Here is a 58,961-nt window from a genome sequence, read left to right as displayed (position 1 = left end):
GTCACCAAACAAAGACGGGAAGTCGATTAGACTCATATCCTATGCCTGTTGACGAGAAGTAGCCGTTGTTCTTAAAAATGTTGAGTAGCTCGTCACAATAATAAAAGATTGAGAATCCACTTAAACATTTGCTTTTACCTGAATAAAGCTAATATAAACTACGTTTAAATGCTGTATGCATTTTAGGAAAAATCCCATTAATACTACTTCTGCTATAAAAAAAGAAAATAATTTCCTGTGCATTTTAACTATTTTTTATTTTATTTTAGTAGATGTGTCATATGTTTACACTTGAGTTCATACCCAATGCGAAACAGAGTTGATTGGCATTCCGCATAAATAACAGATTCATCATGTATGACTTGTGTTGATCAAGTAGGCTTTTTGTAAACAGAATTATTCACAATTTCATTAATTTGTTTTTTTTTCTGTTTAACGCATCGTATCCCCTCTTTTCCTTTGGTTTTTCTTTCTGAAATGCGCTATGTTGCCACATGAGGTCGCCAAAGCTCTACGACTGAGTTGAGTAAGCATGCTTTGTACTGTAACATACGTGAGCACAAAGAAGAAGAAGAAGAAAAAAAACAAGTAGGAGCGAGTCCCAGCAAGCCTTTGCAAAGTGAATTTTACAGCCGCGCATACTACCTGGTGTGAAGAAAGCAAATAAGTGTCATATGCACTTCGTCATCCCAGCTCGATGGAGACCACCTCATCGTAGGATTGAAGGCGTACGTGGGGTCAGCCAGAGTGCGGCACACCTGTAAAAGTGACAGCCGACACCTGCCTGCCGGGTGCAGGCCCCATTTTGACCATCGATCTTCTTGTCAAAGTTCTCACACGCGCAGCTGGAAATCCAACTGGCAACCCTTTATTGAAAGACACGTTCAACTTTCACCTCACTTCATGGGGTATGCACTGTGACATGTACAAGAGCTCCTAAACTTAACATTTAATTGGGATATGATGTGTTTAAGACGTTACAAAAGTCTACACCCCCCTGTTCAAATGGTTAATTCATTAAAAAATATATATATATATATATAGCTACTCATGGCTGTGTTCAGAATTACGTTCAAAAACGTATGTGGGAATCAGCAAACACCTGCCGCCATTTTGTTTTTCTTGCTTTTACAGTAGACGCCTGAAAATCCTCTGAAGACCATTCCACAAAAAAATTATTTAAATTCCCAAAACATTATGTAATCTACCCTAAAATATAAATAAAAATGTATTCGATCATTATTACTGAAACCCTTAAGTGGGAAAAATTTAATTTTTTTTTTCAACAGTATTTAACATTGACATTAAATCTAAATATGAGGAAATGAATCAGTGCATACATTCGAATGTTTTTTTTTTTTAACTGTCTTTTATTCAAAAATCTCAGTATTTGATATGTAATACAGGTTATCTTGTCATACAATTTGGAACATTTACAGCAACTAAAAAAATCTTAATTTTTCTTGATTTATTTTTTTGATTGCTTCATGAATCAAAATAGCTTATGAACTGTACAATCAAATCTCCAAGCGGGTGGAAGGGAAGTGAAGTCATCTCTGAGTGTCCTGGTGCAAGATCGTTAGAAAAAAAAAAACAGTGATCAGGGAGTCGTGGTGGCACTTTTGTCCTTAATGATAATGAATCTGAATGTGTCTATTAGTTAAGGCTAATCTGTGAATCCAAGAATTTTTTTTGGCATCGACAGTTAGCACCTCTGTGTCAGCCGACCATTACTTGAAAATGGCAGATTCTGTGCCCGGCCTCGCTGACAGATCATGGGCGAAGAAACCCGACCTGGGGGCGGGATTATGTAAATTAGCCCTGTTTTTACGTCACAATCCGGCAACGTTCAGAACAGCTCAAAATAAATTCACTTTGTTGTGTAATTTTTTTTTTTTTGTATACAAGCAATTAAAATTTCCATTTGGCTCTGAATGATAAAAAGCCAAATTGAAGCGATTGGACCGTAACAACATATATGGGCAGGCGGGGGAAAAAAAAAAATCACGATACGACCTCTAGCTACAAATAAATACCACAAATAAAACACAATATCTTAAAGTTGGATGTAATTACAAAAAAACAACATAAATACTTGATTCTTATTTGTTGTTGTTGTTCTAGTGATTATAAAGGCAGTACGGTGAGTAAGAAAGATGCTAAGGCGATATAAGTTGGAAAACAAACACATACACACATACTGTATATACACACACAAACTCATGTTGCTTCTTTTAGGGCATCTCTCTTCACTTTCCATTCGCTCGCATATTCACAAATAATATACAAAGTAGACGAGGGTATGGCTTCACTCCGGTATTTCTGTGGAGGGCAAAAAAAAACGGGACAGTGAGTGGGGGGGGGGAGCTAAATTTCGTTTTAGGAAATAAACGGCAAGCCTTCATGCGTACCATCGTTCGGGACTGGTCTTTGTGTCCGCCGTGGGGATTTGGGTGTCGGCGGGCAGGGGAACTTTCGGCGCCGTGTCCGGGTGGGCTCGGGGGACGTGGAACGTGGGGTCCCGCGCCTCGGCATCGGCCAGGAAAGGCTCAGAGTCGGCGTCGTAATCGTAAGAGTAGTAGGACACGTCGGCCATGGAACCCGGCTCCTCCTCACCTGGACGCATCACACAAAAATAAGTCAAATATCAGATATGAATGTTGGGAATGTTTTAAAGGTTGCAGGTTCAATTTCTGCAATTAACTCATTCACTGCCATTGACGGCTATAGACGTCGAAAATTCATTTGAACTATTTCAATTAGTTTACATTTTTTTCCACTTTTGTTAACAAGAGTATGAAAACCTATTTAAAAAAAAAAATTGCACATTTACAACAGATTTGTGATTAATCGTTAATTACTATGGAAGTCATGCTATTAATTACAAATTTAAAAATAGCGCCTGACGCCTCTAATTGTTAATAATCTTAATAAAAAAAAAGATTATTAAAAAAAATGTCTAGGTTTTCATACTCTTGTTAACAAAAGTGTGTGTGTGTGTGTGGGGGGGGGGGGTAAAACTAATAGAAATAGTTAAAATTTATTTTTGACGTTTATAGGCGTCAATGGCAGTGAATGAGTTAAAAACAAATTGTTGTGACAGAATTTATTTTGGGACCCCAAAGTGACATTTCAGGGGTGTGGACTCCAATTGGAGGATTTTATTGTGATTTTTATGGGAGAGTGCGAAAACATTCCTGTGCAGCTTTTGTGCTATGAAGACGTTAGACTTGGGAGCCAACAAGTCGCCGCACGTTACACACGCAAATATTCACCTTATCATCCGCACACGTATCTGCAGTGTGTCACATCCAGTAAAAGGTGTTTTTTTTTTTTTTTTTTTTTGTTGCCTTGCGTGCCAAAATTAACACAACAGCCCGCCAGGAATGCGCTGGAAACTACAGCAGATGCAAACGTAATAATCGAGTTTGTCCATCATCAGATTGTGGACATGACGCGACGAATGTATAACATGCGCGCATACGCAACCTGCATAAACGAAGTCAATTGCCTTCAATTCATTTTTTTTCTCCTCCTCCAAAAAGAGGAAAAAATGCCTTTTGCTCTGTTCTTAACTCATTCACTGCCATTGACGTCAAAAATTCATTTGAACTTTTTCTATTGGTTTAACATTTTTTCCCACTTTTGTTAACAAGAGTATGAAAACCTAAAAAAAAAATTGTACATTTGGAACAGATATAAAATTTGTGATTAATCAAGAGTTAACTAGTGAAGTCATGCGATTAATTATGAGTAAAAAACTGAATAATCACCTGACGCCCCTAATTTTTAACAATCTTTTCATTTTTTCAAAAAAAGAAAAGATTATTAAAAAAAATAGGGGCATCATTTTTTCGTAATTAATCGCATCACAATTGATCACAAATTTTATATATCTATTCTAAATGTACAATATTTTTTTCCTAGGTTTTCATACTCTTAACAAAAGTGGGGACAAATGCTAAACTAATAGAAATAGTTCAAATGAATTTTTGACATCTATAGCCGTCAATGGCAGTGAATGAGTTAAAACTACTAAACTTCTAAAAATAGCTCACCAGTGATCAGACACTAACTTACTAAGAATTAAAACACAAAAAGATTAACATGTATTTATTTAAACTTAACTTGCAAGTTTATTGTGTACCAAATTCTATATTTTGTTTAAAAAGTGGATCGGAAAATGAGTGAATGAAATGAATGATTGTTTTTAAAAAAAATTTTTAAAGTGATTTTACAGCTGTAATATATTCTTCTTAAGTATTTTATTCATGATATTTAAAGGCGAAGTCAACCCCCCAAAATTTGTTGACAATATTCTGGTTAATATTGCGTTAGTGGAATACGAGTTCAGCAGTAAAATCCAGCAGTTTTTGTCAATATCAGAAGACGGCCATTTTGCCACTTGCTGTTGAGTGAAAATGACATCATAGTTGCTCAGTCTCTGGTAACAACCAATCACAGCTCATCTTCAGAAAACAACTGAGCTGTGATTGGTCGTTGCCTGAGCCCTTGAGCAACATTGATATCGTCTGAAGTGGCAAAATGGCCGAAGCCTGAGATGGATAAAAAAATCGGCTGGATTTTGCTTCATAACTCATATTCCACAAATGTAATCAGAATGTCATGTTTAGACTAGTGAGATCACATGATCATATTATGTGACACTAGTTCGCTTACCAATTCTTGTCAAAAACAAACAAACACTTTCCATCACTTTATGGAACAAAATAAACACATAAGGACACTCGTACATGAATTTCTAGGGCCCACAACTGATGCTTAGTCACTTAGCATGCAGGCTAACGTTAGCTTGTTAACAGCTAGCTGTTTATCTAAGCTAATACCACCCAGCAGGCCAGGCTCCACCTTTTAAAGACACACTTAGTATTGTTGTATTATATTGTAAAATAATTTTTTTTAAATCAAATTATTCATGCTAATCAGTAAGAATACTTGGTTTTGATGTTGGTCACCTCCAACCACGTGTTTCTATTATTACTTGTCAGGATAACCACTTTCCTTTTGCCACATAAACAAAACTATATTCAGATATAATTGTCAAGAAATGTTTAAGATTGACTTCTTTAAAGTTGAAATACCTAAGGTTTATTCTTGGCGAAGTTACCTGTGTGTATCGGCACTGACGGTTGCTCAGTCTCCTGGCTCGCTATTGGCTGCTTGTCCTCTGCCTTGGTCTCCACTTGAAAGACAAAAAACAGGACGTCACACACATTTGGTCGAAAGCCTCGATTTCCTTGTCGGCCGTCACCACAAAAGTCTCATTGTTGCGTCATGTGCGGTAAATGCTAACCAGAAGCTTGTTGTGCGCCCCGCCGAGCAACACGTTTTGGCAAAACAATGAGGGCCACTGATGGAGGCCTGCGTTCAGATTGTTCCAAAAATAGCCCGGCTGAGAGGTGGGCGGCATGATCATAAGTGGATCCTCTCCTCAAAACGGGCTAATGACCTTTAACGCGCATGAGTGTACACAAACAAACACCCAAACAAAAAGAGCAAAATATTGTTTATCAATGTTTGTGGCAGCTGAAATTGTTTCTTCCCTCTTCAAAGTCTCGTTTGCCGCGCTGGTGAAGGCTCCTTTTGTTGTTGGGCTGCGCGTCGGAAAAGGAATGTGGCGAGGATTTCAAAGGCTCGGACAAAAGCAGTCTGTCATTTTGCGCGGGGTCAGAAAAGGAGGAGGGGGGTTAAGCGTGTGCGAGCATGAGTCGAGTTGTGATCTGAGAAAGACTGCACTAAAAAAAAAAAAATGAAAATCAAAAAATCAGCTCAACATCTGAACAGCTGTTTCCACAACCGAGATCAGTGCGCACACACCAATAAGAATTGACACACTTGAACACGCGCGCACAACAAACGGGCCATGAGCTAGCGCACGCTTGACAAATAGTACACTTACTACATAAAAACCGTAGCTAGCTTCGCTAGCTTAGCCTAAATCAGTCGTTAAATACTTTACAACCACAGAACGAAGTTGTTTTTAATCAACGTGTAGTTAGTTAAAATATAATAACTGAAAACACAACAAAGCAAAATGCTAGCAAAACACGAGCAGCGTCTTAGCCTTTACGAAATGAAGAGGCTACATAACTAGCATTCACCTAACGCTAATGCTAACCAACCTACACTAACAACAATGTTTCTGCTTGTCATTGCTTTAGTCACATTAGCTGCCTTTATTGGGTTTGTTCTCAACAATAATACCACCAGACTTTCTAATGACAATATTGCTAGCATGACAAAAACGGACCCTTACAAATTAAAGTTTAATTTGTGGACTTTTTTTTGAAAATTTTGTCCATAAACCAATTTGTTTGTGAGCTGGTTGCTAGAGCAGTCAGAAAATTTAAAATAAAATATTGCTAGCAGTTTTAAAAAGGGCAAACTCTCCCTTTAATTGTGAATAAACCGTCTGTAACATGTATCTAGGGATGTTTAATAGCATAGTATGAGTACTCTTGGTTAGTCACCGATACCAAGTACCGATACCGCTAGTATTTTTGATACATGATATAGATTTTCTTTTGGGAAAGAAAGACCTATACATCACAATATAGCATAACATTTGTTGTTGCATTTTCTGTTCTTCTCATTTCTAGTCCCTGATCATAAAAACACCCAAAAGAAAGCGACCAATGCCTTAAAATATCGGTAAGGTATCATACCTGGTATCAGTACTCGCCCATCCCTGATTCCCTCCCTTTTGCTTAAAAAAACGGACACGACGACATTCTTACTGTGAGGACACTGTGACGCAGGGACCTGCTTGATGCGGGTTCCATTGCGGCAGGCATACGCCTCCATCTGACACTGGTTCTGGTAGATCTGTCCGTCGGACCCGCAGACGGGATCCCCGTCATAGCCGCAGTCCCGGTAGCACGTGCAGCGTTCAAACGGCTCCTCCTCCAGGCAGCCGAACACGCTGTTGCACTGGTTTGCCTGCACAAAACCTGCAGAAATCTTATTATAAAAGACGGACGGGCAAGGTGGCGGCTACCGTCTCACCTGTCCAGTGATTGGACGAACTCTCCACCTCGTTGCAAGTGGGGCCGTCGCACAGCTCCCGGGCCAGCGGGCTGCTCTCGCTGACGTTGTAGAAGCGGGTGGCCTCGAAGGCTGTAAATCAACCATGCTTTTTTTAAAAAAAAATTTTTTATCATTTGAGTTATGGTCGCCCTCAGGCAATAAATCTTAGCCAGGGGTCAAAGGTCATCACCTCCCAATTGCATTTCATTCAGTACAGTTTGCCTTTTGAGTACATTTCATTTAACATAACAATATACAGTACGTATAGCAACAGTAGACTCACTTTGAAGAAAAAAAAACAACAACTCATAAATCAGGGTGACTCGGGATATGCATGGGAGGCGCACCTGGTTCGTAGTAGTCGTAGATCTTGACCGGAACAGGCGCCGTCTTGCCCACAATATATTCCCTGACAGCCTGGAAGGCCACACACGTCATGCACTGGCTGGGGATCTGACATGAAAAGCGGGTGACAAACACACAGGATTGACATTATATCACATTTATTTCTGTTTTAATTCAGTACATATTTGAAATTATAGTGTGAATTTTGTACAGTTGGCAACTTGCCACACTGCTGCTCTTATTGATATCAATACTGTAGTTTAAAAACACCCCCCCCCCCCAAAAAATATTGAAAATAATATAAATAATGTTCTATGCAGCCCCACTAGTCTAAATACGGTATTGGTTAATATTGCGTTAGTGGAATATGAGTTAAGCAGTAAAATCCGGCAGATTTGATCAATATCAGAAGGCGGCCATTTTGCCACATGCTGCTGAGTGAAAATGACATCACAGATTCAGAAAACATTTGCGCTGTGACAGGTCGTAAAATTTGTGATTAATTGTAGTGAAGTCATGCGATTAATTATGATTAAAAAATTTTATCCCCTAACTTTGAATAATATTTTTTTTCTTAAAGAAAAGATCATTCAAAATTGAAAAAATAATAATTAAAATTACTTTTTTTTTTTAAAGAACAAAAGATTATTAAAAATTAGGGGCGTCAGGCGATTACATTTTTTCGTAATTAATCGCATGACGTCACTAGTCAACTCATGATTAATCACAAATTTTATATCTGTTCTAAATGTACTTTTTTTTTTTTTTTAGGTTTTCATACTCTTGTTAACAAAAGTGGAAAAAACTAATAGAAATAGTTCAAATGAATTTTTGACGTCTATAGCCGTCAATGGCAGCGAATGAGTTAAAAACATCTTAATCTCGAGTGTCTTTTCTTATGGACCGACGACACCCACCTCATCGAAGTAGAACAACACTTTCCTGCCGTTGAGCTCGTACCTCTTCAAACCCACACGCTTGTCCATCAGCAACTGTTGAGGGCGACACAAAGAAGCAGACCTCAATAACTGTACTCAAGGGAATAATATTGAGGATTCATTGGCATAGTTTCCTGCGGGAGACATTTAAAAATATTAACATTTAGCATCCCGGCTGCTTCCACGGCACTAACGAGAGTAGTCAGCACCACAGTGGCCTGGACAGCTCCAGCTCAGCCCTAATTAACACTGGATTAAAATGATCTACCCGTATGTAACATGCAAGGAAAATGATGTTTACATAAATTCTCCACAAGTCGAAACGTGCCGAACCCTCGTTGTGCAGCGTACGCAATAATCAAAGTCCATATGGCCCTCGTTTTAAATCTGCTCGGCATATGAACCATATGCACTCACGACAAAATGGAGAATACGTCAACACACACCATTGGATTTGACCCTTTTTACAATTTTGAAATTTAGTTCTCAAACATTTTTACCTGGTTAAATAAAGGTAAAAAAAAAAAAAAAAGATTTTCAAGTGATGGGTTTTTATGGTATTCACACAAGGCCAAATTTAGAGTTGAGGACTTTAAGTGTAGTACCTCGTTGTGCCACAACAAGCAGGGCAGCACTGAGGCCTACTAGGAGACATGAAGCATAAGAAGAGGCAGAAAAGGTCCCAAACTAAACATGCGCCTGGGAGCATTTTTGTATGCTCTGTTTGTGTTGCTGCTTAGCGTGTGTTTCAGTAGCAGTTGTACTGTATGAACGTTTAGCACTATAATTTCCCTTTAGCCCGTTATGGCATTTCACATTATTATGTTAGCATTAAGATAGCAGACTTTAGTGCTGGTTGAATATTTTGATGTGTTTGAAAATGTGTTTGGTTATGGAGGAGTGAAACTATTATTATTATTATTTTTAATCCGGTCTGTCTATAACAGTGGTTCCCAACCCCATTCATCATTGTTTGATTTATTCAACTTTGGAACTTCATTTCATTAATCTCTTGAACTTTTTGGAAATAAAAGGATATTACTTAAAAAAATAAAATAAAAAAAATTATTAAAATATAGATTTGTGCACACAAACATGATCACCATTCATTGTTTTCCTTTGGGGTCATGGTAAAGATCTGTTCTCAAAAATAAACAACTCTCTTAATTTTAAATAAAGTTTTGAAATGATTGACAGCTGATGCTAGCTGGCGTATGACAAGTAATCGTCGAATCATTCTGCTCTGGGGAAACTCGGGTTTTTTAGGACAATGAAGTTGAATAACATTTATTTTATGAACTTTTACAGAAGTATATGCATAATTTAGTAATTATTTTTAAAGCATTTTTGCACGGATGCTGTGTTTTAAGTATTATTTTTAAAATCCCACGTACCCCTATTTGAGAAACACTTATCTGTGAAAGCAAAATTATTTGCAATAAATTATAATGCAAACCTACATATAGAGGCCGTACATAAATGGAATAAACAGTCTAAAAGCAAATACATTCTAAGTTGAATTGGAGTTAAGATTATGCCAGGGTACTTTCAACCTAAAAAGTTTGAGACCCTTTGATGTATGTATGTGTAATTTTCCCCACCCTCTCAAGACTTTCGACATCAGCTCGGAAACCGGAGATCATGGGGACCTCGATGACGGCCATGTTAGAGGAGCCGGAATGAAGCCACCTGGAGACACAAATGAGGTCAGCTGATGGATCGGGAAAAAAATGGGCATGTGTATGAGATCCGCGGCGACGGCGGTGGTGGACTTCCCACCTGGCGCAGACTTCCAAAGAGATGTGAAGGTCCATTTTGTCCTGGTGGGCCGACGGATCGTCGTCGTCGATCGGTGCCCGACGCTTGCGGTTGAGCTCCGAGCGGTTGTCGGCGCGGCTGCGGGGGCGCGAGGCGGCGTGGCGGGAGGATGAGGAGGAGGAGGAGGAGGAAGACGGGAGAGGTGGCTGCGGGTGGCGGCCCGGGAAAGCCTCTTTGAGGTCCACCTTGAGCTGGAATGCCGGCTTGGATATGGGGTCGGGGACGTTGTACGAAACGTCAATCTGGGAAGTGCATGGATACGATCAGGATGCGTGGTTAGCTTTGCTTTTAATGTTTTCCCCCCAATATTTTGTTTGCTTACTCAACCCCCGTTTTTTTTGTGGAAAACTTTACATTTATCAGCTTTTTTGAAGAATTATTATTATTGATCTCTATTGCATTTAACCCTGGAGAACCCACGGGGTCAAATTTGGCCCCTATAAATTCTGCTCTTCAAATAACAAAGACCTTTTTTTTTTTTTTTTATAAATTTAACTTCAAAAGTCCAGAGTGCCACTTCTGACCCCTGCGTGGGGCCATCTAGTGGATGAATATTGCACTTACATGAGCCAGAGTGGTGGTGATAAGATGGCTAAAATGCAACAAATAAAAATAAAAATATATTGTTCAATGTAGCTGTGTATTTGATTGATTATTTTCTTAAATTCTAAATAGTTTACTGACAGTTTTTGTTATTCAGATTTTTCGAAATGATACCCCTCTAAATCCCAAAGGGGCAAATTTCGCCCTAATCCTAAATTAGGGAATAAAGGGTTAAAATTGAAAAAACATATATTTTGGTGTTCAGTGAACTTGTAGCAGTCATTTAATGTATAATTCATAATTTTCCAAAGAAGAAAAGGGTTCTTGGGTTCTCCAGGGTTAAATGGGCATCAATTATGTACGCGGATTTTCGCTATTCACGGACGGGATTGATACACACAGAAATGCGCATGCATGCATTGCATACACACACACACACACACACACACACACACACACACACACACACACATGTACACAGGCACGCTTACGCAAACGCACACACAGCCATTGATTTGCTTTCCCTGCTGTTGTACGCATGTCATTAGAAGCCAGGTGCTGCTGCCCGGAGCTGTTCTTGAGTTGTTTACAGCAATGAAAAACAGAAACTAGAGACGGCCTGAGGAATGAATGTTTGGTAGGCAATACTTGCACAACACCCCCGGAACGAACATGTTTGACATACTTTTAAGAGACAAAACAACTACTTAAATTCGAGTGATCGGAGGACAAAAAAAAAAAAAAAAAAGGACGATTAAATCGCTTAAAAGAGCTTTTTGTTTGTCCTGTGTCAAGGCAGGAAGTAATCAGCATCCTGTCCTGGGGAGCGCAGGACATAAAACCAGCAATTCCCTAAACTCTACCAGATTACTCCAATTGCCGGTGGTTCGTTTGTACGCGAAAAGGAGCAACGAAAAGCTGTGGGCCGCCAGCTAAATCTGAGCCGATGAGGTAATAAGCACGTGCGGTAAGTGAAAAAAGTGTGTTTGTTTGTGCGAGTTACCTGCATGAGGCAGCAGCCTTCCCCTTTGGCGCTCACAAAAAGGCCTGTAGGAATGCTGGGAATCTGAGCCCCAAAAAAAGTCAACAAGGGAGATGTGAGTCATCATTTAACAAGCTTTTAAGCATTTATTGATTAATGTAGTCTTGTTGATTTCTATTGCAAGGCGGCAGTTGGAAATTAATAATGCAGCTTCACATGGCATGTGTGGATTTCTTTAAATTGATGGATTATTTTTTATTGGGGTTTATTTATTGTCACGTCATGAATAATAGGTGAGAGGCGAGATCACACTAAATTGTCATTCTCGGGTGAAAATCACGACTTTTTTGGATATATATATATAATATTAATTACACTCCACAATTACAACATCAGCATAATCATAAACAAAAATAAAAGATTAATAATACTAATTTGGAGTTGTGTAAATGTATATAATATAATATAATATAATATCTAATATATATAATGTATATTGCTCCTTTTTTAAAATTTTAAAATTACTAATTCAATAAGTCTGGTTTGGTCCAAAAGGAACTTGCATAATTACAGCGTTTCAAAGAAATCTATTTGTCTTAATATTTTTTACGTTTAAGCATTTTCTTGTTTTGTACCAAAAAACAAATGATTGACCTAGTTGTGATTTCAATTATTACCAAATTAATCGTGATTAATATTTTCTTCATAATCAAGCAGCCCTAATCTATATGTTGTTGTTTTTGAAGTTGCCTAACTCTTATTCAAAGATCTTGGAGCCATGAGTAATGCAATAAAACACTGAACTGACTAAATCCATAAAAGCATTACAGTGGTCCGTTTCTTACAAAACAAGCTTATTCAAATAGATCAAATCTATTCTCACTTGTTATTGCCCAAAAAAATAAAAAAATAAATCCAGACTTCAATCTTGAGGCAACATAATGCCACACAGTCTCTGTAGAATGAACGAAGAGGTGGAGTTTTACAACACTTCTCGAACTGTTAAGCATTTAAGATATTTAATTGCTTTATTCCCAATTTGTTTTTAACACTTTAAATTGGTTCATAAAGCTTAAAAGTAGCAGATATGGGGGATCGATTTCTGTAAAAAAAAAAAAAAAAGAAAAGAAAAGGAAATTGACCATATTTGGACATATGAGGTATCTGCCCGACTGTGTGCGACTGAGCAAGACTTTTTTCCTATAGATTATTTCTAGTGGTACTGTTTATTTGTATTTGTATTGATGTGGTTACCTTGGCGCTCTGAAGGAGTTTCTTGTTGTCCTTGTTGAGTTCAAAGGTCTCCTGGAAGTCCAGGTTGGTGGAGGCCAACGAGATGGTGAGGTTGACCCCCGCAACGTAGGACAAGATGGCGTACTCGGACAACGCTTGCAGTGCGACACACGTGTCCTGGCGCACGGGGGGGGGGGGAGGAAAAAGTGAGTCGACGATCACGCTGGCGGAGAGACATGTCATCAGCTCAAATTTAAACTATGCGTGGGTGTCTTGAGATGAAAGTTGAATTCCTTGGTGAGTGCAACCTGGCCACCAGGTGGCAGTATAACACAGACATATATACATTACATTAGCAATGACTAAACACATGCTATTTTTTAGCCTGTCAATTGTGTTTCCCCATTATGTGTTAGCATTAAGCTAACAAAAAGAAATTCAAACTCAAGTCCACCTGTGTAGAAGAGAAGCCGCCAAGGGCGTTGCGCTGCTGCGAGAGCCATTTGACCACGGGCAGGGCTGATGCCACGTCCCCGAGGAGGGTGTAGGTGAGAAGCCCGTATGCCGTCATCTCCACCTCTGCCGACACCACTGGGAACAGACGCTCGGCACTTAGAAAGGCCTGTGTGTGCGTAGTGGATATGAAGCGGACCGGTTGGTCTACCAGATTGGGAAAGGCCGTCGCTGAAGCCCATGAAAGTGTCTTTGTCCGTCATTGTGCTTCCAATCAGGCTCCAGTGTGTGAGTCCATCTGCCATGACAAATATTCAAATTTTATATATTTTTTAAATTTTTTTATGGTGGAGAACACATTAAATCGGATATTATTTCTCATTGCGACGACGGTGACGGCACCTTGCATGATGGCCATGTGGTTGAGGCGGCGCAGGGCGAGGGGTGCAAAGGGGCTGCGGAGCAGAGTCAAGGCGTAAGCGCACAGGGCGGTGGTGTAAGGGTCGTCAGCCGAGTAGGTGTTGGTCTCAAGGAAGTCCTTGGCTTTGGTTACTGCCACTTTCTCTTCCTGGAACGCAAAACACATGAGACAAGCATAACATGTTTAATTATATGGAAAGGTAGTCGTTTGTCTGCATCGACATTGAATTTAAGAATGTGGTTCTGATAAAACTGCTCTTTGCTAATCCACATAGGAACATTATTCATATTCACCAGTTTATAGTTTCTTTTTCAGTGATTCAAGTGTATCTTGGAAAATTATCCAATTCCGCCTAATTGATCACAACTGCCCAAAATGACCGCCTTACTATATTGGGTTTTGAGGTAATAGTTTTTATTGAACCATAAAAACATGGTGCGATTGTCAAGGAAGTATGGAAAGAGAGGAAACGGACGATATCAAAATATCTATCTATCGATCCATTTTAATTTACACCTAGGTGTCTGCCAGCTGAACATTGTGTAAACATGATTCCGCTCCACATCATCATCCATCAAGTGAACATAAATGTCCCACGTGGACACTCAAATCTTCACTTTGGGCGCGGCTATCGAATGAACTTTCCCCCCCCCCCTCAGGCAACAAGTTGAACGTCGGCTTTCATCTTTGGCAGATGTGATCTTCCCTCTAATCTAAGAGATGACAAGCCCCCACAACTCGTCTTTTCATAAAGTCAAATTGGAAGGCGATGGATGTTTTGCTTTGATGTGAAGGATTTTTCTATTGAAATTTCTGGCATTTTTTTATCGGTTGTAAAAAAATCAAGGGAGAGGTCAGGATGGTTGAATCCAAAGGAAGGCCAATGCGTTCAACAATGTGCAATTGGAGAGAAAAGGTTGATGGTGGAACACATCCCATTTCGCTGCGATTTTGTTATTACATTGCAAAGCTCCACTTTAACTCATTCAACTGCCATTGACGCCTGCATACGTCAAAAGTTCAGTGGAACTATTTTTTATTAGTTTAACATTTTTATCCACTTTTGTTAACAAGAGTATGAAAACCTCGAATTTTTTAATTGTATTTTTAGAACAGATATAAAATGTGAGTTAACTAGTGAAGTCATGCGATTAATTACGATGACAAATTTTAATCGCTTGACGGCCCTAATTTTTAATTATCTTTTTTTTTTTTTTTTATCTTTTTATTTAAGGAAAAGATTATCTTAAAATATATATATTTTTGTTTTTAAAGAAAAGATTATTAAAAATTAGGTGTGTCAGGTGATAAAAACTTTAATTGTAATTAATCGCATGACTTCATTAGTTAACTCACAATTAATCACACATTTTATATCTATTCTAAATATGCAATAAAAAAAATTCTAGGTTTTCATACTCTTGTTAACAAAAGTGGGAAAAAAATGTTAAACTAATAGAAATAGTTCAAATTAATTTTTGACATATATAGGCGTCAATGGCAGTGAATGAGTTAACATTCTTCGGGGCATTTATCTTCCTCATAAAAACATACAAATATTTTTTGTAACCACAGCACTTGATTGCTGTTTTAATAATACTAATAATTCATATTTGTGGGAAAACATGTCAAAACCTGGCATTTGAACAGGGGTGTGTAGACTTATGCTATCAACTGTAGGTTGCTTGTGATGCCAATGTGGTGCAGAGGACCACTGAAGTGTAAAAGCCAAATCAAGGCAAGTAGCGAAGAGCGCAGGCAAAAAGCAGAATTGATTCGCGAGGAATGTAAATTGTCCTTCGCGAGACCTAAACGTCTCCACGCGTTATTCGTCGATGTTTTGACGCGGTGAAAAAACGTTATCAGATTTGCAGCGCTGACTTGAGGCATAACAAATGCGAGTGGGCTGCCTGCCAGCACATCCTTCCTTCCAGCTATCAGCCATTCCGCAGTGTGCTCCCACAGCTGGTGGGACGACACCTCTTGTTGCCCTTGAAATGAAATGAAATCCGTAAAATCAGCACTACTTCCGATGGCGCAAACAGGAAAAGTGTTTTTGTTTTTACAAGGCTTGTAAAAGACATTAAACTGGGTTTCGACCTCCAAATTAATGGAAAGAAGGTGATTGTGGCAATACTTTAGTGGAAGTGCAATAAAAGGACTAACAATTGATTAATTGATTGTTGTGAATTCTTTGAATTGTGTGAACGTGCATTACTTAGCTGCTACCACTAGAGGCGCTGTTGATACACTTTCATAAGACAGCGTATTAGGGCCATGTTTACCGGTAAGTTTTTTTTCCCCCAGAGAGAGGGGGGGGGGGAGGTAATATTCAGAGAAAAAACTTGCAAATTTGCCACTAAAAAACTCGCAAATTTGCGAGTTTATAAAGTGGCAAATTTGCGACTTTTCTAAAGCGGCAAATTTGCGAGAAAAAAACTCAGAAACTTATAAGAAATACACGTAGTGTACTACTCAGATGTTTGTGCAAATACTTTTCAGTCAGTTTTAGACAGAAGATTAGACAGAAAAGCGCTATATAAATCCGATGCATTATTATTATTATTATGCTTGAAGCATTTAGTACGGCCAGCAGCAAAGACGCCTCGCTTTGCGAAAGTCCACACCCTGAGGGTCAAACATTTAAGTTAATTTGTTAAAATGTATATATACTTGTACGTTTATATTTCCTGAATTATTATTTACACATTCATACTTTTTTTTTTTTGTACAAGTAGTTCAGTTGATGTGTCGAATCTGCTGCTCTCCGTCATTCACTTGCATTTACCTGAAGTATGCTAGCTTCTGATTGGTTAGTGTCAGTCAGCTGATCAGGAAGTGTTGTTGCTCTAGCTGCGGTGAATGACGAGTAAAGTTGAAATTAAGAATGAATCCGTCTCCATCCTGCCTTTTCATTTTATAAACAGTGTCCCATTAACCACCAACAAATCATCACATGATTAGACTATAGCTACGCGTATTCGTTGTCAGTTTCTGGGTTTTTTTTCTCGCAAATTTGCCACTTTATAAAGCTGCAAATTTGCGAGTTTTTTCTCTGAATATGACCCCCACTCTGGAAAAAAACCAAAACATAAATACGTACGTGGCCCTAATACGCCGTCATACTTTCAACTAGTTTGCGACACTGGAAAAAAATACGGTAAAGAAAAAAATCCTAATATGGGTGTGTTTTGGGAACATGGAAGGAAGCACATGAAGTTCAGAAAATTCAATATATCAAAAAAACATTATAATTGATGGGTAATTTTCCAGTCAACGTGCTTACGTCAGTTGATATCCCCGTCTCCAAAAGTGCTGCCACCACATAGGCCGTCAGAGAGATCTTCCCGTGGATTCCACCCTGTAGATGGAAGACAAAAACATTATTTATTTTATTTTGCAGCACAGCTAGACCCTGCAAAAAGATGGGGTTTACTATAACTGAGGCTTCATAGAAGATGATTGTTTACTTCCTGGATTGACAACGTAATCAGACGTGAAAAATCTGTGCATCGGGATTCATTTGCTCCCAAAAATGTATAAATACGTTCTATTTTAAATGTTTTAAGTGTCCCAAAGACATATTTATACGTTTTTATGTTGTTGTTTTTTTTTTGTGCTAGAGCATACAGAAGGCTTTGATGCAGCCGCTCAACTGCAGAGCACGGTTGAGGAAATGGTACTTATTCCAAAACCGGCCAGCGGGTGGCAGCAGAGTATAAGAGATCAACCAAGGCCATGTTGAAAAAAGCTAATTTACCCACAGTTCTATACAGATTTGTGACTAATGATGAAACTTAACTATATTCTAATGCTAATTGCTGCAAAAAGGAAACAGATAGAAATGTACTTTTTTTTTCCTGATGAAAGAAGAGACTCTAATCTTTCTTTTGGTAGGTCCAATCTTTTTATAGCAACAGAACACAATATTCTGTGGGCCTTGCAAAATCAGTTAAAATCCAGTAAAACAGCCGGGAGTGAAGGGGCTTGCTTCAGTGAAAATGGCTGGGAGTGAATGAGTAAAAAAAAAGAAGGAAAAAAAAGCGCCTTTCCTGTTTCTTCCCGCTACGTAATTGCAATGACTCTCTGAACCCGGTGAACCTTCAACGGACCCATCCATCTACCTGCAAGTCTTTATTGAGAATCCGCCCCATGGCCGGGAAGGAGCCGTCGTCTCGCTGGTGCCTGATGAGCCACGACTTGGCCGCTCGCAGCTCCTCGGGGTCAATGAAGATGAAACCCCGCGATTGGGCGAACGACTTCAGCACGAACGCTGTCAACCTGGAGGAAGCGCAGACGGGGCGGGGGAGGTAAACGGGGGTCGGGAAGGCAGGAGAGGTATCAAAGATCTTTGAAAAAATGGTGCTGGCAAATCCCACAAAAATGTTCAGCTGTCAAACTACAAGAGCTTGAAGGCAAACACTTTGGCGGCCAAGTGTGAAGTTTATCCAAGTCATCACATTCTTTCAATCTGTCAGCGGAAGGAGGTATGCAAAAATGGATGTTATGAAAACAAAAAACAAAAACAAAAATGAAATGTTGCTATTAGCCTAAACAGAATCAAGTAGTAGTCTTCCTTATACGAGGATAAGCTCTCCCCACGTCCACATGATAACATTCCCCACTCGGCTTTTATCTTTGACAACACCCATGCATGGTCTTCAAAAAGCCATCATATTCACGCTTTGAAGTGTGCAATTGGCTATGAGAGTGGATTTGGATGTGGAGAGCGAGAAAACAGGGGAACTATGAGAGCTACTGCATAGCCAAAACACAAGAACGCGATGCTTCCTATCTTCCCAAACAAAGTCGTGTATTTACACTTTTCCAAAACGTACCTCAGGGCAAAAACAAGTCGGAAACCTGGGATGCATTTTTGTTGTTTATGTCCCCATCTCTATCTATGTGTCTTGTTATGGCCAGCTGTGAGTCTCATCCAACTAGTTACATGTGGGCACCATCTCTGTCAACAAATATTCCGTCCAGTCGTGCAATCATCATCATGGATCATTGTGCTTTTTTATTAGCTTTTTATGCCATTTTAGGACAAATAAATACCAAAATTCTGTCTGGAGCATTGTGATGAAGGAAACAGTGTGATAGTAATAGTAGCCTAATGTTCTGAGGGCCCAAGAGCTAGTTAGAGCTGCACCATAACAGACAAATATGCAACATTCAATACTTTGAGATTGATTTTCTTCTTTGTTTCGTATTCAGTTATAATAATGATTTTTATTTTCCATGCTTCGTTTTCTGAAACATTTTTAGATTTTCTGTCAATTTTATGGACATGTTAGGGAGGGTCATTTTCTGCCCCGCTTCTTTCTTTTTGGGACAGCTCATGGCTACTTTTTGACATTTTTTCCTGTTTTTTTTGCTATCGATTCGTGACATTTTGGCAATTTTGTGGACATTTTAAGGATTTCTTCTTTTTATAATTTAATTTTTGGGGACATTTTATGGTTAATTTTTGAACATTTTCTGTCCTGCCTTTTCCTAAATCAATTTTCTGACTTTATTTAGGGCAATTTTGTGGACATTTTAAGGTAATTTTAAGGATATCTTCTTATTATCCATTTTATAATAATTAAAAATAAAAAAAAATCAATTTTGATATTTGGGCAATTTCACGTAAATTTTAGGGTAATTTGCTGCTTTTCTTGCTTTTGAAAATTCTCTGTTCACTTTTTGGAGGTTTTTAGGTCATTCTTAAAACTTTCTTGCACTTTTCGTCTCTTTGTCTGACAATTTTTTTGAATATTTAATCTTTTTTTTTTTAATTTATCAATTCATATTTTATGTAAAAATACAAATGTAAATATATATATATATATATATATATATATATATATTAATTTCTACAACTTTTTTTTAGAGATTCACACGGAGCCACATGAGAGGGACTAAAGAGCCACATGTGGCTCCAGAGCCGCAGGTTGCAGACCCCTTGCAATGTCATGTGACATTTGCCCACAACTATTCCACAGTAGGCTGGGCCGTCAAAGTCACCTGGAAAATGTTAGCACTAGTAAAATGAACATCTGCTGCTGGATAACAACAAGACTTCTCACGTTGATGGATTCATAAGGCACAGTGAAGGTTATCTTGAAGTGCACCATCTGTGTTGTGCCCAAAACCCACACTGGAGTTGTGGGAGCACTTGTTACATCCTCACATCCCGTCAGTGACGAGGAGAAGAGGTCAAGCTTTTTCCTAGTGGTGAAGCGACTATCCTGGTGGTGAGTCATTCATCCGTGCTCTCAGCCAGGAAAATGGCATTTGGCGAAGTGACTCTGGACAACGTATAATTGTATCTTCAATAGGAGGTCAGAACATGGAATAAATCTTGACACTTTTGCCTACTTACAGGAACCAATTAGGCAGTTTGTTTACGATTTTTGTTGGCTCGATTATATATATCACAATACCCACCTCGGCCCGTAAATGAACCAGAGATATGCCCTGCGCAAGAGGGCCCCAAACAGTCAGCAACGTAGACCCCCACGAAGAACAGTGATGTCATTCTTACAAATATTATGAGATGATTCTGTCTTCCTGACACCAAATAAGTCTAAACACGACAATGGGGGGGGAAACAGATCTACTGTGTTGTATGTGTGCTAAGATGCTGCTGAAACCTTGAGTGCTTGGGCCGGTGGCACGTGTGTCCCAGTTCAAGTTGAAGAATACAGTCTCTCGAAAACACAGATTGAAGGCTAAAAGTTGTGTAAAGACTTACCACATACTTCCCGATGAATCCCGCTCTCCAAAAGCACTGTAGGAGCCGTCCTGACGTTTGTAGGTCAGTTGTCTCTGATAGCCTGGGTGAGAATGAAAACAAGCCATTGTGTCGTTCACTTCATATCAAATTTCGACTTCTTCATCACACTTTTTCTAAAAGAAGGGGTCAGACTAAAACATCAATTGGCATGGCTGCTTTAGAGCACCTCATTGTCTGCCCCGAGTGTGAGCATCCGGTGGAAGAGCCAAGAGGGGAAACAGGAATGAGGGTAATCCGACTTGATAACGAGCATGCGGACGGGAACTTCGCACTGGTGTGGCCACTTTAGAGCGCCTCATTGTCTGCTGTGAGTGTGAGCGCATTCCACAGTGAGAAAGGTGGAAGGGCCAAGAGGGTAAAGAAGCGAGGGAGTAATCCGACTTGATGACGAGCATGTGGACGGGATCTGGTGTGGCCGCTTTAGAGTGCCTCGTTGTCTGCCATCAGTGCGCACACGTCATGGTGAGAAAGATGGTTGTAAGAAGTCTAACGCGACAGCCAATATGCGGATTGTGGTTGGTCCACTGTACTCGACTTCATAAAGCATGTTGGTTTCTTGGAAATTGTGTGGTTAAGGCAACTCTCCCTTAACAAATCCTCTCCAAACTAATCTGGCACAATCCAATCAATGCATGTAACGAGGCTTCTGAGAGGTCAAAGTGAGCAGTAGGGCTTCCACAACAGGAGTTGGAAAAAAGAGCGGTCGGGGGTGCTTCAGTTCCAGTCCATAAACCAGAGTACTCATTGCCAACCGGGTCAAAGTTCTCCTTAGTTCCAAAGACAAAATCCATTATCCAAAGTAAACGTCATTCCCAGAGTTTTCACAAAACCCGACAACAAATTGCCAGCTTCCGCTCATTTTGCACACCGGGGCATCGGGGTTTTTGAGTTGTTGAGAGGCACGTTCAGAGAAGCGAAGGGCCCATTTCCTGAGTTTTAACAGCTGCTGTTCTTCACTCACCAGCACACAAAAACAAGCAGGTGACACCCTAAGTACAGACGATTTAGACTCTTAAATTTGTTTACATTTTCTTCAATCAATTTTAAAGTTCTGCAGCTCTGGCATTTCCAGCCACAAATAAGAGTTAACGTGCACTTACACTAGGCAATTCGAACCGTCAACCTAATTAGCAGTTTAGCAGACAGGTTGTACCTTGCAAGAGGTAATCGGTGGCCTCATTTTCCACCTCAAGGCTGAGTTGCCGGGTCTTCTGCAGGTACTTGAGCACAAAGACGTTGGGCGCAAAGTGGATCATGTTCTGCTCCCCGCACCCGAACGGCAATCGCAGAAGCTTGTCCAGGTTGTTCAGTGTGGGCCCCATCACGTCGCCTAAAAAATAAGGAGGATGACAATCGTCCACAAGGATTTGGAGACGAGTGGATCCGTCTCCTTGTGAAGACGTACCGATCATAAATGCGGAGGCTCGCTCAGATCCGGGCACCATGTTGTGCGGGACCCCCAGGGTGAAGGCCTCGTTGTGGTTCTCGTCAGAATCTTCCTTCCTCCAGATCTTAAACTCTCCAACCGAGCCCCATCCTGTGGAGAAGCCTATGTGTCGAACCTGAATGGAGATTTGAGAAGTTTTGTTTTGTGTTAGTTTTATTATTAAGCGTGTTCAAAAAATGCTTTCTTCGTATCTCGTAGATTTTCCCCTATGGCTGTTGAGTCTGGAACGTATGTCCCAAAAATAAACAGGGAATCTTAAAGACAAACCTGTAAAGGGCTTGCGCCGGACCATTGAAGGGTAACTGATGCATTGGATGGTTGTAAACCGTGGCCCACCTGAGGAAAATAAAGTACAAATACCGAAGGAAATGATGGCATAACAACAAATACAGTACCACAACAACAAATTGGAATACATGATGCATTGAACAGGCCAAAGGTGCGAGGTGAATGACAGGGGAGCAGCGTCTCAGCGTATGATTGTTATGCCACACATAGCTTTGAGAGTGATTGTTTTGATAACAGAAGCATGTGATTATTAGGCCACACATAGCTTTGAGAGGGAATATTTTTGACTACACCAGTGTGTGATTGTTATGCCACACATCAGCCTCTATGGTGTTTGTGTTGAGTAGCAGAGCATTTGCTTATTTGTACACATCTAGCTTGAGGATACTTATTCCCATCTCAACAGAGGAGGGTCCGTATTACGCTTTACACAAGAGTATCACTGTCAGAGCTACAGCACAATATTATGCTCCAGCTTCAAAACTCCCATGACCATATACATGGGTGTGAGATTGTTATGCCATCCATAATTTTGAGAGGAACTCTTGCGTACACAAATGTATGAAAATTAGGCCACACATAGCTTTAATATGCCACATTTAACCTTAATGCCACACATAGCTGAGAGGAATTGTTTTGACAAGCGATTGTTATGCCACACATTAAGCAGCTGTGAGAGTGACTGTTGACTACACAAGCATGTGCCATCACAGCTTTGAGAGTGATCGTTTTGATTACATGAGAGCGTGATTGCTATGCCACAGAGTTTGATTAGATGACAAACAATGACTGCAATTATATGCATACAATAGCTTTGAGTGTGATTATTTTGACGACACAACTCTGTGATTGTTATGCCACACGTAGTTTTGGAGAGGGATGGTTCTGACTAAATGGGTGTATGACTTAGCACCATCATATTGGTAGAAGAGGACCCCTACCTGCACCAGACCTCCCTTCCAGACGATCCAGAAGCTGCGGAACTCATCCCAGGAGAGGATGTCCGGCGTGGGGACACTGATGAGCGGCTCGCCCATCTTACCCAAAGAGATCCAGGAGCGGGTGTTCTGCCGGCCCCCCAGCACGATCTCGATCATCTCCGCGCTGTCGTGCGGAGTGGGCGAGAGGGCGAAATGGGCGTCGTTGTGCGTCTTCACGGCCACCTGGAACTGACTCATTTTGGCCGGCTTTTTCACATACTGATACTCGTACTTGTTGGGGGTCGAAATGTGAATTCTCTCTGGTGATAGAAATAATATTCTCAGTCACTCCGATGTGTAAAGACCAACATATCTGCATTCCTTTGGGAGGCCCTAATGTACCTGAAGTTGAGTGTGGAACATTTTAAAAAAGTATTTTGTATGATTAAACTACGATTATACTTTACTATACTACTTTTTTATTAATTATTCTTTTGTGATGCAGCATGTGCCAAGGTTATTTTAAACGTTTTTTTTCCAAGTATCAGTGTAAACAACTGTGTATAGTTAAGTGGAAGAGTGATACTGTAGCTGAATGCACACATGCATACTGACCAACACAAGGATGCACTTACCATTGGGACAGAAGAAGACACTATAGGTATATTCTCTCGGCAAGCCTTCTGGCTGCAATGAGGGGGAAGAAATGAGAAAACAATCCAAACAATACACTCAGTACAATGTATGATAGTGATGGATTGCCGCTCACTTACCTCCACAAGGACAGTCCTACGCACAAAGTCCAGGCCAGTGGGTGACCTTCTTTCCTCCACGTCATTTCCTATTTTGCCCGACTGTAGTGAGTCTGAACAGCAGCTGGTTTCACTGTAGGCAATGGCTCTGGCTGTCAAAGCAAACAGAATGTCCAAGCATCACTTACTGTTACATTTTATTTTGTCTCCTCTCATGTGTGCTCCGGCATACTAGAATGATTATCAGATTAATTGTATCGTTTACATTGCTAAAATGTATTATTCATAAACTTTCAATTTTGTTTTAGTATTTGTGATTGACGAATCTTCAGGCTCACAACACGAGGCTAATTATTAGTAACTGTTTTGTGCTAACCCAGAGATTTGCATGTGTGGAAGGGTGAGATTGTTATGCCACAGATTTTAGAGTGAATGTTTTGTCTTCACGAGCATGTTATTGGGCTATGAGTAATTCGTTTGACTACATGAGTGTGTGATTGTTATGCCACAAATTAATTTGAGAATAATAGTTTTTGAGCACATAAGTGAGATTGTTAAGCCACGCTGTTTTAAGAGTGATTGGTTTGACTCCATGAACGTCTGATTATTTGGCCACACAGCTTTAACATGCCTCGCATTCAGTTACTACTACACATAACTTACTGTACAGGCATATGATTGTTGACTGGTAGAGGGTGTGATTGTTATGTCACACATAGTTTTGAGGGATTCTTTTTGACTACACAAGTGTGTGTGCCCCTGTGGCCACGTCACTCTTGGAAAAGAGATTATTAGTCTCAATTAGTTTCTCACCTGGTTAAATAAAGGAAATGATGAATGATGTTGTGATTGTTATGCCATATAGCTTTGAGAGCAATTGTTTTGAGTACAAAACATGTGACCATTAGGCCACACATAGCCTTAATTATGCATCACATAACCTTAATATGCCACACGTAACTTCAATATTTCACACATTGTCTTGACATGCCATACACATACATCAAGAGTGCAATTGTGACTTTATTTGGGACTGTGTAAATTGTAGTTGGATCTCATTTGGTGCGGTTACACTTTCTAAAGTAATGATCACATAATTGCATAAACTCCACATTTCAACAAAAGAAATCATTGGCGGAGATAAAGTTGAATATGGAATGTTGCCACTGTAGACATTGACGCACTATACGTTGTGATTGAGGAGTCAACATTATTAATTGCCCCGTGATAAGAGGACAAGCCATTGGCCGAAATAATGTTCGTGGACATCATGTACAACATCCAGCACATAACACAAGACAAACATGCCTGTACAGGGACTCTTGCGTTGGAAACGTGGCCCTGTGCCAGTGGCGTTTCTTTGTGTGTGTGAAGTGAGAGGGAAGCACAAGGGGGCCTGGGGAGTCTGAGCGGGGCCATGGGGGGCCCATTGACCGCCGGTGACCTGCAAACTCATCAACATGCCACTGAGTGTCACAGCACAGCTGTGGCGGCTCCCCCGCTGCTGGCCTGCTTTGTTCTTACATGCGCCCGGGAGGAGAATGTTTGTACCTCGAGGTGGGCGAGCAGATCGCAAGGCCAGCTATTCGTGAGGCCTCACACTGAGGAGGCCAATGTCCGGGTGACCCGCCAATTAAAAACTACAGTAGTGAGTTGAGTACCAGCTAAAAACTAACTCAAAGTTCCTGGAAATTAAGCTGGAAATGCAGATTCAGTTAATCACGGACCACCAGGAAGAAACACTGCCCTAATTGAGTCCCTGGCTATGAACCGAATAAGATGGCAAAATCTGTGGATACCTGTGATGTTTGCTGGTCCCAGTTCACTGAAAGCCAACACGATGGTGGTTGGTGTGGCCTCCCCAGGAGCCACGCACTTCTTCTTGGTAAGATGGTGCTTTCCAGGATGACCAATAAACTTGATGCCCTTTGGAACTGACACTTTAATGTGAACCTGTAAAAAATTGAATAAAAGATTGGGAAGTAAACAATCTTTTTCGCCGTCCCACCCTCATAAAGAGCATTCTCGCCAGGGAGAATATTTTTTTTTAAAAGATCTCTTTGAATTCTTCATGCGGACTGACTCATGTTTCTCAAGCTCTCTGGAGGATGAAATGCCGCTCATTGTCCAGCTCTGATCAAGGAATGCCCTTTATCCACACTCCAGAAGTCATAAATAAAAGCAGAAAATATAGGAATCGCATGTTGGACATCAAAGGAAGCCAGTACGCCCGTTTGCATCTTCATCTAACACGAAATCAGACACATCTGCAAAGATCATGATGTCATCTCTTCGGAGTGCAGGATGGACCCATTTGAGGTCAGCTTCCAGCTTATAGAGGCTCCTCTAAGGGTGTATTCACACGCGGCCATTTGAACCGAGCCTTCAGCACCATTCCCGCTGGCCTGCAACCACAGTGTGGCCCATCTTGGTGTCAAAATGCCAAATATCGGCATTGGTCTTTTTACGAATCTGAGCGGTGAATGCTTGCGAACGTAGCAAACTGTGGGTTTTCATCAGGATTTGTAAGATGTTCACAGATAGTTTTTACTTGTCGCAAACAGAGATGGAAAATCCAGGTGCAGAAAGTAAAAACCCTTCCACAGTTTGGCTTTAGCCCCTTGTGCTAGCTAGCTAGCTAGCTCGCTAGCAGGTAAGCAAGCACCCGGGGAGCTAGCTAGCTAGCACAAGGGGCTAAAGTCAAACTGTGGCAGGGTTTTTATTTACTGGACCTGGATTTGCCACCTCTGGTCGCAAAGACATTTTGAATATTCTCAGCCAATTTTTCACTGTCTGCGAAGATCTTTTTAAACCTGACGAAAACCCCAAATTAGATTTGCATGCATTTGTCAATTTTGATTTATGCATGTATTTAAATTTCCACTTTGTAAAAGATGATGCTGAAACAGGGAACTCCTGACACTTTTTATTTATAAAAAATAATGTAAAAAAAAATAAATTAAGAAATTATGTTGAAATTTTGGAAAACTATTTACAGTAGAAAACTCTACGGAGCTATTTACTTGCTTAGTTTTTAATTTAGCTCTATTTTTTTATATTTTTAAAATTAAAAGAAAACATAATTTTTTTAAATTAATATTTTCTCTTTAACCGGAAATTAATATTGGCTTGAAATATCAGTTATCGGCCTCCTTGACTACTAATAATTGGTATTGGCATCGGCCTTGAAAGAAACAATATCGGTCTATCACTAATTTAGAGATACATTACTTACCAAACATAGCCAAACATACTGGACTTAAGATTGGCGCGAATTTCCTTGTGTGAGTCTTCAATACCTGGCTATGTTGTATTAACACCTATTCTAGATTGCTAAATCCAAATTTCGTTGTTTTAAAATCCATCCATTTTTTAATTCACCCCTGCACACATCCTGTACATCCATCCATATCAATCATCTTCTTACCTCAGCACACGTCGGCAGATAGTTGTAGACAGTCAGGGGAACTTTGGTTTGCTCCCCTCGGATCAAGCTGTAAGGCAGCGTGAAGTCCACAAAGAAAGACTTGAAGGTACGAAGCTCCGCTCTCTTGGCCAAGCCCAGCCCCTTGTCTTTGGACAGGCCGACGGCCTCTATCACCCACGTGGTGATGGAGTCAGGCACGTCCAATCGCAGCTCCGCGTTACCGGTTTCGGAGCTGTCGGCAGCATCAGTAAAAAAACAAAAAACAATCAAGTCAATGCAGGTTTTCAATCAAAACGTTGGGAAGACTACAGTGAACCCGGGGGGTGAGAAACTTATTAAAACACACATATAAATGCTTTGTAAATATATTTGAACACACAATTGAACCTGCGACTTGAGTTGCTCGAGAACAAGTCGAGGTGACAGTGGACCAGATAGTCGACTTCCTTGTTCGCAGACTTGCTCCCTCGCCAAATGAAAGGCAGTTTGCAACGGCGGAGTCCAACCCAAGACACGCTTAGGACCGCCCTCTCATTTGAATAACAATTCCTCCTGGCAGTAAGGACCAAAAACGGCCAAAATTCAAAATAAATAACTAAATACATAAATAACTAAAAGTGAAAATAAAAACGGATATAAAAAAATCTTCTTTTTTTTTTAATACAAAAGTATTTATTTATGAGTATATATATACTGTATATATATATATATTTTTTCCATTTATACTTATTTTTTGGGATTATTTATTTTCACTTTTAGTCATTTATTTAGCCATTTACTGTATTTATTTTGAATTTTGCCCGTTTTGGTCTTCCATATATTAGCAGGCCAGAATTACGAGACTCTTGGCTGATGCTAACAGAGGATCATAGTTAAAAACATGTTGACCGCTTCACTTGATCAAAGTCTACTTTAATAAACCTTAAGGGGAAATCGGAGCTTTTTGGAAAGTAGGCAAAGCTGCAGTCTTTTCCAAAGGAATCAGGCACATGGAAATCTACGGCCAGTTCATTTATGTTGGCCGAAAATGAATAGAAGGAGTTGTTGAGAGAGTGACAGTCCGCTCCAAGATCGGACCGTTTAAAAGAGGCACATTCACACGCATACGGGAACAGCTTCTGGAACGGGACTCCCATCCTCCTCCTAACACCAGATTTCTATCATCTCGTGCACTTTCCTCCCTTCTCCCATCTCGCCCGATATCGATCACATTTACATACCTGACGTTGAGGCAGTGCCACACCCACGTCTCCGGAAAGAATGTTCGCCTCCGCTTCTCTGGCCTGCGAGCCAAACGCAAGCCGACATCAGTTAAAAGGCTTCAGCTGCTCACAATAAAACAACACCATAAAAGGGCCGATGATTTACTCGGCATTTGCACGCTGACATTCTACTAAGTCACGTCATGTGTTTAATGTTCATCACCGCAACGAGTAGCATTAAGGAATGTCGGCACGCAATACGGACGAGCAATCACATCTAATTCCTTTGTTTTTCTCCGCTCGTCCGTTTCCGAACGCTGATTGAAGACCGACGTGTTTGTTGTTAAAGTCATGAAGTAATTGTTTTTGCTTTTCAACAAATGGAGGCTCGGCGGACCAAAAAAAAAAGAGCTGAGAAAACATTGATACATTTTGCACCGCTCAATATTAAACATGGGGTAGTTGCATTTATGGATGGATTATTTCCAGTCATCTTTCTGTTCATTTCTGTGAAAAAAAACCCCCCTCAAACTCAAACTAAGGTGACTCGGACTTTGGTCCAAAATAGTGTGATCTCCAGAATAATAAAAAATAAAATAAAATAAAAATAAAAAATAAAATAAATTTAAAATAAATAAATAAAATAAATTTAAAAAAAAATAAAATAAAAAATAGTGTGATCGGGACATCTCTAGTGCTAACTATTTTGAGCACAAAAAAAAAAAAAGAGAAAGTGGTCAGATGAATTTACAATGTACAAATAAGAATTCACATGTATAACTGAACGGAACAATGTCTGAGGCAGAAACATCCTCCTACTGTCTCGTACCTGGCGGCCGAACGAGAGTGCATGGCGGCAACCACGGTGGCGCTATGCGGCTGAAAAGCGGGGACGGCCTCGTGGGTGTACATCCCGCCGCTCTGCCGGTGGTTCAAACTCACCATATCTGTCATCACGACCAGCCCTGTTTCCTGTGTTCAACATACATAGAGATACAGAGCAATAAAAAAATGCATACACACCAAGATCACGAGGAGAAATGCTGCAATCATTAACTTGTAATCCGGTGTTAGAAAAAAAAAAAAAATCGCACTATAAATAGCTGGTAAATGAAGTCAAATGGAATAATTTCCCGCAGCGCATCTGCATGAGACGAGTGGTCAAAGTGTGCGTTCTCACTGTGAAAGCAAAGCGCGCGTCCTTGGTGATGTCCCAGTGCCACGGGAAAACCGACGAGCGCCGGCGTCTCTTGGACGACAGCCCGGGCCACCAAAAGTGTCCGTCGTCTTTCTGAACGCCGCCGAAGGCATCGGACACGTCGAAGTCGGACAGCTCTTTGAAGACCTGACGAACAAGTCAACTTTTGTCAAATACTGATTTTTGAAGACTGCTTTTGAATTTGGAGGGAACTTTAAAGTAGTTGAATTCAAGAAGTGCAGCTGACATTATACGGGGCATTTTCATATACGGTAATTTGATCAAAAACAGTAAAGCCATACATCATTGAATTCTCTTTTGTTTTACTGATATGACTGCTAGAAATATTTGCAGCTGCTAAAAGTTTGAAATAATATTTTTTAAACTTTAATGCCAGAATGTCTTTTAACGTTATTCACACCAAATGAAGATTCATGATTTAAAACATGGCTTCTAAAGATACGGACAGGATGATTCTTCTTCTTCATGACTATATAAAGTTTAACGAGTACTTTGAATGTTTACAACAATTCATGTAAATGATTCACAGAGTGTGAAGGGCAAATCATGTAAAGTGTGCAACTCTCAGAATTTTTTATGAAGCCGTTTATGTCTTCACCATTATGCCTAACATTTTAAAGCATTTTTAAAAAACATGATTTTAAATGTGACAGTTTCATGAAGGGAGACATTGACACATAAAAAAAAGGCGTTAAAAAAAAAGGGAATTATTTTTTTTTTTGCTAGCATTTAATGAAAATGAACCACAGAGTGAAATATTAATGGTTACCATTTTTTAAAAATTGAGGATTATGGCATAATCATCGCTAATGATATCACAAAATTCAGGAAATTAGAATAGGACATTATAAACAATCACAATTTTCAATATAGAAATTAGGAAGAATTTGGCCTTTTAAAAAATTCACACTTTTTAACATGCACCTGTAGATCCGAAAAGGACCAACCTTGTCTGGAGTGAGTTGGAAGTCTGGCTTCAACAAGTAAAGGCTTTTATCCACAGTGGCCACGCAAACACAGGAGTCCTTCTCTGCATGGATGTGCATGCTCACCGGGTCACCTGGCATGGACTCATTGGTGGACAGAGAGACAGACACCTGCAATGCAAACAACAGAGGAAAGTGGCGCCTTGGGATACGAGTTCAATTCATCCGCTGACCATGCATGTAACTCAAATCACTCGATTCATCTGTACTCATTGAAATGAAAGGAAATGAATCAGATCCAGTACCCTAAAAAGGACACTGATGCTGTTTGGCTGACTGGCGATAGGTTCCAAGTAAAAAAAAAATATATATGAAAAGGTGAATTTGTGAGTAATGAACTGTGATTATGCTGTGCTAATTTGTCATTTGGAAAATTATAACCTTCAAATGGTGGGACGTAAATTTCCCCCAACAGCACTACAAATTTTCCTCACCGCACAGTCACTAATTAGCTCCAGTTAATGAGTTCCGCCGGCCTCCTTTCACCACGGCACAACCTGCCATCCTCCCCTGTCACGACCCCACTCATCTGCCTGGGGCCCAGTACGGCCTCTGTCTTGTCATGCCTCTGCAACTGCACCCCCCCCCCCCCCCACACACACACATACACACTCCTCCTACAGCAAGTACACAGGCCGAGTGTTGTAATGGCATACCAAGAAGCTGTAAATACTTCAGGGAGTTAACTCCACCTAATGCAGGCAGGAACTCGGCAGCTCTCACAGGCCAGCACAGCTGTTTGTTTACTGGGTTTACACCGTGTGCAGAACTGGTGCCTCCAACACACATTAGCTGTAAACAATTCTTTTTTTCCTCATCAATTTATATCACATCTGATCTTCAGCTAGTGCTGGATTTACACGAGAGGTGTTTGGTGTAGGTATCCGCTTTTATGGACTATTTAACACAAAAGAAGTCAAGTCACATGACACTTGACTCGAGTCAGACTTAAAAGGGATGCTTGACTCATTCAGCCATTTATATTTTGTCTAGAATTAATTCCACTTGCTAAAAAAATTTGTGGGGGTGTGGCGTGACCTGCTTGACTTTTGCCACAGTTTTGAGACTTATTTGAAACTTTAACTCTGGTATAAATGTGTGTGAGTATTTGGTGTATTTCTATGATGTTCTGCTCGCAATTATAGCCAAACCAATTAACTCATTTAGTCCCAAAAACGTATAAAAAGTTCGATTTTACATACTTCCATGGTCCCAAAAACGTATTTATATGTTTTTTTATGCTAGAGCATACGATAGTCTTTGATGCAGTCTCTGACCTGAAGACGACGCTTAACAATGGTAGTTATTCCAAAAAACGGCTCTTTTTTCACAGTGTTTTAAACAGATTTGTGAAAAATGATAAAATGTTGCTATATTCTAATGCCAATTGCTGCAAAAGTTTTTCCCCTAATGAAAGAAGAGACTCTTTGGTAGGTTCCATGTTTTTATAGCAATAGAACACAATATTCTGTGGGCCTTGTAAAAATCTGTCAAAATCCAGTAAAACAGCTGGGAGCGAAGGGGGTTGCTTCAGTGAAAATGGCTGGGAGTGAATGAGTTAATCGGCCGGCCAATATTTAATCGTTTTTTATTTTACACATTGCAACATAACACGAAGATAATGTCACCACCCCCCCACCCCCATTTCCTACAATTATTAAAAAATTATTAAATGATTTTTAAAAAAAGTTATCTTTTATATTCATGATTTTTTTTTTAATGAATAGGCCAATAATCAGCTATCGGAATTTTATTTTGCGAAAACATCAGCCTCAAATTGAGTATAGACGCCATAGCATGGAAGAAGTGTGTTAAAGTAAACCTTGTTCTCAAAGGTGGGCTGGACGGAGATTTGCAGACTGTCCGTGACACCCTCGCCATTCTCCCGCACGTAGTACACGAGCAGACGGCAGAGCGGCGCCATGGAGGGAGCGACGGTGAAGCGCAGATATGACACGCAGCTGTCCATCTCTGTTTGCGAAGAAGAGCCTGCGAAACATAAAAACTCAATTAAGGTTTACATGACGCTTCCAGGGACCACCTGAGTTGTTGAGCAATGTCCCTTTCCAAAATGGTGACTGGTGAACCACAACATAGTGAGAAAAAACTGTATTCACCTGAGGCAGACAACGGCGAGTGGGTGGTGTGAATGTTTTTGTCGAATGTGACGGTGGCCCGTTTTCCTCGGTGCGAGGCCGTGACGTTGGCGAGCTGCTGACCCGAGAGGATGATGTTCCCCCGGGATGCCACCTCGTAGTGCAGGGTGAAGTTACAGGGACACGTGGATTTGAGCGCCACTTCTGCCTCTTCTCCGACCTGAGACGCACGTACTTACTGATATGTTGTTCAACAATATGAGAGAATATATATTAGTCTCTACAGTCTATAAAAGGAAGCAGAACCAACTTTGAGAGGGGCGCCGGGGCTCTGGATCTGGATGTGACACCGGCTGGGAGAGTACCAGCTGCTGATGGACAGGTAGCTGGGCAGGTACTGGTCTCCGACTGCCTTGCCTTCAATGGAGGTCACTTTTGTCTACATGGAGGCAAATCAGATCCTAACCATTGACCATTAAGGACGTATCCACACTTAGGCCATTGGAACTGTGCTGAGACTCAACGGCTTAAGTCTTGCAACAATCCATGTAACACAACAGCAGTATTAAAATATATTATTGTTAAGCATTCATTCGCTACTGCTGTCAATTTTTTTAATGACCGTATTTTTCTGACTAGAAGTTACACCAGTCCAAAAAAAAAAAAAAAAAAAGCACCATCAAGAAGAAAAAAAATAATAAAAATAAAAATAATTAAAAAATTGTACTTAGTGTAAATTGTACTTTTGGGAGATTTTTTTTTCCTTCCATTTTTCAAAAACCAAGACCAATAACAGTAGAGCTCGGACTCATACCCCAAATCCTCGTTCCCTAATTATGTTGACAGAAGCAAACGAGTTCCGGTTGGATTCGAAACTTCTGCTTCTAATTACAGAAATATTTTCGTTTTTGTTCAAAATGGCTTACCTAAATTAAAATCCCACAACGCAATGTGGCCTAAAATAGAATCCTGGTCAGTTATTGCACCTTTTGCTGCTGTGAATCATAAATCCAAATGCAACTTAATATTTGCCAACCGCCAAAAGAAAGTAGAAGAAAAGGAAAAACAACAAATAGTCATGTTGACAAATGTGTAACGTATCGCTAGTTTTAGCATTCTATGAAACTGATGTAAGCCATTTTAAAGTTTCACAATTTCTTAACAATAATATGTTAAATGTGACCTCACTAGTATAAACATAACAGTCTGATTAATATTACATTTGCGGAGTTGTGAAGCAAAATCCTGCCTCTTTTTATACATCTCAGGGGGCGGCCATTTTGCCACTTGCTGTCGACTGAAGATGACATCAATGTTGCTCAGGCAACGACCAATCACAGCTCACCTGTTTTCTGAAGCTGAGCTGTGATTGGTTATTACCTGAGACCTTGATTTTGCTGCTTAACCCATATTCTACTAACACAATATTAACCAGAATACCATATTTAGTAGGGATGTAACGAAATCCAAACATCAGGAAACATTATTATCGCGATATGAAGGACACAATACGATAATTTATCACGATATTGTGGGGAGGTTGGCGTTATAAAAAGGTCACAATATTGTAAAAAATGAGCTCATACAAAAAAAACAACAACAATATTGTGCTTTTGTACAGAACAGCAATACATATAAATAACCTAAAATCTCTAATAACACTTAATATTGAGGCACTTACTTGCTAATGCACACACAAATTGCGTTCTTCCACATACTGACTCGGTTCACAAGCATATTACGTTCTCCTTCATCTGACCATTAGTGTGGATTTTAAACATAAAAGGGCCAAAACATGCCTTGTGAAAATTAAATAGCACTATAAAAAAACTAGCCACCAGAGGGTGCTAGAACTGCACACTTTTTTAAACAGATGTGCTGCATTTAATATTGTGACATGACGACGACGATATTGTGGCAGTTTTAATATCGTGATATCGCCGTTATTGTTACATCACTAATATTCAGACTAATGGGGTTGCATAGAACATATTATTATCCCCAAAAAAAAAATCGGGGCCACTTACCTCGAGCCACACATACTGGGCGGCGGTTGGGATGGACGGGATCTCAAAGGTGGCCTGACCGTCCTTGGAAATCAGTTCACTGGTGTAGACATTGTCTTTGGGGGACAACTCGGCTTTCACACGAACCCTCACGCCATCAGCAGGGCTTCCGTCAGGGTAGGTCACCTCAAGCTAAACAGAGGCAAAGAGAAAAAAAAGACTCACAATGTCAATTCATGTACCAATAGCCACTGTGGTTGCATTCAAACCCGTCATCATACGCTCTTACCTTCCCTTTGTAAGGCAGACCCGGCTTGAACTGTTTGCGCGTGTCCTTGGAGTACCTAACGTCAATAAGCTGCTTATGGACCGGCGTGGAATCGTCAAATGTGGATTGCCTGCTTCCGTCCGTGCTGGTGAGCGAGGCCCAGATGCTGACGGTGCCCCTGAAGTGGTCGGCCACGTCCAGGGGCATCATGTCTTTGACGCACAGGCTGAAGTTTGCGGAGCCTTTCATCTGGAGAGTGCAAAGCATAAAATAGCAGTTATTTAGCATCTGGGGAAAATCATTTGAAAATCCCCAAAACTGGAATGTGCATCCGGCCCAGCGTGTCATTTTGTGTGGCCCGTGAAGCCTTAGCCTTCATAAAAATGATAATAATCAATAGCAGGGGTAGTTATGCGATATGCTATGGAGATTATTAGGGTTCTCACACAAAACATATTTGGTGACAGGGCGTGTAAACGGCCTCGCGCTTTAGCCGCATTCCATGAACAAACAGTGCAGCTCAGCTTCTGCATAAATCCTGTATCCTATGACAAAAGCCTGAAAATGTATTTATTTTAAGGGACAGTGTGGAGATTTTTTTTTTAGATTTTTCTTAAAGTAGCACTAAGGATCTTTTCAACCTTAATAAAATATTTTCATAACTTTTCTGATGAAACTACAAATGTGCTGACTGCTTTATGGCATACGCCCCTTTACCCATTCAATACAAAGGCAGTAGTCAATTTGAATGTCGACGCACGATTGCTGCTTTTCTGGCAGAAGCTGCAAAACAAAAAAAAGGAAACAGAAAAAGAGAAGCTACCCGGATAAAAGGACAGTGACGGATCAACATTGGCCTGGCTTTCACAAAAATGACGCAATCCGCTTGTCCTCATGGGAAATGTGGTCTTCCTTCAGGTGCCGCTATAATCAACATAAACTGAAAGTTCCTCAGTGTTGCTTTAAACAAAAATAAAAAAATATTTAAAAAAAAAAGCCATCACGTGACCATTCCATTCCATCCAAGGGCCACCACAATTTGGCTCATGGTGGCCTGTCAAAGGCTTCATGAAAGAGGTTTTGCTTTTCACCCAATGATATAGCATATGTTCTTCAATTATTAATACATATTTTTGTTTAAAATAACAGACATGGACAAAACTGACCTCCATATTCTTGATCACAGGATGGCCCACCTCATGACGGTAGTAGCCGACTCCATTCACCGTCATGTTCACGCTCAACTTCCCCGACACTGCTTTTCCGAACGTGTACCTGTCGAATACACGTGAGGTGTTACTCGCAAGACATGTTTAGATCGTAGATGATGTCGATTGTTCATATTATGGAAATTATTCTGCTCTGTTGTGTGCCTTACCGAGCCCGGACAGTGGCCTGCTCACACGTGTTCAGGTCACGGATGTAGCGGGGTGGATCGATGGTTAGCTCAAACTTGGGTATGACTGCGAGGAAAGCAGAATACTATTTAGAACATCTTATTGCTTTTTGCAATCAAAAAAAAAAAGTGCTCACCATATTTCTGCACTTCAAATGATTTGTTGTACGTGTGGCCTTGCGCATCCACAAAGATAAACCACTCTCCAAAGACGGGTTGGTCGGACAGAGGGAAACTCATGTTGACGATGCCTGCATGAGAGACAATTCTGCTTTAAATCCAAGATAAGAGTCACAGCGTGCGACAGAGACTTCCGGAAATGAACTTTTTCACCATATTTAACAGTACAGTTATGTTGCTCTATTAAAATGATGATTACAAAAAATACTGTAACTAGTTTGAACATTTGAAAAAGCCCGGAAAATGGAGATTAATTTGGCCTAAGAACAATGACAAAAAGATGAAGCAATTTCAAAATGTAGCTTACCACAGCAGATTGATTTGAGACCCTTCCACTGCACCATCCTGGACCCCCTTGGATCCTGAAAGAAAAATACGCAAACATCATATATAGCAAATTGTCTACATTTCAATATTTGCTCCATGAAATTATTTTCATTTATTCTCAACAATCTATTCTCTTTATTTTGTGGCGATTCACTTGTGGATGTTATGATTTTATTTATTTTGGCCAATCAGATTTCAGCCTCGATCTGTTGCCATGTCAATTTTTTTACTACCGGTACATATTCTGTAGATAATTTAAACTATTAGCAATCCTTCAACCAATCACACTTCAAATTCGCCTCACAAGGTCTGTTAACTGACCCACAATAACACCAGCATTTTTCCAATCCTCTGATTGGTTGGTCAGAGAAAGCCGAGTTGCACTGACAAAACATGTCTGTAGTGAATCGCGTGCATTCATGCATTTGACAGTCGTCATGTATTTTATTTCAAATGTATTGTTTAGTTATTAGAGAAATACAGATACTGAACTGCTCCAGATGATTTACATGTATAATTTCTCAGCTGTTTGATTTTGTTGTTAGTATAGTATTGATGGTTTCTATGACAACGTGACTACAAATTAACAAGAGGGAATTCTGCAAGTGTCTGCATTTCTTGTATTACAGAGCAGCAGCTCACTATTTGCCCTGCAGTGGAAACGTCTCCGGAAAGAGAAAGAGCAGCTCGGCTCGTATGGGAGCGGCTGATACGGTGCGTCATTGGGGGAGGTGAAGACGAGGCTTCTATTTCACGCTGTGTTTATCCTTGCGCTGTTCCACACTTATCGAGGTGAGTTTCCCTGTTTTTCCCGCTTTCTAATCTGGCGCTGTGCTGCCCCTGACCGGATGTGTGAACCGACCCCCCCCGGTAACAAGCCCTGGGTGGTCCCACCTGACTCCACTCACCAAAATGTAGGCCTCAATCTGCAAAAAAGAAGGGGGGGGGAGAAAAAAAGGGGGGCAGACAAAGTTATAAATGAGATCAAAATAATGGAGAAAGGCTTTTTATACAGTATTTACGTTATCAAGAGTCCTGTAGTTTTTATTTGCATTATTTTTTATTTATCATCCCCCCCAAAAAAGATGGCTAGTTGAAATGTATTAAGTTTTATAATATTTATTGATTAAATATGTTAATCAAATCAACATAAACATGTTTGTATTAAAGTAGTATATTTTAAAAATGCACTGTGCAAATTGGATTTCATATTTATTATTAGGGAATTTTTCTAGTTATCAAATATAATTTGATTTAAAAAAAACAATTCATTGACTAAATTTAATTATAAAATCGAACATAATTCTACATACGTGGAAAAACATTTACTTACGTTATCAAATACGTAACTGATGGGTAATAAAATTGTACACATAAATTGAACAAATATTTACTTATTTTTATCAAATATCTGGTAAATGTATTTATTGTAAAAAATAAATAAAATATAAACAAATGAAATAAAGTGTACATTAACATTAAAAATGCATGTAGTTAATTAAGCAACTGGTAAATTTATTTACTGTAAATAGAATTAAAACAAAAGAAACACACAGATTACACAATTATTTCATTAAATAACTAGTAAATGTAATTTAGTAAATAACGTACATTAAAATTAGAATTTAAATAATTTAATTTTAAAAAATTAACTACAATTAAAAACAGTATAAATAAAATCAAATATTAAAAATGCACATCTTACATTCAACACCTTTATTAATTCAATTAAATAAAAGGTTCATATATTACAATTAGAAATAACATTTACAAAAAATATATATAATATTAAAACAAACAATTCTACATACATTTTTTCCGAACTTCTCCATCTAAGAATGACCCCAAAAAAACAACTGAGCACAAAAGTGTGTCCACACGTTCTGCAACTGTTTTATTTTTTTTTTACCAGCAGCTCCAAACATCCACAAACACAGTTGTGCAGCATATTTGCTTCAAACATTCCAGGAAAAACAAGCCAAGCTGGGCTTCTGTAAATAGGTACTGTACATGCCTCGGTACCCGGGCAAACCCAGGTCACTGAGCTTAATCCCCACCAACTAACAGTGGGAACGCACGTTTTTTTTTTCATTAACACAATATAAGATGAAATAAAAATGACTTACCTTGTCGTTAACTGGCCTCAAGTCAGGTGAGACTGTGTAGACGTTGATGAACACTGAGGACACAAAAAACACAACATAGTAAACATGAACACGATGCCCCTGTTTGGAGAAACAATCAATTCAGACATATTGTAGGGAGCATTTAAGTCTAGCATGCTGGTCTCTGTCCTATAGTCAAGGCCACAGTGATTTTTTTTAAACTGGTAGATAAGGAAACAGATTTTTTTTTTTTTATTGTAGTCTGTAAAATATGCAAAAGTCCATTTTGACAACAAAATAATTATACCAGCAAAATGTCACGTATACTTAATTCAATTGCTGCATTATTAATTAACCATTTATTTTAGAAAATAACCTAAATGTCAAGTGTACTACTGTATATCTGTCAAATAGTTTTAAATTAAATATTTCGTTTTTTAATTATTATTTTTTTTTGCACCACAGAAAAAAAATACGTAAATAAATTTTGTTAGACTCACATAGAACCAAAAAAAAAAGAAAAAAATTATAAATAAATAGCTGATTAAATACACACCAATATACTAGCTGTTGTAATTAGTGGGAGCCCTGCGCATGTTTATTGGGTGGTTTGACTAATCGGGGCGACCCCTAATATTCAGTATAAAACAATAAAGTCGACTTGTCATCGACTAGATATTACAGGACAGTTGATAATAAAAATATGAATCTGCGGTGGGCCGGATGAAAGAACACATCGTCTGACCATACGTTGCCCAACCCTGCTCCACAGTATTTAATTTGCTACATTCCATTCATGCAGGCCGCATACAATTACCAAATACCTCCTAGTTTAGTTCAACTTGACTGCATCTTTTTAATACACGTATGATTGATTCCTATTTAAAAGTCCTTTAAAAAAAAATTTTAAAAAAAATTTAAACTTGGGTGTGTGTATTATGTGATGAACTAGTCAGAGGGGAACCTTTGTGTTTGGGTTTATAGACGGGCTTGTCGGTCTGGATGAAAACAGCTGTGCCCTTGCTCTCCACCGTGACGGTGGTGTAGTTGTGGAAGATGTAGCCCCCCTCTGTGAGGTGACGGTTCCCCCACAGCTTCAGGTGGGCTTGGCCTCTCAGCCCCGAGGGAACCTGGCGGCGCGCACACACACACACACACACAACACAGGATTACCAAAACCAAATTAGGTCAATGGGGGAAGCGTTCAAATATTTATGGTGTGAAGTATGTTATTTTGGACACACAAAAAAATCTTGTTGATCATATCTTATTTTTTTCTGTTCTATATCTTTCAAATTTCTTAAACTCTTCTCATTTTTAACTATTAATATTTTCACACATTTTGAAAAATATATATTTTACAATCACTCCTACTCACCAAGCACATTTTGACCCATTCCAACAAATATCCAGCTCATTTAGGACATCCTGGCTGTAAGTTTCCCCATTTTCCAAATTCCCACATTTCTCATTACTCCACATTTTAAATGACAAGACTCGCCATTTACATGCGGTATTTATATTTGTTTATATTTTTTACATACGGTATTCTGATCCACCGTACACATTTATTCCTACTTCAAATTGTTCAGCTCATCCTGGGAAATCTTTATTATCTTAACCAAAATCACAATAAATAGAAACTTCCCAAGTTCATTATTTATTTATTTTTTTAATTTGACAATTATTGTCACAATAGCATTTCACCGTCAAAGCGTTCAGGTAACTCAGCACCTACAATTGAGCTATTTAGCATATTCCCAAAATACCCACAATTTCACCCTAAAATCCAAAAATGAAGAAATAATTTGTATGTTCTCTCCTCCTTCCCGATTTCCCCGACCGATTCAAATCCCTCCGACTTCAAAATTTCAACAGTCCATTTACCTCACAGCATTTCTTCTACAGAAATTGCACCCTCTAGTTTTGGGTTGCTATGGTGACACAATCAACATTACTCTCTCAACTATGTCTTGATTGTCACACTTGTAGTTTGCAGTGCTGTAGAATTACATCTCAAACTAGAGACTTTATGCTAATTTATATTGTGCAATAGGGAAATGATTAGGCAAAACTTCTCAATGCAATTCAGTGAAAGCCACAATAAAAACAAATATGAACAAAAGGCGTATAACATGGAATGCACTCACCTTCAGCTTGATGGTGCCTTTGTCTAAAACACAGAAAAAGGAGAAAAATTATGCATGTTTAAAATGCAGCACTGATTGCGTTTTTGTTTGGGTGTCTTGACTGTCTTCCTATATTTTCTAGGGCTACGCAACAATAATGTAACTGCTCATTTCTGGGCATTCAAGGACAATGGATGCCCTTAGCATGACTGGCAAAGAAAGGAAATTTGAATTGAAATGTAATCAACATCAAAGATGCAATAAATTGCAATAAAATGTTAACCTGAACACATGAATTTTGAGTGCAGTTAGATGTGGTGATCTAAATGAGCTCTTTACAGTGAATAAGAACAACAACAATAATAATAATAATAATGTGGTACATTACAAGACTATTTATTATATAAAGCTGACATCTTGTATGTTATATACTAGGGGGTGGGAATCTTTGAATGTCTCACGATTCGATTACGGTTTTTGGGTCTGTGATTCCATTCAGAATAAATTTTCGATTAATAACAATTTTTTATTAAAAACAATTTGATTGACAAAGATTTTTGCTTCAATCTATAGATGTGCAAGGAATTGCAATGATCTACTCCAGTCTGACTCGCTAATGCTAATTAGCGCGCTACTCGCGGCACTTTTATCACTCAAAAGAACGGCTCCACGCTGAAAAAACAAACAAACTTTTATTGGAATAACTTGATCGTGACTTTTTCCTTCTACTCTCTAATGTGGCTACAACTTAACAGTGTATTAGACCGCGTGGAACCACACTGCCCCTAAGTGGCCAAATCATGTACAACATGAATAGCGCTCCAAATAAAGGCACACACAGACAAAGGCAAGACAGTATCAAATAATTTAAATAAAATAAAAAAAATTGCACACCCCTATTATATACACTATCATTCAAAACTTTGGGGTGTTTTGCATTGAATTACAAATAAAGAAATTAAAATAAAAAAAGTGACACAAAAGTTTTTAATTCTTGTTTTTAACTGGGCTGAACGATTTTTAAAAACGATCTAATAGCAAAAAGCTGACGTTGGAGGCGTTCTCACCGAGCACGGAGCCGTGGCTGTGAGCCACCACCTGCCCCTTCACGGACAGCTGGACCTGCACCCGAGTCTCCGCTTTGGCGTTGAAGATGGTCACGCTGATGCTCTCCTCCACGCCCGCTCGGAACACCGAGGGAGCGGCCACCAAGTAGCCCCTTTGGGGAGAGGACGGAGGGCACACATGGTGATAGGAAAGTGATCAAAAAAATGAACGATCATCAAGTTTGCCAAGAGGAAATGATCCAATTTTAATGAACTGAACTAACCAAAGAATATTGCTTATATACTTTGACTAATGTATCTAAGAATAATAGTTATGCTCAATATCAGAGTAGCTAAGGCATCTATTGTTTTGTTTTTTTTTGTGAATATTTTTGCCCCTGAACTCTTTTACCGCCAAAAACGTTTAATGACGTATACTAAAATCCCAGTGGATGACACCAAAAACGTTAATTGACGTTGACTACGTTTTTTTTTTTCTCTCTCTATGCGCAATGCAACGTTTGTGAAATCCAAAAACACCCACTAACCGTGGCCAGCAGATGGCAGCATTGTATCTCTTTTCAATGGGCTCCTGTGTATCAAATTACATGAAAACATGGCGGATCTTAGGAAATAGAATGTTTTCAAGGATGACGTGAGTGATCAAAGTCACTGTTGTGCAGTAAATGTATCTTTTCACAAAAAAGGCTTGTTTTCAATTACCTATTTTCAAATGGTGATGACTAAAGAACAGAATAAGGTAGAAACGTACTTTTTTTCTAATGAAAGAATGGAATCCAATCTTTCATATGATATCCCTCCATGTTGATGAGTGAAAATGCTCGAAATCGGTTGGTTCTGTCTGGGTTGTTTTTTTGGATAACGTTTGGCAGTAAAAGAGTAAAACGTCTCATGTTTCTCCACAGTGACAGATACGTTCTGATGCAAAAATATCCCTAAAAAGTACTAGAAAAATCACAATCGCTCAACATAAATTGACGATTTTTTTCAGACTTGAAATTAAATATTTCACAGAATCGCTGGTTAGTTTGTAATAAATGGTGCGTTCCTTTAAGTACAGCCATTTCTGGCTGTGGCATTATTCTTTTGGGTGGTCCGGCAACCCCCTGCACAACCTTGAAGTCTGTTTGGAACAAGGTAACGACTAAGATTCCACACGCTCGTTCTGATGTTTAATTGAAGGAAGGGGGCCCGTCACTGGGGTCACAGTGCAAAGGCCAAGCTTTGATGCTCAAAAACAGACTGAACATTAAAAAAAAAAAGACTAATTAAAGTCTTTGGGTGAATGACTGACTGCCATCTGGCATAGAGTGGGACTCCGGTGTCCGTTTGCATTAGGGTTAGCATCATCATATCCAGCAGATGGCGCTATTTTTCATTCAATTGTGTTTAACATTGGAGTAGCTTCATATATGACTGGCTGGCGTCCAGTCCAGCTTGTACTCGGCTTCTCGCCTTCCCAAAAAATAAAAAATAAAATGACAGTCTGCATTTACACTTTAGGCCAGAGGTGGCAGTCATGAGTAAAAAAGTAACAAACTCCACAATGCACTGGAGCCAAAACGTTTCAGAGGCCCCGCTGAAAGTAGCATGTGCACTTTTTCATATTTCAATTTAGCCCTAAGTCCGATAAGCCCACTTGCTGACCCCCCACCCCCCAACCTCCCCCACCCCTCTACTGAAGTTCACTGAAATTAGGAGTGAGCACGCCCTGTTGCATGCCTGAGAGAAGGATCAGGTGGTTGGCATTACAGCGCTGCGGCATTACAGCCAGAGGCAAGTGCAGTTCCTGAGAGCTTGAGAGTCATGAGAAAATCCTCTGGAGGGGAGAAAAAAAAATAATAAAAATAAGACCGACCGAGAAACGGAATCGTTTGATCTACAATGGGCGGAAAAAAGAAACACTCGGATGAGCCCCTCTGGATCAGGTGCTTATAGACCGAGTCACATGGCCTTCTGAGTGGAATTGGAAACAGTTTCCTTTCAGGTTCATTTTGTCCCAGATTTGAGAACACTTTTGTTTCAAATCTGATTTTAAACAAAAAAGTGGTATTGAACATCTATTTGTCTAATGTCTTTTTTTTTTAATCAGCTGATTTTTGCCAATTTTTAAAGAGCGAATATCGGTGAGGCTCTCTTGATGATTATTCTGTTCTAAGGGGCAGCACGGCGCGTGCCCTACTAGTTAGCACTTCCGCATTGCAGTTGACAGGTTCTTGGTGCGAATCTCGACCGAGTTTGCAGATATCTTCAGTACTGGGATATTGCACGGCAATATATGTGCACGGCTAGATCCCTGGTGGTGCTTGAGCACCGGCCCGTTTGCCTTGAGCTCGGGCAAGGCAATAAAATTAATTAATTCGATTAATCGTCATTTTAAAGATCGAATCATTGACTGTTGGCTAAATCGCAAAATCGAGGTGTATATAAATAAATACTCGTCTTTTTTCTGGATTATTAAAATCTGTTGTTCTCTTGAATAGCTTTTTTTTTTTTTTTGCACAAGCTATGAATGCTAAGTTTATCTTAAAACTGATTTAAAATCGGTATACATTATTGTTATCATCTATTTTGCACCGGATTAATTTTTTTTAATAAACTTTCAAACTTTAAATAAATGTTTGTTGGGTTTATGACTTTTGACTAAAAACGATTAAAATTGTAATCGGTCCAGAATGACTTTATTAGCTATTTTTTCTTCTTCATTGAGCAATATTTGAAAAAAAAAAAAAAAAAAGCTATTTTTTTCTTCTTCATTGAGCATTATTTGAAAAAAAAAAAAATAAATGTTTCGTGATTGTGTGAATTGATTTTTTTGCTTGAGCACTTGCCCCCCAAAAAGTTTGTGCACGTGCCTGGAATGTTTGGTTCACGTAAGACTCTAAATTGAACAACAAGTGTGAATGGCCGTTTGTCCTGCGATTGACTGGCGACCAATCCAGGGTGTAGACTGCTTCTTTTTCAAGTCAGCTGGGATAAACTCCCAATAGTTGAACTTAATGAGGACAACCTCTGTAGAAAATGTATCATTTTGTATCCTTATTATGCTCTCTGGAACACATTCAGGTTTTTTGTTGTCATTTGCATTTTGAAGAAAACCAAACATGTGGGCTACTTACCCCTTGTCCTGTGCAGCAGTCGTGCTTACTTTGCTCATGAACAAAGTCCAACCAAGGAGGCTCAAAGCTGTCAAACGCAACATTTTTGCTGCGAGGAGGGCTTCGGATGTGGTCTCCCACCTCCTATCCACACACAAAAAAAAAACGTCAATGAATGTGATCAGCGGTGCTTTTTCTTCTTCTTTACAAGCCCTTCAGTCTCTTCATTGCTCGCTCGCAAAACTCATCAGTCGTGCCCTTCTTCCATGTGCCTTCTCCTTCGCTTCTTCACCCGCCCCTGTTCCCTTCGCTCACACTTCAGCATTACAAAACTGGCGAGCGTTCTCCCACTTCGCCCGCACGACCACCAAGGAGGCAATAAAAGAAGAGCAAAAACAAGAACGGAGAAAGAAAAGTCCTCAGGTTAGCTTGAAGCTCAGCGAGGGGATCCTCTCTGCTTCACTGCCCGGGACTGACTGAATGAAGCCTGCGGGGCAAGGGAAGGCGCGCGCGCACATGCACAAGCACACTCGCACGCACGCACGCAAGAACGTGTGTGCGCAACACACTTTTGCACACGTGCTTCCGAGAGTGGATTGAGCAGATTCTGCTATGTAAAGAAACGAAATGGGGCCAACTCGAGAGGGCGGGGGGGATAGTACCAAAAGGGAGTCGTTCTTTCTTTAGTTATTTATTTATTTTAAAACAAAGAAAAACAGGTAAATGCTAAAATTTTCAATCAAGTAATAGTTTTTTTGCTGGTTAGCAGAGAAAAGCGTTGTAGTTCTTTGCTGCCACCGTGCGGTCACAAAGGGGATGTGCAGTTTTTCAAATTGAATCGTCAAACCTTGTATATGTATTTTCGTGTGTATTAAATGCGTTTGTATGTATATATGTATATTATACACAGGCACACAAAATATTTTTCCTTCATAACATTAACTCATTCGCTGCCATTGACGGCAATAAATTCATTTTAATTATTTCTATTTAACATTTTTCCCACTTTTGTTAAAAGTATGAAAACCTAGAATTTTTTTATCGTACATTTAGAATAGATATAACATTTGCAATTAATCGTGAGTTAACTATTGAAGACATGCTATTAATTACAATTAAAAACATGTAATCGCCTGACACGATTAAAAAATATATTATAAAAAATTAGGGGCGTCAGCAGCACGGTGGCTGACTGGTTAGCACGTCCGCCTCCCAGTGCAGAGGACGTGAGATCGAGTCCGGGCTTCGGCCTTCCTGGGTGGAGTTTGCATGTTCTCCCCGTGCTTGCGTGGGTTTTCACCGGGTACTCCGGTTTCCTCCCACATTCCAAAAACATGCATGGCAGGTTAATTGAACTCTCCAAATTGTCCCTAGGTGTGAATGTGAGTGTGGTTGTTCGTCTCTGTGTGCCCTGCGATTGGCTGGCAACCAGTTCAGGGTGTACCCCGCCTACTGCCCGAAGCCAGCTGGGATAGGCTCCAGCACCCCCGCGACCCTAGTGAGGAAAAGCGGCCAAGAAAATGGATGGATGGATGGATAGGGGCGTCAGGCGATTAAATTTTCTTATTGTAATTAATTGCATGACTTCACTAGTTAACTCACGATTAATCACACATTTCATATCTGTTCTAAATGTACAATAAAAAAAATTCTAGGTTTTCATACTCGTTAACAAAAGTGGGGAAAAAATGTTAAATTAATAGAAATAGTTCAAATGAATTTTTGACGTCTATGGGCCATCAATGGCAGTGAATGAGTTAACTTTATTCTCATTACTAAAATATACGACTTTATTCTCATCATAGCACAAACTTTGGTATCATATAAAATTAAAAAATGTTTAAAAAGACCACATCAAAAAACATTTTTGATTAGTCATTTATTTTCAAGAAAAGTGCAAATAAAAACAATTACCTCTGACATAAAAAACAAGAAAAGAAAGCAATTCCTGTTGCCATTTAAGTATGAATTGAACAATGTATGTTGTGGCCTCAGTTTATAACACGATTGGCAACAAGAATCCTGATTCTTATTGAGCTCATCTTCTGTCAAACACAGCCGTGAACGATGCTGCCGATCGTGAGGTCTTTTTGCTTCTCCGTCCCAACATTGTGATAAAGAGAGCAGCACGATTTCCCTTGTTCCGGCTCAGCGAAAGACGTTTTGGAGAACACCACCTGCTCGTCCGTGTTGACCTCCACGCCGCACGCCTGACACAGCGTCCTCGTCAGACTCTTCTCCAAGGCGAGGAGTTTGGAGAGCGCGTCCAGCGGGAAGCGACAGTTCCGGCTGCTGTAGCCGTGGCTGTATACGAGCAGCAGGTCCTTGCGGCTGGCCGTCACGTGGCGGTGCAAAGCGCAGGCCTGCAAGAAGCTCAGGCGGCGGGCGGAGCGCAGCAGACGTACCGGGTTCCGCTCCAGGAAGGACCGATTGATGGAGATGGCGAGCATGACGGCGGGGGCGCGGCGAAGTGGTGCCGGGAGCTCCATGATGTGCTGCATGGCTCGAGGGGCACCTTGGAGTGATTGGTTAGGAATATAAGCGCTTTTAGACCGTTGTATCCACCTGTACTGCTTTGTCCTTACTCGGGTCACGGGTGAGGTGGAGCCTAATTTATCATGGATCCATTATCTTTGCTTCCTCAAATGTTATGTCTGATTTTCATAGGTTAATTTTCATTAAATGTTTCATTTATTATTACTTTTGTCACTCAAGTTATTTCTGTGACCACCATGAGTTTTTCTTTCATTAACCGAGGGTTACCAACAATTTTGTCCACTTGTGTATTAGGTTGACTGAGCAGCTATGATTGAGAAATTATTCATGATTTATTCATCGCGCGCGCACGCACACACACATTGTCAAGTTACACCTACTGAAGTGTCCATATATGTCAACAGCAAAATTGAGCAACCCACCTAAGTTATAGAGCAAACCGAGAGCCTGGAACTCCTCCTGGTTGGGATGCGGCCCCGTTCCGTGCGCGTAGCAGTCCAGTAGCCAGCTCAGGTTCTCCTGGAGGTGCACGTCATTAATGCGGGGGTCAAAAAGTCGCAGGGGCTCGTCGCAGAGCCGGTACGAGGCGTACATGAGGAAGCGCACCACCCGCTCCAAAATGGCCACGCAGTCTGGCCCGTGCGCCCTCTGGATGATCATGTCCTGCTTTACGCTGCGCAGACGGTCAAATACAAAGCTATACACCTGCAACATAGACACAGAATTGATGTTTAGAGTTTAGAATGTTTTTAACTTGGGCTGGGTGATATGGATTTAAAATCCGCTGGGTGATATGGCTTTAAAATTCCCAAATCAAATTTTGAATTGCTCACAAAAATGTAATTTGGGATTTTTTTTCCTCACAAAAATTGGATCATTTAATTACAGAAATTCAGATTTTTTTTTGACTGGGTGATATGGCTTTAAATTTCCCAAATAAGATTTTGGATTTCTCAGAAAAAAATCATGTTTGATTTTTTTTCCTCACAATTTTTTAGATTTTTTTTTTTTTACTTCTTTTTTTGTTTTTTACTGATCACAAAAAAATAATTTAAAAAAAATCCCACAAACAATAAATTTTTAGGCTTGATGATATGGCTTCAAAATTCTAAAATCTGATTTTTCTTTTTTCCCCCCACAAAAAATTGATTTCTGACAAACATTAAGATTTCTTTTCATAAAAAAATCTTTAGAACTTGTGCAACAAATTAGTTCTAAAAATTGAATTTTTGTCATTAAAAAAAAAATGTTTTTCCTTATCACCGGAATTAAATTTCTGATTGAAGTTATCTTTTTGAAAAATCACTAGGGGTCAAATAAATCAGTAAATGTAGTGACCAAATAAACTGTGACCATGCTTTTGTAAAACTAGTCCCTCTCAGTTCACATCATCGTGCTTTAAACTCCGTAAACTACACCAAAAAAAAAACATCTTCCCAAATAAACACATGACAAAGCTACTAGCCTCAGTCCAAGGTTGCAGATGAGGAGATGCAGCGACCTCATCAATGAGGTAACACACAGTTTTCAGCAACACAGCAGGGGGACGGAGGTCGGCGGAGTTGGCAGAGTCTTTCCCGGCCGCTGGTCTGGAATACTCCTTGACGGCACGCAGGGGGTCAGCTCGGGGTCTGCGGTCTTTCTGCGTGCCTGCCACCATCTCAAAGCGGTGCAGGCGATTCTGGGACTCCCGCTTGTGCAGCTCCCCCGCGGGACACATGGTCTGGCAGGCACCCTTGGGAACGGTGTTGTCTCCACACTGCCCAGCTCTGATATTTTCTTTCACGTGGGATTTAACCCGGCCTTGTCCACGTCCCTGGTTCCGCCATCTTCTCTCCCCTTGTGCTGGTCTATCATTCCGCATGGAGGTGGAGCTGCTTAGAGGAAACATAATGACACTTGAGAAACTACAACCATCATCCGTCAATTTTCGATAGTGCTTGTACTCAGAGTGGCAGCTGAGGTTAATTGTGACTGGGGTGAGAGGTGGGGTACACTAGACTGGTCACTAATCAATCAAAGGGCAAATAAATAAACAACCATTCACACCCAGTGACATTACAACAAAAACCCCTGTAAGCAAAGTGAGAACATGCAAAACACCACATACCATTGTGGTTTGTATTTTTAATATATTTTACACATAACGGCGTCATATTCCGCTAGGACACGACATTTTGTAAGTATTTATCAGGCAGGTGCGTTTACGTGCTTTCGTCATCATTTTTTTGTTTGTTTGTTGTTACTAGCTTCGTGTGAATGACATGATTTTATCCAGGTTGAACATTTTCACTTTGCTATTAAATTCGCTGGTGACACTGCAATTATTATTACTATTAGCTAGTGAGACTTTAAGCGATCGAATTTACATTACGCAAAAACAAGAATTCTGCTGTCACAGGATATGGCTGCGAAAAGTATCCGAATATGTATAAAGTAAATGAAATTGACTGAATGAGATTTTGGGTTATAAACGCCATTTATGTATGAAAATATAGTGGGAACTCACTTGCTACGAGCAGCACCGCCACAGTTCATTTGTACTTAGGTTTGGTCACGGTGCTACACATACTTCTTCTACACTCTCTATTGACGTAAAGCAATCACTTAAAGGGGCACACCGCCACCTATCGGGCAATGATACGTACAGCATGCTCATACAAATAAATACAGTACAGTACAAAGAACTTTGCCTGAAGGGAAACTTTCAACAACCATTTCTATTCACTAGAACGACCTAGATGGTGTATTTTTTTCCCCCATGTAAGTCTACAAACAAACCTAAATATAGTAAAAAGTGTTTGAGAGTATATGTAGCTCCACAATCAAAGCTTAACAAACAGGGTGCTTTATTTGAGACCATAAGACCATGTGCAGTCATCAAAAACAGGAAAATAAGTTACAATTGCCAAAGGAGCTCAAATAAAGAGATTTTTTTAATATTTCACCAGGGACAGACAGGACATAGCGATTTTCTAGCAAAAGTGATCATTTGAAAATGTGAGTCACATATTGATCTGTTTCTCAATTATTGTGATGCTTTATTATAATTTGCTGTCTTGTACTCAAGTGCCAAGTTTTTAGATACAACAAGTCTCAGAGGACTACGAGCTGTACATGGGAGTACTCTAAAATAAGCTTGCTGGTGATATTTAACTCATATCATGATTAAACCATTGTTGATAATTGTGGGAAATCGTTAACCTTATCACTTATCAGTGACTCATTGCTTACTAATCACATAACAGGTTTTCTCAAATTATTTTCATTTCAAAAGTGTGCTAACTGGCAGCTCTTTACATTACCCAGTACCAAAGAAATAACCGTTTCAACAAAGGTTTGCGACATCTACCAGCACTTTATTGGTGGGAGTAATCCCTCATTTAAAAACAAACGCAGTAGACTCAAAAAGCATACACACACACAAACAGAAAAAGAAGCAAAACTGAAGAAACGACAACAGTAAGACATCTTAAAGGGTCAAGTAGGTGATCCAAAGTGCATGAACTATGTATTCCTGTCAGAGACGTCATCGTTTTGGGCAGAAGAGCTCCGCGGCTCTGGCGGAGCCCAGTTGCTCCTCCTCCACAGCCTGCTGCACTTGGACGGTGTGGCGGGAAACCAGCGATGACAGCTCCAGCAGTTCAGAAAACACACTAAAAGATTGTCAAAAATAAAATACACATCAGTTGTATACTCAGGCAGCCTTACAAAAATCTGACGAGTCTTTGGCTTGAATACCCACCCAGATAACTGCTGACTCGTATCTTTCGAAGCCTTCGTCATGTCTTGAAGGCAATTCAGAGCGGCTCGGTTTTCCTCGTGATCTCCCTCTGTGCACTCTTTCAGAAGCGTCTCGCTTTCCTTTAAACAAGCCTCTGCTTTACCTTGAGGGAAGAAAATGACGGGTTTTCCGCATTCATCCGTGTAAAAATATTGAAATAAAAATGATGCGGCCACCGACCAAGAAATTCCAGACTGTCGCCGGCGATGTGGAAATTCTTGACCGGTAGCTCGTGTCGGGTGATGTCCACGGCTGAGGCCAAAGTCTTATATGACTCTGTGAACAGTTTGGCAGCTTCTGCCGCAGGAGTCAAAGCAGAAATCTGATGGAACGATCAAACGGCGAACATTTCACACCGACATCATTAAGAATTTTTTTTTTTAACCCTGGAGAACCCACGGGGTCAAAATTGGCCCCTATAAATTCTGCTACTCAAATAACAAAGACTTTTCTTTTTTTTTTACAAATTTAACTTCAAAAGTCCAGAGTACCACTTCTGACCCCTGCATGGGGCCATCTAGTGGACGAATATTGCACTTACATGAGCGAGAGTGGTGGTGACAAGATGGCTAGCAACATGCTGTTTGGTTGAGCTTGAAATCAATCCAAACAAAACCATCTTCTCAGCAAACCATCAGATGGTAAAATTGTGTTTTTTTTGTTAATCTATTTCATATCATGTTGCAGAATGCCTAGGAGTATGTTTTATTTATATATTTTGATAAATTAGCAACTCTGAGCTAGTTAAAAAAAGGGGGTTAAAATTGAAAAAAAAAACATATTTTGGTGTTCAGTGAACTTATAGCAGTCATTTAATGTATAATTCATAATTTTCCAAAGAAGAAAAGGGTTCTTGGGTTCTCCAGGGTTAATAGGTTTTGATGTCCTGACCTGCATATCCAGAAGCTCATTGGCCAGCCTCCGCTTTTCCGCGAGGAGATACCGGCGCTTCTTCTCCATCACCTTGCTGCGCAGCGCCTCCTCTTCCTCCATCATGTACAGCAGCCTTGCCTCCACCTTGGGCTTCAGCTTGGCCATGTTATGCGCCATCTAAAAATCAAACCACCACATTTTAACGGAGAAGAACCAACTCAAGGATGGCGGGCCGGTCAGCCTGACCTTCGCCGTGAGAAAAGCCAGGAGCAACGCTTGCATCTCGAGCCACTTCTTTTCTTCGTGGCTACTCTCGGTCTCTTCGGCATTTTGGGGAACTGTTTTACCTTAGAGATTGACCAAAAAACCATAAAAGGACGGTCTTATTTGTAAAAAAGAACATGGGCTACTCGGTTTACCTCCAATGAGCGAAACATCGAAATCGGGCCGAAAGCAGTGTCCGTCAGAGAAGGTCGACTGCAGGACCGTCTTTCGTAAGAGTGAAGTCTCGGCTGAAAGTGGCATAATGCATCCATTTCAATTAGGCAACATAGGCAGGCTCACAAATCAGGACATTGTTTGTTCTTTCCATTTTCATTTGACCCCCCCCCCCCGTTAAAAAACACATAAATTGCAATTTACATGGAGTCAATATTCCATTTTTTTTTTTTTTTTTTTTTATATGGAAAGAGACTATAGCTATTTGAAATCTGTTTGTACTCAGTCGTACACGCTCCAAAAGCTGGCGTGCCCATGGAGTATCGTGGAGGGGTGCATTTGGCAATGCTGGGTTTCGGTGACACGAACTTATGTTGTAAACTCCCAGAATCGTTGTTGTGGTGGTGGTTACTCTGTGGAAGAAATCAAAATTGATGAGGATGTATTGATAACCAATGAGTGGAAATAGCTAGGCTCTATATAAATACACAATTTATTTTTATTACTAGAAACAGGGATGTGATTTGACCAAAGTGAAATTATCTGAAAATTTAGCCGGGGGTCTGGGGGCTGCTGGCACCCAGCTAGGTCCAGGGCACATGACAAAGAAATAGACAAAACAACAGCATAAATTTTCAATGTATATTGAACTATCCCATATAAAATGGCAGTTTTAGTCAACTCAAAATCAGTCACATTCAAAAACATTGGACCGCCTTTGCTTTTAAAAACTATCACTGAGAATATCATCATATCTAACTAATGTGATTACTAAGTTAACACATAAATAATGTTGAAGAGTTCAAATTTCATGAACAAATAATTGTATCATGACCAAATGAAAAGTAACTCATATTAGAGCATACCACAAATGTCTTTGTTATAGCAGAAGATGTTATCTGTCGGAGTCATGTGCATACACAATGAACTACAAACAAAAACAAAAAAAATTTTAAAAATCAGAATTTTTTTTTTGGGGGGGGGGGATAAAAAAAAGCGGAATTCCGCGAATTAGCGGAAAAATCACATCCCTGTAGAAACCAATATTTACTTTGTGTATCTATTTGAACAAAAACAAAAATCAAAAGCATTGCATTACCTTTGAAAGAGATGACCTCTCAGCAGCTTGCATGTACCGAGATGGGACAATCTTTCCATTTGCTAAATAAGGATAAATGCAACATTGGTATATAAAAAGTGACTAGTAGAGAGTCCACCTCGTGCAGCATAATAAAAAAAGGATGGATTTATTACATACACAGTCCAAAAACTGGCGAGCCCATGGAGCATCGCGGAGATGTTCCCACTTTTACTTTGGCAGTGCCGTCTTTAGGTGTGGAAGGTCTCTGTGGTAAACTCACAGAATCGCCCTGTGAGGGAAATGGGAACATGATAATAAACAAGTCAGAAATGTCCGCTCAATTAAAAGCCTGCCCTAATGTTAATCAACATTTAATTGCAATGTTATAATAAAACCTGGGCCGGATGATTAATCCACCTGATTAATAGAAGTTTAGACTTTTGAAAGTCTATTGTCTTCTGCAGTTCAAAACATGTCCCCACTGATGTGCACCGCTTCGACTAACAACAGAGTACAGTTGTTGCTTTTAAAAGAATTATTTATATTTTTACGAAGTTTAATGCAAGCTAATGCTGGGGGGAATGTTAACAGGAAGAGAGAGAAAAGAATGCAAATTTCAGAAGGGGAAAACATGCAAAACTTGTTCTGACTTATGGCTCTCATTTATATTATCAAAAAAAAAAAAGTTAATAAAGTCGAATTTTTAAATTACAATCACAGACAGTGGGGAAACTTAAGTGTAAAACCATATCACCCATTCCTAAACATAACCTACCTTGGAAACGAACGTCCTCTCAGCAGCCTGCGTGCATCGAGACGGGATAACAACTCCATTTGCTAAATAAAGAGGAACATGCAATATTGACACTTGCAGAAGAAACGAAACTCCTTGTGGGGTCTCACTCGTGATTATTCGTGTGCGAGATCTGGCAAATTAATTGCAAGTGTGACATGACATATCACGTTTAGTAAGCGGAAGACAAGCACTTAAAAATAATATACTCTACGCAGATTTAACACTTACATTTGGAAGCAGGATGAAGGAGTTTCTTCGCAGTTGCATTCCTGTTAGTTTTATTAACGCCGCTCCCACTTTTCGAACTGAAAACAGATCGAGAGACAATCACTTTGAGATTACGTTGACATACGAATAATTCGGAAAAGGCCTACGTATAAACTTTCCATTTTCGACAATTAAGACAAAATGATTGAAAGCAGACCAAAACCTTTTCGTGTCTGCGGCGGAACTTTTGATAGCGCTCGTTGTTTGCGTCGTTCTTCTGGACGCCATTTTAAACTTTCGGACGAGCCCGCCCTACCCGCCAAATTTATGCTGGTCGATAGGAAACAAGAAACGTTACATTGGTTCCCAACTTTGTTGTTGTTTTGCAATTACATGCATTAAATGTAGTTAATTTAGTAAATGCTCGATATTACAACATTCCACAAACCACCAATTCCCAATTTAATTATCAAATTCAGTTCAACTAGAAGAGAATATATTCTGAGATTAATTTTGGGTTGTAGTAGGGTACTCACAAGCATGGCTTAATAATAATAATAATAATAATTTAAATTCAGTAAAAAAAAAAAATTAAAGTTTCAAATTAAGATTTCTAGGCCCTTGTCAGGGTTTGAAGTACACGCGTGTGTTTGAGTATGTGGGATTGCCTAGTGGAGACACGAGTAAAAGTGGCAATGAATTCATTACATTACATCCTTGTTTTCTTCCTTCAATCCTCACCTACTTCCTCCCTTAATTCCTTCCATACATGCTTGTTACCTTAATTTCATCCGTGTTTTCCACTTTACACCTTGAGTTTTATTCTTCCTTCCTTTTTATATAAGGGAAAGATCCATCCTCCCATACAACCTTCTTTCCTTCATTATAGACAGTACCCATATATACATACCCAAATAAAACTCAGCTCTTACATTCATTGTAATGAGGATGTGCACACTTGTGCTACCACATTCTTTGACATCCTAGATCACATTAAATGGTGGAAAGATAGGAAATAATCTTGTCTCAATTTTATATATATATATATCACAAAAACCTTGCATTTGAACACTAGTGCTTAGATTTAATGTCACCGACATCTATTTAATCCCATTTTACTCACAAATGTACTTTGTGTGAATGTTTTTTATACAACATACTATCTGTATTGATGCTTGATTGTACATTTTCATAGGCTTGTATATTACTTCATTTTGCTATTAAGTAAAAAAAACAAAAACAAACTCCCATCTTGTTAGGTTCTTCATGCAAACGAATAACTAGTCATCTGTTCTTAACAGTGCCAGCTGTAATAACCGAACTCTTTTAAAGTGCACACTCACCATCTGGACTTGAAGTGATGCTTCAACCGTATTCTGGTTACCATGGTCCACCAAACATAAACCCACTAATGAAGATGCATGTTTTCATACATAACATTTTAATTTGTTCAAACAAGTTCCAAACATTTTGGCGAAGAACAGTGAACAGAAAATATTTACAATCTGGAACACAGCGAAAAGACACTTTACAAATAAGGCATAAAAAACATAAAACGTACCACTAAGTGGCATATAAACCATCAAAAAAAAAAAACAAGAAAAGAAACTCTACTAAAAATATACAACTTGTAAGCTTCATGAGTCGAACAAGGTCATTTCACGTCAATGTGTTGGAATTTGAAAAAGCATAACTGAACCGGGGTTTGTTCTCCTTGAATAAATACGATGCAATCAAAGTGTACATAGTCGCTCAACAAGATGGAGAGAAAACACAAACTGGCAGGCAGGCTGTGTTGCACATTACTGCTTGGGGAGGAGAGGTTTTCTGAACAGCAGGATGTGAGGTTCTGTGGAGGAAAGGACAAACTAATTAACAATACGTTTATAACTGCAGTCCTTTAAATATCACCACTCATTTATAACGAAAACATGTTACAGTACTTTTGTCCAATCAGATTTAAGCCTTAGTGTTGCCATGTTAGAGCAATCTGCCTATGCTCTTATAAATCAGCAATATTAGCTAATGTAAGCTCAACTACATGAACAATAAGGTTGTTTTTCTTTAACCAATCAGATTTCAAATTCATCCTTATAAGGATAGTCCTGGTGCCACCAACATTGTTCCGTCCTCTGATTGGCTGATTATAGCACTTGTTTAACAACATCTTTTTGATTTGCAAAACACCTCTGGACACATGAAAGACTAAACAATCAGCACCCCCCCCCATTATGATTATGACAGACAAATATTGATTCTGAACTGCTCCAGAAAGTGGACATGGCACAGTTGTATTGTGTTATATACACAAACGTGTATATTTGTTTTAATTTATATATTGTCTAGATAAATTGAGAGCTTAAGTGTCATCAACATTTTTACTTATCATTTCATGAAACATGAAAAGTCGAAGTAATAAAGACATAGAGTTGCTTGCATTACTGTTGCATTACTTACTGACTCGTGTTTGCGGCTTGTTTGGTAGAATTTTGTGAAGTTCTCATAGAAAATACTTAGCAGACTCCAAGTCAAATGGTTTAGCAAGTCAACAACTCTAAGTCAAGTACATAAATTGTATTTCATATTAATTCATGGTGTAATTGCCTTTATTTTAGCATAAGCCAACCTATAAGATCAAAAGACTTTACTACATGTAATATTGTTTATTTTAACACAGATTAAGTTATTGCTTGTGTTTGTTGAAGCTACTTTCATTCCAATTCTTTTTTGTTTCTCCAATTCAGTTTTGGTGTTATGACCTATTTTTCTTCCTTCTCAGGGTTCGATTTAGAAGCGCAGCGACACCTTACCAAACCCAAAATTATTTAGAGTGCAATAAGTTAAAACCGAACGACACAAACTGCCACAAGGCCGTCAAGTTAGCGTGCTGAAGTGACCAAAGGGTGGGCGTGTGCGCCTGCGTGTCACTCGCCTGGCTTGTGGATCATGTAGTGGATCCATCCCTGGCTCTGCTGCACGCCGAGGCCCCGCCACTCCTCTTCGGACATGAGGTGCGAGGCCGGCACCAGTTTGGACAGCGGCTTCGGTAATGTGACATGCCTGCCGGAACGCAAAAAAAAAAAAAAAGGCGACTGTTACATAATCACCACACCATGTTTGGAGAAGTCTGTCAGTTAGCTCACATTCGAATGACGACATTGCGAACGAAATATACACTTATTTCAACGTCAGTTTGTTTAAACGCGTTAACGTGTAGCTAACAAAGATTAAGTAACGTATAAACGCTTAGCAACGGAACAATGCATACAGTACTCTTAGTTAGCTTAGCTTTTAGTTTACCTGTATTCGAAGGCGTCGTCGTTGTATTTTTCAGAGTAGTGAATGTCTCTCTTCGACATTTTCCTCTACAGGCAAGGCTGAATGACGGGGAAAAAAAAGATGTTTTAGCCGATAGACAAATTAGTCGAGTCGTCCGTTGACAAAATAACGTGCTTGACAGGCTCTCAAGTCTGGACTGTGGCTGGCTGAGAAGTGAGCTCAATATTTATATCTGATTTCAAAATGTAACGTTCACGTCCGCGCCTTCGTCCGATTGGTCGAAAAGAACAGACGCGGAAAAAAAACCAAAGAGCTGATAGCCAATAGGAATCGTCAACGTTTGATGACGTTTTCTTTCTTCTTTGGTCGTCGAGAATGGCGGTTGCATTCAGTTCATATTCGTTACCGCCACCCAACGGATCCTTTAAACGAAAACAAACGCTAAAAAATGATGCCGATTCATCTTTTATGACCGTTCAAGTGTCTTTTACGAACGGCACGTAGTCAACGTACAGCTTTTCATCTGGTCGTTT

General features: G+C 39.7%; 4 protein-coding genes across 5 annotated transcripts; all 4 read right to left on the bottom strand.

The window, feature by feature from the left end:
• Positions 1-1,359: 1,359 nt before the first annotated feature.
• Positions 1,360-45,966, bottom strand: cpamd8 (C3 and PZP like alpha-2-macroglobulin domain containing 8). Its single transcript, XM_077584769.1, has 44 exons — positions 45,496-45,966; positions 42,377-42,528; positions 41,331-41,353; positions 40,145-40,310; positions 39,202-39,254; positions 37,984-38,001; positions 37,056-37,110; positions 36,706-36,819; positions 36,551-36,635; positions 36,339-36,447; positions 35,194-35,421; positions 34,926-35,096; positions 33,209-33,337; positions 32,920-33,118; positions 32,625-32,791; positions 30,764-30,913; positions 29,778-29,942; positions 29,427-29,569; positions 28,616-28,678; positions 27,396-27,627; positions 25,768-25,921; positions 23,990-24,120; positions 23,852-23,903; positions 23,238-23,536; positions 22,276-22,344; positions 21,967-22,123; positions 21,715-21,891; positions 20,520-20,601; positions 17,905-18,061; positions 17,067-17,141; positions 13,762-13,927; positions 13,571-13,657; positions 13,361-13,497; positions 12,928-13,083; positions 11,695-11,757; positions 10,110-10,390; positions 9,932-10,019; positions 8,310-8,384; positions 7,395-7,500; positions 7,027-7,137; positions 6,759-6,971; positions 5,129-5,203; positions 2,412-2,616; positions 1,360-2,322 (listed from the first exon to the last, which is right to left on the bottom strand). Coding segments are annotated over exons 1-44 (5,622 nt in total). The 5' UTR covers positions 45,579-45,966; the 3' UTR covers positions 1,360-2,321.
• Positions 45,967-47,334: 1,368 nt separating this feature from the next.
• sac3d1 (SAC3 domain containing 1) lies at positions 47,335-50,587 on the bottom strand. 2 transcript variants are annotated; one of them, XM_077584269.1, is made up of 4 exons: positions 50,480-50,587; positions 49,436-49,844; positions 48,393-48,675; positions 47,335-47,989 (listed from the first exon to the last, which is right to left on the bottom strand). In XM_077584269.1, exons 1-4 carry the CDS (start codon positions 50,506-50,508, stop codon positions 47,523-47,525), a joined length of 1,188 nt encoding a protein of 395 aa, XP_077440395.1. In that variant the 5' UTR covers positions 50,509-50,587; the 3' UTR covers positions 47,335-47,522. The 2 variants fall into 2 exon arrangements, with proteins under 2 accessions (XP_077440395.1, XP_077440394.1); XM_077584268.1 differs by having other exon boundaries at positions 49,436-49,847; positions 50,480-50,541.
• Positions 50,588-51,308: 721 nt separating this feature from the next.
• On the bottom strand, positions 51,309-55,503 carry haus8 (HAUS augmin like complex subunit 8). Its single transcript, XM_077584427.1, has 12 exons — positions 55,373-55,503; positions 55,171-55,247; positions 54,922-54,983; positions 54,324-54,435; positions 54,165-54,226; positions 53,358-53,478; positions 53,047-53,139; positions 52,874-52,974; positions 52,646-52,804; positions 51,935-52,076; positions 51,716-51,857; positions 51,309-51,626 (listed from the first exon to the last, which is right to left on the bottom strand). Exons 1-12 carry the CDS (start codon positions 55,435-55,437, stop codon positions 51,500-51,502), a joined length of 1,263 nt encoding a protein of 420 aa, XP_077440553.1. The 5' UTR covers positions 55,438-55,503; the 3' UTR covers positions 51,309-51,499.
• Positions 55,504-56,569: 1,066 nt separating this feature from the next.
• cks2 (CDC28 protein kinase regulatory subunit 2) lies at positions 56,570-58,688 on the bottom strand. Its single transcript, XM_077584256.1, has 3 exons — positions 58,450-58,688; positions 58,082-58,209; positions 56,570-56,998 (listed from the first exon to the last, which is right to left on the bottom strand). The coding sequence occupies exons 1-3, from the start codon at positions 58,506-58,508 to the stop codon at positions 56,952-56,954; spliced, it is 234 nt and encodes a 77-aa protein (XP_077440382.1). The 5' UTR covers positions 58,509-58,688; the 3' UTR covers positions 56,570-56,951.
• Positions 58,689-58,961: the final 273 nt, after the last annotated feature.

The sequence above is a fragment of the Vanacampus margaritifer genome, chromosome 13 (assembly GCF_051991255.1).
Source record: "Vanacampus margaritifer isolate UIUO_Vmar chromosome 13, RoL_Vmar_1.0, whole genome shotgun sequence".
Classification (NCBI taxonomy): Eukaryota; Metazoa; Chordata; class Actinopteri; order Syngnathiformes; family Syngnathidae; genus Vanacampus; species Vanacampus margaritifer.
The sequence above is the reverse complement of the archived record's forward strand: the minus strand, read 5'-3'. Positions and strand labels throughout refer to the sequence as shown.

What these genes read in the sequence shown, in the direction of transcription:
- cks2 (XM_077584256.1), bottom strand. Translation starts at nt 58,508, where the DNA reads ATGTCGAAGAGAGACATTCACTACTCTGAAAAATACAACGACGACGCC. An exon ending in GACGACGCCTTCGAATACAG is followed by an intron (nt 58,210 to 58,449) that starts GTAAACTAAAAG and finishes GCGTTCCGGCAG; the next exon opens with GCATGTCACATTACCGAAGC. An exon ending in CTACATGATCCACAAGCCAG is followed by an intron (nt 56,999 to 58,081) that starts GCGAGTGACACG and finishes TTTCCTCCACAG; the next exon opens with AACCTCACATCCTGCTGTTC.
- cpamd8 (XM_077584769.1), bottom strand. Translation starts at nt 45,578, where the DNA reads ATGTTGCGTTTGACAGCTTTGAGCCTCCTTGGTTGGACTTTGTTCATG. An exon ending in ACGCGCGCTTTGCTTTCACA is followed by an intron (nt 29,570 to 29,777) that starts GTGAGAACGCAC and finishes TGTTGAACACAG; the next exon opens with GAAACAGGGCTGGTCGTGAT. An exon ending in AACTCCTTCAGAGCGCCAAG is followed by an intron (nt 11,758 to 12,927) that starts GTAACCACATCA and finishes TTTGGGGCTCAG; the next exon opens with ATTCCCAGCATTCCTACAGG.
- haus8 (XM_077584427.1), bottom strand. Translation starts at nt 55,437, where the DNA reads ATGGCGTCCAGAAGAACGACGCAAACAACGAGCGCTATCAAAAGTTCC. An exon ending in TGGCTTTTCTCACGGCGAAG is followed by an intron (nt 52,805 to 52,873) that starts GTCAGGCTGACC and finishes TTTGATTTTTAG; the next exon opens with ATGGCGCATAACATGGCCAA. An exon ending in CGACAGTCTGGAATTTCTTG is followed by an intron (nt 51,858 to 51,934) that starts GTCGGTGGCCGC and finishes TCTTCCCTCAAG; the next exon opens with GTAAAGCAGAGGCTTGTTTA.
- sac3d1 (XM_077584268.1), bottom strand. Translation starts at nt 50,508, where the DNA reads ATGAACTGTGGCGGTGCTGCTCGTAGCAA. An exon ending in ATCTGCAACCTTGGACTGAG is followed by an intron (nt 48,676 to 49,435) that starts GCTAGTAGCTTT and finishes TCTATGTTGCAG; the next exon opens with GTGTATAGCTTTGTATTTGA. An exon ending in CGGTTTGCTCTATAACTTAG is followed by an intron (nt 47,990 to 48,392) that starts GTGGGTTGCTCA and finishes AATCACTCCAAG; the next exon opens with GTGCCCCTCGAGCCATGCAG.